General features: G+C 64.0%; 1 protein-coding gene across 1 annotated transcript; it reads right to left on the bottom strand.

The window, feature by feature from the left end:
* Positions 1-15,748: 15,748 nt before the first annotated feature.
* On the bottom strand, positions 15,749-55,083 carry KIF26A (kinesin family member 26A). Its single transcript, XM_024982195.2, has 16 exons — positions 54,883-55,083; positions 54,273-54,518; positions 42,422-42,856; positions 35,902-36,068; positions 29,424-29,613; positions 25,638-25,850; positions 24,272-24,365; positions 23,805-24,067; positions 23,355-23,514; positions 23,122-23,263; positions 22,632-22,794; positions 19,241-22,079; positions 17,791-17,996; positions 17,679-17,699; positions 17,172-17,322; positions 15,749-16,987 (listed from the first exon to the last, which is right to left on the bottom strand). The coding sequence occupies exons 1-16, from the start codon at positions 54,922-54,924 to the stop codon at positions 16,806-16,808; spliced, it is 5,514 nt and encodes a 1,837-aa protein (XP_024837963.1). The 5' UTR covers positions 54,925-55,083; the 3' UTR covers positions 15,749-16,805.
* Positions 55,084-69,419: the final 14,336 nt, after the last annotated feature.

Raw genomic sequence — 69,419 nt, 5'->3', positions numbered from 1 at the left:
GATGGATGATGGATGGATGGATGGATAATGGGTGGATGGATGGATGATGGATGGGTGGGTGGATGATGGATGGATGATGGATGGATGGATGGATGATGGATGGGTGGGTGGATTATGGATGGATGGTGGATGGATGGATGATGGATGGATGGATGGATAATGGGTGGATGGATGGATGATGGATGGGTGGGTAGATGATGGATGGATGGTGGATGGATGGATGGATGGATAATAGGTGGTGGATAAATGATGGATGGGTGGGTGGATGATGGATGGATGGATGGATGATGGATGGGTGGGTGGATGACAGATGGATGATGGATGGATGGATGGATAATAGGTGGATGGATAAATGATGGATGGGTGGGTGGATGATGGATGGATGGTTAGATGATGGATGGGTGGGTGGATGATGGATGGGTGGATGGATGATGGATGGATGGATGGATGATGGATGGATGTATGGATGATGGATGGGTGGGTGGATGACAGATTCATGATGGATGGATGGATGGATAATAGGTGGATGGATAAATGATGGATGGGTATGTGGATGATGGATGGATGGTTAGATGATGGATGGGTGGATGGATGATGGATGGATGATGTATGGATGGATGGATAATAGGTGGATGGATGAATGATGGATGGGTGGATGGATAAATGGGTATATGAATGACAGACGGATGAGTGGACTGTGGATGGATGGAAGGGTGAAGGGTAGATAAGTGGGTGGCTGAATAGATAGGTGAGGATATGGATAAGAGTGGGGAGCTGGACACACAGCTGCGTGCCAAGGAACTGAAGGACAAGGAACAGAGAGGTCAGAGTGTCTGTGAGTGCTGGACAGAACGAGAGGAAGAGCGGGTAGCTGGGTAGACGGGTAGGTGGGCGTACGGGGAGCGTGATCCGCGGAGTCCTGGTGCTCCGTAGATGTTTATCAAATGAGCGAATGAGCACCCAGGTGGAAGTGGGCCCCTGGAGCAGCAACTCCACCCCTCTCACCACATTGGAACGACAGAAGAGCCCATCGAAGGCTCTGACCCTTCAATTTCCCCGCAGTGGTGGAGGGCGAAGCTGGAGCAGACCTCAGGGCCAGCTCCCCAGGCCCCGCCACATCAGTGGCCGGCGTGGCCCCCGGCCCAGCCCGGCCTCTCGGTCTACTTGCCGCCCCTCCTGCGGCTCGGGTCTCAGCTGGTGCCATGAGCTCCTGGGGGCCGCTGGAGGCAGAGACCCCACACCCTCTGCTCACCCCCGGGAGGCCCCACTGCAGGCAAGAGGGCCAGGTAGACCCCTGGGGCCATCAGACAGCTGCCCCTTGGAGGGCACCGCCACACCCCCGACTGACAGGCACCCTGATGTCTCATCACAGCCGCGAGGCTCAGTCAGATGTCCCGCTCCTCACAGCAAGCTCAGCGGGGCACCTGTCAGCACGGGGGCAGGCCGAGGCGGCCGAGGGCGGGCAGGGCAGGCCGCCCGTCTGGGGGCTGGGCTGATGTCTGTCACCACAAAAGCTGGGAGATTGAGACAGCTGGAAATGGCCTGCAGGGAAACTGGATGGCGCTTTGGGCATGAGCCACCTCGGTTTCACAAGGGGAATGCAAGACAGTGAGTCTCTGGGGCCCCTGCCACCCACCCACCCCTCCCTACCTGACCCCACCAAAGTCAGCCCCCCACCGTGTCTGGGCCCCTCCCCTTAGCAAGTCCTGTCTCTGATTTATCCCTACCACCCTCCCCACGAGCAGCACTGGTGCCTCCAAAACCTTCCAGGTGGCTCGGTAAAGAACTCGCCTGTAGTGCAGGAGACCCGGGTTCCATCCCTGGCTCGGGAAGATCCCCTGGAGAAGGGAATGGCAACCCACTCCAGTATTCTTGCCTGGAGACTCCCATGGACAGAGGAGCCCGGCGGGCCCAGAGTGTAGCAAAGAGTTGGACACGACTGAGTGACAAGCACCCTGGGAAGCAGCTCCTTCCACCCGCCCCCACCTGTGCTAACAAATGGCCAACAATCGGCTCGCCAAGAAAACAGCTTGCCCAACACGGGCACACAGCTTATCACCGACCTTACCTCCGTAAAGGACGTGCATGTGCAGTTTAAAGACAACAGGAGAGGACACCCCACTCTGCCCTCTGATTCCCACCTGGCCTCTGGATGACTCCCCGCTCCTCGAGTTTCCAGGGCCAACCCTGTGGCTGCCACGGTTCCACCAACGAGGCCACGTCCCACACCAGACTCTCCAGACTCGGCTCGTGGTCGTTAGGTCTGCCGTGTGAGCCACGGTCCCACAGTCTCTTGCCCTCCTGCAAGGGGCAGCCACTCAGCCCAAGCCTCTTTCCCCACCAGCACTAAGGCCTGCAGTTATCAGCTTTCCACACCAAGGCAGGGATTGGGACGTGATTCCGTTCCACATTATTCAATGACAAATGTGCTTCACAGATGGCTCACAAAAGCCCTGAAAATGTCGCAGCTCTCACTGGCCGAGAGAACCCAGCCCTCAGCTCGGCCTCTACCTCCACACCTGCCTGGCGTGAGCAGTCAAATGAATGGATGAGAGTGAATGAATGAATGAATGAGTGAGTGAATGAGTGAGTGAGTGAATGAATGAGTGAGTGAATGAATGAATGAGTGAATGAGTGAATGAAACGACGAATTTTGGTCTCAGCCCAAAGCTTCCTTCTGAAGCCTCCTGTGGGTCCCCTGGAATGTCTAAAACATTCCAGACTAAGTGAGAGCCGCTCATTCATGTCCGACCCTTTGTGACCCCATGGACTGTAGTCCGCAGGCTCCTGTATCCATGGAATTCTCTCGGCAAGAATACTGGAGTGGGTAGCCGTTCCCTTCTCCAGGGGATCTTCCCGATCCAGGAATCAAACCCAGATCTCCTGCATCGCAGGCAAATTCTTTACCAGCTGAGCCACCAGGGAAGCCGTATTCAGACCAAACAGGTTCCCAAAACAGCACTGACAATCCCATACTCCAGGGCCGCCCACTTGGCCGGTCTCCTACCCCAGAATAGCTGAGGACAAGGCCATGCCCAGAGGCCCTGCATGCAGCACACCGGCTCCGTGCTGGGTCCCGTCCCTGTCCTCCCGAGGTGGAGTGTCTAGGAGAAAGCTGGAGCCATGGGCAGGGGTGCTGCGAAGGCTGAATGAGGTCTCAGGGGCTCAGCGGACTGCACGCTGCTGTCCTCCCAAGGCCCCTTCTCGGCCTGGCCACCCCCGATGGAGCCCCCTCCTCCTGCAACCAAGGTAGGGGTGGAACAGAGCTTCCCGCCTCACCAGGGACATCCCTGCTGTCAGGAGGACCCTCACCCCTGCCAGTCTATCCTCTGCCCCCCAGGATCCAACTACCTCTGCCTCAGGCGGAAGAACTCCCCTTCCCCTGAGTGCCCCACCTATGCTCTCTGCTTCTCTCCTAGCCTAGGTCACCTGCTGGACTGTACCTTCTGCTTCTGGACGCATGGGCGCTCAGCCTGGGCAGCGGTGAGACAGGCGATAGGCACCTCTCCCCGCAACACAGCCTCACCCCCACATTGATCAGGCGTGTGGGGCAGAGGTGGGGTCTCTGAATGGTTCTTCCCGACCTGCCCCAGCCTTAGCCGGACCTTGACCACTCCCTGCACAGGGCGTGGCATCCCCCTTGGCCAGAGGCCCCCCAGGGGGCTAAGCTGATAACCGAGCAAATGTCTGTTTCCTTGAAAGAGCAGGAGACCCTCAGGGGCGTCCCTGAGGAAGTTGTCAGACAGACCACGAAATCCACTCTAGGCCCACCCGGCCGGTCCACGATGAGCAGCCGATCAGCAATCGCAGCGACGACCGAAAGGAGGCCGACAAGAGCCGGTCGGACTTCACGGGAAATACGTGTTCTCTCTCTGTGAGATGCCACGTTGTGAGCCGAGACACCGGGGTCTCTCCCACCCCACCCGCCGCCATGTCTGGGGGCCAGGGGCAGGGCAGATGTGGCCGTGGGTGGGGGCAGGGGCCTTAGGGGCAGAGTGAGCCCAGGTCACCCCAGATTCTGGGGGGAGGATGGAGTTGACACAGTGCAGGGGGGGGCAGGGTAAGGGGCGAGGGCAGGCTGAGGGAAGAGGAAGCCCTGGGTTTGATCCTGCAGGTCTGGGGAGTCTGAGGGGGCACGGGGAGAGGGTGGAGGGTGTCAGAATCACAGATCGGGGGACGTGAAGTCACCAGGCGGGACAAGGTGGTCCAGGGGGAGGGGGAGAGGCAGGAGGGTCACTGCAAGACTGGGCAAGGACACCCACAGGGCCGGGAGTCGGGAGCGTCCAGGAGGAGAGGCCCAGACATCAGGGGCAGCGGCCCCGTGCGGTGCCTTCATCTGCAGCCTGTGACCTCGGCGAGGGGGCAGCCCTGAAAGAGGGCCCCCCACCGCAGTCTCACCACCCCACAGCCCCTCTCCCCTGAACACCCCGCCTGCCTGCCTTGCAATGGGGTGCCACCTCCACTAGGAGGACCAGTCTCACCCTGGGCCCCCGCTTCTGGGCTGTGGGTCCATTTGCAAGTCTAATTGCCTTGCTCCCTGTTCACACCCCATATATTGGCACCCACAGCAGAGAGGCCACCTGGGTGAGCCCACAAGTAAGGGGGCCCCTCCTCACCTGACTTACACGCCCCACCTACCAGGGGCAGGCAGGAAGGTGTGGGGAGAGGACCCAGGCCAGGCTGGGGTTGGGGGCTTCCTGGAGGAGAGGGCCTGGAAGAAGCCAGGGTAGGGCTCTCTCCCCACCCTGCTTCCCCACCTCCCACTGCTCACAGCGGGACCACCCCCTCCACCATCACAGCCCCCATCCCTGGCCTCCTGCAGTATCGGCTGGGGCTCAAGTCCCCCAGTGAGCTCAGCTCCGGAGGCCGAGCTGCCCCGGGGAATCATGGAACCGATGGGAACCCGGCCCCTGGGCCAGCCCCCCGGGACTGCCAGGTCTCGGGGGAGCAGGGGCAGAGCCCTGGCCAAGCAGAGGAGGCCCTCTGCTCCCCCACAGTGGCCTGCGGCTCTACCTGACACATTCCAGGGGCAGACACAGCCCGGCGTGTGGGCCCCAGTCCAGGGGCCTCCCCACCCCACTGTCTCAGGGTCCCCAGGGCCTTGATGGGAAAACCAAGGCCTCGAGGGCTGAGGTCACAGATCAGAGCCAGCGCTAAGACCGAAGGGTCAGTGTCCTCACTTCATCACAGAGGACGGTCAGAGAGGTCAGGGCGCTTTCCTAGGTCACACAGCTGTGTTTGATGACACGTCTGGGACTGGAGCCCACCCTCTAGACATCACAGCGTCTGCTGGGTCAGCTCTGGGCCTGGCTCAGGGGCAGGGGACAGGGCAGGAGAGGAGGGACCGGGGTTCAGGCAGGGAACAGGTGGGTCCTCCCTCCCCCAGGACCAGGAGTGGAGAATTCCAAGGTGGCCGCAGCTGAGCATTAGCACAGTGGCCGAGCTGCCCCAGTCCTGACCCTGCCCCTCCAGCCAGCTCCACCTGTTCCAGCCTAGAAGCTTCCCTGCCCCTCCCCTGAGCCCCATGCCTGCTGCCTTCATGCAGGCCCACTGGCACCGCCTTTCGGGGGCTTTGGGCCAGGCTGCCCAGGACTCTAGACTGCAAGGCCAGGGCCCCTGGAGGCCACCGCCCTTGCACGGCCAGCTGGGTGCCAGCCCACGGTCAGTGGTGGCCAATAGAAGCTTCTAAGAGAAAATCCTTGTACAAAACTCAAGGTACAAGGGAGACGAAAGAGCCCAAGGCCCTGAGCTACACCCTCGGACCCCAGACGCCCCTAAATCTGCCCCCTCAGTTCACAGACCCTGAGACACCTGGAACCTCATTGCCCCCCTATCCCAGACCCCTATAACCCCAGACCCCCCTTCACCCAGGCCCTCAGGCCCAAGACCCTGAGCCCCAGACCCCCAGACCATCACAGGCACAGGCTCCCACACCCAGAGGCAGAAGTTCTCATTCCTACAGGTCAGAGCTTGGGCCCCACTGGGGAGCAGCCGGGATAGAGTCAGCAGTTTGAGCAGAGCTCAGGGTGGAGGACTGAAGTAGATGAAAAGCTTCTAGAAGCTTCCATCACCCACCTAAAGGGATGACCCCCTCACCTACACCTCCCTCCCTGCGAGGCAGTCTGTCCTGACCCAGCACTGGGTTGGGGGACACAGGGGCCTGCCAGTCAGGGGTGCGAGACCCTCCCCTGCTCCCTGAGGCCCCGTTCCAGGAGGGGTTCTGCTGGGGGTTGAGAGGGAGGCAGGGAGGCCAGAGAGCAGGGCGAGAGGAGGCTGGCTCCGTGGGAGGCCGGGAGGGAAGCGGCCTGAGCCAGAGCCGTCCCCCATCCCCCTCCCACGCGCCCCTCCTCCCCGGCCCCATTCCCGGGGCCCAGGGACAGACGGGGGCCTCCCGGGGAGCAGCCACTCTGTGCTCTAAGTGCCAGGACCCGTCCTCACTCACAGCACCCGCAGAGGGCCGGCCAGGGGCTGGGCAGGTGGCCACCCCTTGGGAGGGTTCTAAACCAGCCGGCAACAAAGGACAGAGGGGGCGAGAGGCAGCGGGCAAGGGCTGGGGGCCAGGCAGGACGGATAAGAGAGGGGACAGAGACCCAGGGGCCTGGGAGCCAGTCCTGACCCCTCTAACTGCCTGGGCAACCCCGGCCCCCCGCACCCCCACCCCCTGGCCGCAGTTGCCCTCCCCTTGCTGAAGAAGGTGTCCAGACTCTGCCGTTCTGAGCTGACCCCCACGCCCCAGTCCCCACCAGACCCTGGGAAAGCAACAAGAACTTCAGAAGCTTGGGGAGGGTGGGCAGTGGGGAGTCCTCCCTGGAGCCCGGCCCCTCTCTGCCCATGGAGCCACCCGCGTTCCAGAGACAAACGCTTCTGGAGAAACAAGCCTGGATAGAGGATGGAGGAATACTCATGTTTTAAAAGGTGCATGCCTTCCAGACAGTACCGACTCAGCCAGCCAGACGGAGGCTGGAGCGCCGTCTTCTGCAGCCTCCCTGACCCCTGCTCCTCCCAGCCCCCGGGCCTCCAGAGAGGAAGGGTGCCAGGACTTGCCTGCCGATCCAGTGGCCCCCCGGGAGAGGCGGGGGCGGTGACTGGGGGGAAGGAAGGTTCCCCCGAAGAGCTTCCTCACCTCGGCTTTGGCTGCCAGGAGCCAGGACCCCTGCCCACCCCTCTGCAGCGTGGAACCCCACCTCGGCCCCCTTCCCCTCAGCAGCTCAGGGGCCCTCCTGCTACCTGCTTGCCCCAGACCCTGCATGGACCCTTCATCCCTACAGCCCCAGGCATCCAGCCATGCCAAGTTTGGGACCCTCAGCCCACCCACCCTCTGCCCCAGGGTTGCACGCTCACTGATCGGAGGTCACTGCAGAGCCCCTCAGCCGGCGGCCAGCTGTCCCACCAGGACCAGGGCAGGAGGGGAAAGAGGCCGGGCTCCTGGGGGGGATTCCAAGAGCCCTGAGCACAGAGCTCAGGGGCAGAAACTCCACACGTGCGTGCGTGCATGTGTGCCCGCATACCAAATAACACATCTGTCCTTCTGGGGGGGCGTGCTTCCCACCAGCTATTCCCTTTCCGGCTTATTAACAAATCGCATGGTCTGACACGCGTTTCCCCCGGGACTAAATCTCCCCATCAAATCAGCATAATGTGAACTAAGTAAACACTGGGATGCTCAGGCCACGCTCGGCCGGCGGCCACCTCCCCGCCCAGCCACCCCCCCACCCCGGGGCCCTGCCGCAGGACTGGCTGAGTCCGGGCCTTCCTCCCAGGGCTCACAACCTTCCTGATTCCCAGCCCACACTGCCTGTCGAGGCCCATGGGGGGAGCCTGGGACCCCTGGAACTGTCCCCCAGACACCCTAGTTCCCCTCACACATCCACCATCCCTGGGAACCTGCCCCCGCCCATGCCGCTGCATGAAGCTAACTGAGGTCTTCAGAGCAGGCCCTTGGAGTCACAGGGCATCTGCAAGGAGGCAGTAAAGCGTGTGTGGAAGGGCCCAGCCTCGGCTCTCACAGGGGTCCACAGGCTGGAGCGTGAGGCCGGCCTTGCCCTCCCAGGCCTGGCAGGGGCACCAGCCCACCCGCACCACGGCCACTGCCTCCCGGACCTCCAATTCCCTTCCAGATGGTGGAGGAGGAGGGGGTGGGAGGAGCCCCAAGCCAATGGGAACTTGCTGTGCTCCCTAGGACCTGGGACTCGGAGGAGGGGTACCTGCCAGGCAGGCAGGTCACAGCCGTCTGCTCTGCTGCTCCGAGGCCCTAGGATCTAGGGACTAGGAGGCACGATTTCAGGGTCTCCCTCAGGCTGGGGTCTCCAGGGCCAAAGGGCCTGAGGACAGTAGCCCCCAGCTGACGCTCAGGAGGCCCAGAGGGAACCTCAGCACCCCCCTGCCCAGCCCATGACACAGCCCAGAACAGTCCAGATCCCAGGCCTCCCACTGCCCGGTGCCCCCCTCCAAGGGGACCTGTTCAGGGTTCGGACGTTTGCAAGACACATGAACATCTAGGCATACGTTCCTGAAAGGAACAGTCCTGCCTGGCTTCCAGAAAGCCCAGAAACACCCAGAAGGCCCCAGAAACTCCAACCGAGAAGCAGGTGTCGGGGCGCCCATGGCTGCCTGAGCTTCGCCCCGAAGCCCTGGCAGGGCCCAGAGGTGTCGGCCGGGAAGGTCAGACCCTGGGGGGCTGAGTGCTCCCGGGTCCCTTGTTGCCGTCCTGAGGGCCAGGCTGCGTATCCTCTTTACTTCCCCAGAGAGCAGACTGAGGCTCAGAGAGGTGAAGTTGCCTCCCACACGGCAGGAAGGGCAGGAACCAGGCCAGCCTGGCTCTGTCCTGCTCCGGAGTCAGGGGCAGCACTGTGCTCCCTGGCGTGGGAGCGATGCCCGCCAGCGCACACACAGACCAGCCTTCTGTGACAGGCTCGGGGGGTGAGCGTGTTGGCTGAGCCTGTCTCCCTCCCAAGCAAAGTCTCAGGCTCAGCCAGAAAGAGACCCTGGCAGACCATCTCTCACAGAGGCAAGCGCAGGGTCCCCGCCCCCCCATCTGCAGGATCCCAGATATGGGCCACACTGCAGGCAGAGGGTGGTCTCGCAGTCAGGAGTGGCCAGCAGGCCTGGGGATAGAGTGGGTGCCGGGCAGGGACCTTCCCTGCAGCTGGTCCAGGCAGATGGCCGGCCAGGTCCCCCGCAGGGCTGAGGTTGTTGTACAGGGTGGATGCTAGGGGCTCCGTGGGAGCCCGGGGGGGGGGGGTGGGCAGGTGGTGTGGAGGCTCAGAGGATTCCAAACGTGTCCTGCTGGAATGTCACTGATGGGCGGTCACACAGGGACCAGTAGGTGGCGTCACAGTTGGGAACTAGGGTGTCCTGGGGACAGTCCCCCGAGCGGTTCCCCGTCCCAGGCCGGGCACTCCTCGTCCACTTGTCAGAGGCAGACACGCGGGACCCACCTCCCAGCCTTTAGCCCTTCCCACAGGCGCCAAGCCCCGCCTACATGCTCCAGGCCCCGCCCACATGCGCCAGGCCCCGCCTCTGCGCATCCACTTAGGACTGGCTCCCGCTCAGCGCTTCGTTAGAACTGTGTCCACTTCTGGGCAAATCAAATCACCCAAAGGTGAGCCTCCACAGACTGGAGCGGGCCCTTTGCTCTGGGAAGGAGGCAGAAGGTTCTCGGGGTCGGGGGGGCGGGGAGCGATACCCCAGCCCTACCCCTGGGGGTCTCGGGGAGTGCCCAGCTTTCCACGAGGCTGCACTCCTCAGGTGGCAGGGTTGGGGGCAGGACCGTGAGTCCAGGACCCTCTCGGGCGCTGGTGCTTGCTGACACACGTGAACAATTGTGCAGGTGGAGCCCCCATGATCCTCGCCTGGCCACATCTCCGTCTTGGAGATAGTGAGACGCCAGGTGCAGAGCTGGGGTTCACACCCAGGCGCAGTGTCAGAGCCCACCTGTGGCATCGGCGTCCCTGGGAAGCACTGCTCAGGACGCCCTCCTCAGGCCCCCAGGCTCCAGGCCAGACCCCCACAGACCTCTGCTGCCCCCGCGCCCAGGAAGCCCGGTCCCCTGCTGTTGGATCTGGGTCTTCAAAATCTGCTCCCCTGGGTTCAGCCCCGGACACACGGCTGGACACACGGAGCTGGACACACAGGGCTCGGAAAGTCCTCACCAAAGACTGTGTCCCGGGAGAATTCCTTCCTGAAGCCAAATTTCAAGGTCCCTGGAGCAAGCACCAGCCTCTTCTCACCCTCAGTCTGGGGCCCAGACGGCAGCTGATCCGGGCCCGGCTCAGAGGACACAGTGGGGACGGTGAGCGGATGGGCAGGGCCGGCTCGGGCTGTAGATAACCCCCGTCCTGTCCCAAGTTCTCAGCTGAGGCTCATCCCGCCTCGTAAAGATGCCAGCGAGCCCCGGGCCAGCACAGGCAGGCCCACAAATCAGCAGCAGGCGCTGGATTTAGAACATCACCCCTCTGCCAGGCGGATCAGCCTCGGCAGACGGCCACCGAGGCCGCAAGAAATACGGCTGCACGTCTCGGCTGCTGGAGAAACGGGAGAGATTTATTCCAAACCAAGGAGGCTGTGTGTACTGTCGGGGCGGCTCAGACACAGCCCGCAGTGGCTCCTCCTTCCACGGGAGGGGAAACCAAAGCAGAAGAGGGAGAGCCGGCGGTCCGGTCCCGGTGTTGCTTGGCTGACTGGCAGCCCCCACGTCGGTACTTTTCTCTCAGTGGAGCACCTGGGCTGTCTTCTGAGGACAGCTGAATGTTACTCACTTGGACCGCACTTTCCCAGATGGCTGAGAAAAGTGGGAGTCAGTACAGATGGGGGAGGCTGCCCTCCTCTGGGTTGGGGGTGGGGGCAAACAGCTGCCCCTGGAGGTGACTGGGCAGGAATGGGGTGGAGACGTGCAGACCAGGTGGCTGATGGCTGCCCAGGGGTGGGCGGCTGACCTCACATTCCCCAAGTGACGACAGCATGCAGGCAGGTATAGGGTGACCTCACCCCGGAGCCGCCCTGTGAGTTCTCAGGGACGTCACTGCACCTTCGCCAGCCCCAGGGCCGAGCCGGGCAGCCAGGTCACAGCAGCAATTAGACAGGCATCATCGCGGACGTTGATGCAGCCCCAAGCCCTCCAGCCGGCAGACAGGCTCCTGGGTGCCCCTCCCCGACGGACAGCCACTGAGTTCCCGGTGAGACCCAGAGCCTGGCAGGGGCTGCAGCCACGTGGGGGATGGACCCAGCCTCAGACAGGCCCCAGGGACCCCATCACCACTCCCAGGTCTCCGTGGCTGCCTCCCCGGCACAGCCCCTGAGCCTGGAAGCTCTCCCCAACTGGGGAGCCCCAGGAGAGGGCCAACGTCGACTGCTCCCCCGACCTGGACACTCAGAGATCACAGCCTCCCTTCCCCAGTGCCCCGGAGGTTCCTAGTGACCCGGACGGGGCCCGCAGATGGATTGTCAAGTGTGGCCACCAACAGAGTCAGCAGAAAGCCCAGGCTGGGTGGAGGGGGGCCCAGAGTTGCCCCTAGATGGCTGGTGGGCCCCCCGGTCCAGACCGGACCACGCGGGGAGGGTACAGGGGCCTCCAGGCAACCGTCGAGGACCTTAAACATGGCTCCGGCCAAACACAAGGGCTCCCAGGGGCCAAAGATGGAGGATTTTAGTCACAAAATTCAGTAGTATTGGGGTGCAGCCCAGCGTATAAAACAAATATCCTCAAGTCCACTCCTATAGACGGGAGTGATGGTGTAAACCAGCGGGGGAGAAGAGCCCGCCCCCTCGTGAAGGACAGTAATTTATGGAGGTGCTCTCGTCCTTCCACCCTGTATCCTGGGCGGGACCCTGGACCAGAAAAAGGACATGCGGGGAAATCTGAACCAAGTACGGACTCCAGTCACTAATGATTATGAGCCAGCACTCTGGCGTGAGGTGTCAGCGTGAGAGGAGTGTCGGGTGTATGGGAAGTCTCTGCTCTAGCTTTCAAATTTTGCTATAAACCGAAGATTAGGTTTATTTTCGAAGATGATTCTGAAACAAATACAGGACTGAGGGAGGCTAAGGTCGGGTGCAGCTGGGTGCTCGGCACATAGTAAAGCTCTGCGCTTGCGTCTGTGGGGCTGTTCCTGGTGGTACAGAGACAGGCGCAGGGAGGGGGTCCCGGCCGGATGCCAGGCCGCCTTCGTCTGGAAGGCTGAGCCGAGCACTGATGGTGCTCGATCCCTGAGTCAGGACGATCCCCTGGAGGAGGGCATGGCAGCCCACTCCAGGCCGCCTTTGTCTGGAAGGCTGAGCCGAGCACTGATGGTGCTCGATCCCTGAGTCAGGACGATCCCCTGGAGGAGGGCATGGCAGCCCACTCCAGCATTCTTGCCTAGACAATCCCATGGACAGAGGGGCCTGGCGGGCTACAGTCCATGGGGTCACAGAGTCGGACACAACTGAGTGGCTGAGCACACGTCTGACCGCCCCAGGAGGAGAGGAGTGCAGAGGGGGTGGCCCTCAGGCAGGGTGCTGGGCCTGGAGGGAAGCCCCCGCCGGGGCCCCACCTCATCTGGATGGCCCTCCCCTGAGACCTCCCGAAGTCCCCGCGAGCCCACCTGCCCCAGGCCAGGCCGTGCTGAACTCTGGGGATGGGGAGACGCAATGCCCCTGGGCCCCTTCCCCACCTGGTGGGGAAATAATAGTCCCTGGGCCTCAGCGTCCTGAAACACAAGGCCTCCCGGGCACCCCCACCCCCACCCCCCGCCCAGGGGCGGTGCGGAGGGCCCCTCTCAGCTCGTGGCTGACCCTCCCCCAGCCGGCACTCCACAGACCCACAGGAAGCCCAGCTTCTTGGCCAGCCCAGGGAATTCCTTCCCGGCCCCCTCCCAGCCTCCCAGGCTTCCTGTGTGGAAACGGGTCTGGATCCTGCCTTGGTAAACACAATGTCAGGACGGACAGATCACCCTTTGAGCTTCCTGTTTGCTGGGAGCAGACTCCAGCCCCTGGGGGCTTCCGGGCGCCCCCTTCCCAGCCGAGACAAACCCTCCCCCACCCAGGGCTGCAGGACCCCCTGGGACCACACGGCCAGGGACCCCACATGAGTGCCGTGCACCACTGGGTGGCCTGCACCCCTGGGTGGCCCTGCGCAGCAGGAGGCTGGGCAGGCGTTGGCGCTGGGGGGCACCAGGGGGAGCACTGACACCCAGACACAAACGCACCAACTGCACCAACAGAGGGCCCCGCCCTCCCGCCCTCCCGCCCCAGACCTCAGGAGAGCACGAGGTGGGGAGCAGGCCGGTGGGCACTGGGCGGAGACCTCCTGCTGCCTATCTAGGGCCCCAGGTCCCCCAGACCGCCGCCCTCAGGCCCAGTGGGAGCCGCACGGAGGCTGCTGCCGTGACTTCAGCCCCGTTTCCCGGGGGTCAGGGCCAGGAAGGGACAAGGCCTCACTGCTGGCCTCCCTGGGGCCGGAGCCCAGGAGACAGACGGCCCCACGGGCAGAGGAGGCCCCTGCGATCTGGGCTCCAGGAGGCCGTCTGCCCGTACCCCACCTCTGACCCTGCCCCACCACCATCCCCGCCACTGCCCCCTGCTCCAGGGCTGCTGTGGGTGAGCACCGGGCGGGGCTCAGAGGCTCACTCTCCAGACTCTTCTCCCAGCCTCTGACCCTGAGCGGGGTCGCCGGGCCCCCGGGTCCAGACACAGCCCAGGAAGGAGGCAGGATGCTCCTGGGGGCTCAGGCCCAGAGCTCAATTCCTGCCCCCACCCGTCCACCCTCCCTGGCTCCGGCCTGTTCCGAGCCAGGCACTGGGCCCACTGAGCCCCGTGACCCTGTCACCGGCCCGGCGCGACCCGCGCCCGGCTCCTCCTCCACTTGCGGGTAGGGCGTGTGGAGCACGCCTGGACTGGCGGGGTGAGTCGGGCAGGCGCCTCGCCCGGGGAGCCTGCTGGAGGTGCGCCAGGCCGGCCTCGGAGGCGGTGAGAGACGCCTCCCTGGGGGGCCTGGCTCCCAGGCCTGGCTGATCCCCGCCTCCAGTGGGAACGGCCCTCTTCCCAGCCCTGCCTCCTTTCCCAGGAGGGGACACCTGAGCAACCCCGCCCGCCCGGGGTCTCGGCTTCCCCGGGTGTTGAACGAGCCGGGTGCCCACAGCCTTCCGGGGGCGGCTGGGTCCAGGCGGCTCTGCCTTCCCATCCATAAAATGGGCGTCTCGTCCTCAGCTGCTCCCTGCCTGTAATGACAGGGCTTTGATGACCACATGAAAGGCTGCCCAGGCTCCTGGGCTGGCCCCAGGATGAGGGGCGCCCCTCTCCCGGGAAAGGCAGGCACCGCCTCCCGAGCCTCCCTCGGACTGTGGGAAGTGGGCTCCACTGGCCCTGAAGGTCACCTGCCCCAGCCCCAGCTGGCTCCACAGAGGACCCCGCCCAGGACGGGTGCTGGGGTAGAGGGTTGGGGCGGGGGGCGGTCTTGGTGTAAAGCAGGCTCTGGGCCCCTCAGTGACTGAGGGAGGGGGGTGGGGAGGAGGGACTTGTGCACAAGGAAGGGCTCTACCCAGCAAGGCCCCCACATCACCGTGAGTTCTCCCGCGACCCCCAAATTCAGTGATGGAGAAGCAGCTTGGGAGGTGCCTGCCTGGGTCCCTCTGGGAACCAGACCTGACCCCAGAATAGACACCTGCAGGGAGTGGAGGGGGTGGGTGTCCAGAGTCCCCCTACCTCCCGGCCAACATGTGACCCCCATCCCAGGGGTCCCAGTGCCATTGACTGCAGAGAGCGAGGAGGCAGCCTGGGGCAGGGGCTTGGTACGGGCGCCCCTGCGGTGGACCGGGGTCCACAGGAAGGACCAGGCCCGCTTAAGGATGGGGAGGGGCCTGCACTCTGGAGAGCTCAGGGCCGCTGGACCCTCCTCTGGGAGCGGCCGCGATCACGGGGCTCACGCGTCTGTTCGGCTTGTGCCCCGAGGCCCAGGGGGCCCAGCCCTGCGTCCGATGAGGGGAGCAACAGTGAGTCGCTCACCACACCCCCGGGGGCCCCCCGACGCGGGAGACAGGCGGAGAGCACACACAGGATTCCCCGGTCGGGGGCTGCACCCCGGGACAGCGAGGCCACCGAGCAGTGGGCCCCACACTGGCCGGCTGGAGTGGGGGTCCCAGGCATAGCATCCGCGAGAGGCCCAGCGGGCTGGGAGGGGCCTCCAGGTGCCCGCGTGGGTGCATGGGGTGGGGGCATCCAGAGGAGATGAGCGCGGCCGCCCGGGAGCACCCAGGGCCACGGGGCAGGAGGCCTGAGCACAGGAGAGGGGAGGGTGACGGTGCTGGGTGAGGGGCTCCTGCCGGCTCAGGCGGTCCTGGACCCTGACCCCGTGGAGTGTTCAGGGGTTTGTATTCTGGAAAAGCAGATGGGGTGCAGAGGTGGGGGGCAAAGGAAGGAGCTTGGGTGTCCCAGAGGGGCTCCTCCTCCCCACTGCCAGGGTTCCCAGCTAACACAGCCTCTGGGAAGAGGCCAGGGATCCCCAGAAAGCGCTGTTTCCTGTCGGCCAAGCCCCCCGGGAGCTGAGCTGGGCTGGGCGACTGCAGACAAAGGGGCTGGGAGCAGGGACAGAGCGCAGATAGGGGCTGGAGCCCCGGGCTTGCAGCAGGGCCTCCTCCCCATCCACACCCTCTTGCCGACGGCTGGCCCCCACTGTGGGGTTTGTGGATGGAAGGTGCCCCCCGCAGCCTCCTTGCCCCGCCTCGCCCCGGAACCCTCGGAGGACGGCCCGCCAGGTGGACTCAGGAGCCTCGTGAACAAGGGACGCATCTTTTATTCACAAATCAAAACCGCAGCAAGCTGTTATCTACATGTTTGTACAAAAGTTCGGACGACCCTAGAAAATCCACAACGGTCAGAAAAAAAGAACCCATCGTGACAGGAACGTCCCGCTCCTGTTAGCAGGCTCATCCCGGTCTGCATTTGGCCTCCCAAGGACCCTCGCCCTGCCCAGGGACCTCCCCACCCCGGCAAGAGCCCGGCCGCAGGAACACCTTCCATAGAAAATCATAAAAACATAGATCATTTATCTTCAAGTTCCCACTGCAAATACCGCGTTTGTAGGCAAAATGATACAAAAATACGAACCTGACAGCACCTTTACAAGACCCTCATCCCCCAATCTGTGTGTGTGGGTTGGTCTGTTTTGTTTTTTTGCTTGTGGTTTGGTAAGAATTCCTGCCGTGGAAGAAGGCGCCAGATGCCTTCAGTTCAGCCCTTGGGCGCTGCCCTCCTGGTGACGTCAGGACAGAGCAGGTCCAGGGGACAGAGAGTCAGCCACCCCACCCAGAAGACCCACCCGCTCCAGGCTCCATCCGAGATCAGCAGAGAGAACACACACGGAGTCTGCAGACCCCTAAGGCCGGCTCTGTTGAGAGGAAACGGCTGTGAAGGAAAAGTAACCCTGAACCTAAAGCAGAGAGCCTGGCGAGCCCAGGGCCGCTCTGCCGCACGGAAATCGCTTAGCTGTACACAAGGCGCGATCCGATCTGACAGCCAGTCCGGCGGCCCCTGGACAGCCACAGGCACTGCCCGGGGGCCGCTGTGTGCTGGTGGCCCGAGTTCTTAGCACCAAATGCAGAAAGGAGAGAAACCCAGTCCAAGTTTAAAGGCACTTGCGTCACAGTCCTCCCGAGTCCTGCATACTCGCTCCTCCGCCCGCGGGCACGCTCCCTCGCCTCCAAGACGCCCCCCCTCCTGCCCTGTCCCGCAAGGGACCCTACACATCCTCCTCCCTCCGACCCCCAGCACATCCTCGCTCCATCCCAGGTCCCATCCACGAGCCCCCGACGCCAGGGGCCCGTGGCCCAGCCTCAGACGTCCACCTCCTGGGGCCCCGGGGCGGTGGCGGGGGCGGCCGCGCTGATGTCGAAGCAGGTGACCATCATGACGTGGGCCTTGCACAGGTTCACGCACTGCTCCAGGGCGGCGGTGGCGCGCTCCAGGGCCACCAGGTACTCAGCCGACTCGGGCTCCAGCCCCGGGTCCACCTCGACTGCAGGGGTCGGGGGGAGCGGAGAGCTGGTCAGGCCCGGGTCCCCGCGGGGCCGAGGCGTCGCCCCTCCCCCTCCCAGCCTCCGGGTACCCCGCCGCCCCCTGGGCCTGGGGTGAAATGGTTGGACCGGGGTGCTGGGCAGGGCTGGCAGTCCGGGGTCCCTGGGCGGGGCTGGAAGACTCACACTGCTCCAGCCAGCGGCCGGGCTCCAGCATCAGCCGGCCCTGGGTCTCAGCCAGCTCCCCGCGCAACAGCTCCCGCTTCGCCTGCACCTCCTGCAGCCGCTGCAGCCTGCGCTCGGCCAGCCGCAGCCTGGCACTGACGCACACCGGGCCCTGAGCATGGGGGTGGGGCGTGGAGGGGCTCAGGCATGGACGACGGCCTGCTCCCTAGGGTTCCGGCACCCCAGCCTTGACCCGAGCCCGGTTCCACACCCCAGGCCTGGACAGGCGCACAGTGGGGCTGCCGAGGTGGGCAGTGGTTAGGCCCTGCCCCTCCCTTACCGCCCCACTCCCCACCCCCGTGGGGCTCAGACCATGGGCCCCCAAGGCCTCCTGGAACCCAGGCCCAGGATGAGCGCCGTAGCTGTGGGAAGGCCCCCCCCAACCAAGCGCAATTCCAGGGCACAAGGGAGGTGGCCACAGGACCCCCTCCACTGCCAGGGGCTCAGGACCAGCGGGGCTGTTCCTACCTTTTCCAAGCTCTGGGAGGGCTGCAGACAAGAGGGGAAGGTGAGGTTGGCGGGCTGCCAGCAGCACCGAGAAGCCCCCCTGCCCTCCCAGCCACACCCCCGCTGTCCCCACCTCTGCCGGGCCCTCCCTGGGGGGCACACGGCGCCGCTGCAGCCGCTCCACGTCGTCAATCTCGTACACCTTGATCTCGAAGGGCTCCTTCAGCGTGCCGGCCAGGGGCGGGGGCAGGTCCACCCACTGCCCCGGGAGGCTGGGCTTGCGGCCCAGGGCGGCGGTGTCGGGCATGGGGGCCTGGATCAGCCGTCGCCGCTGCAGACCTGAACAGACAGCCGGGCGCTGGGCGTGCAGAGGCCAGACCCCCCAGCCCCCAGCCTGGCCACGGCTCTGACGGGCAGAGCCCACAGGGGCCCAGTCCCAAAATGCTCAGCCTAGTGCTGGCCAGAAACCCTGACAGGTTTTGGAACAGATAGGACTCCAGCCGCCCCCCAGCACCTCCCTCCTGGACAGCCACACACCAGCCTCCTCGCACGGCACATCCTCAAGGCCACAACCCTTGACCTCTGGCGGTCACCCTTGAACACCCTAACAGGCTGCACAGCCTCCTAACTCACAGGCGTCTCTACTCCCACTGCCCCCGGACAAACCCCGAAGCCAGGCCCACACTGGCACCCCCACGCCCCCAGGACGCCCCTCTCTACCACCTCCGCCAGCCTCCGGCTTTCCCATGCACCTTCTTGGTTCAGAGCGCGCGTGCCTCACTCACAATGCCCTGGAAAGCGTCCACCAGTGCCCAAATCCCCCAGCCACACTCAGCCTGAGGAACAGCCCACCCTAGCTGGGTCCGCAGAGACGGGGGTCCAGGGGACGGACATGGGGCTTCCAGACAGCCAGCGGACTTGGTAGCCCCCCGTCCTCTCCCAGCCCCGCACGCCTCGGCAGGGTAACCTCGGGGGGCCCACCCTCGCCAGCCCACTCTGACAGGACGGGGACCAGCCTGGGGGCAGCACAGGGGGGCAGAGAAGGACACACACGGGGTGCGTTTACAAACCGCAGAGGGCAGGGCACGCCTATCCCTTCGGCCTGCGTCTGAACCCGTCAAGGGTGTGGTGACCCACAGACGGAAGGGCAGATGAAACCCAGGAGGGTCTGGGAACGCAGGAACCGAAATACCAGACCCTCATCGCCCTTCCGTCCCGGGCGGTGTCACTGTTAATGGAGCAGTACAGCCTGTCTCCCCTCCTGGCCCGTAGGGAGGTGTCTGCCCTACCCATGCCTCATCCAATCAGCAGACGACCCGCAGGACCCCTATCCCACTCCCTGTATCCTGGGTATAAAAGCGGAATAAGGACCCCTGCTCGTCGTCGGTTCTCCCTTGAGCTGGCCTGCTGTTCTAACAGCGTCTCCCGCTCTAATGAACTTTATTCTTCTTTCCTTCTGCCTCACATCTGGAAATTCATTCCCAACCCACGCCTGGACCACGACAAGGGGCTGCTTACACCTGGGATCCACCAAGGGGGCGCCCGGCGGTGCAGGGTGGCCCGTGGCCGAGACGGACACCCACCTGTGGCCCTCTTCTTGGGGGACTTGAGGCTGCGGGAGCGGGCGCCCGGGGAGGCGGCCCCGCTGTCGCTCATGGAGTCGGGGGCCGAGGAGGTGCTGCCCGTGGCCTCGCTGTCCCGCAGCACGCTCTCGTAGCCGCTGCTGCCGCCGCTGTGATAGAAGAGCGCCGTGCGGCCCATGGCGGGCGGCAGCTCCCCGCTCAGCACGCTGCTGTTGTCGCTGCCGTGGCCGCTGCTGTAGCGCTGAGGCCGCCGGGGCGCCGTCACCTTGCTGTACGGCGAGGGCAGCGCTGGGCTGGCGGGTGGCCGCTCCTCCGAAACGTTCACGCCGCTGTCGTTGCCGCTGTCCGAGTCGGCAGAACCCCAGGAGGGGCCGCCCCGGCCGCGGGTGCCCCCAGCCGCCAGCTCGTGCACGCGGCTGTGGGTGGCCCGGAGCGCCTGCTTGGTGCCCATGATGGTGCCCCGGCTGGCCTTGGCCCCGACACCCGGAGCCACCCGCGGGGCTGCCCTGGGGCCCGTCACGGGGCCGCAAGGGGCCTTCCCCACCGTGGGGGCCAGTGGCTTCGCCGAAGAGCCCAGGGCCCGGGGCCCGCCAGCCACTACACTGCGGCCCTTGGTCCCACTGCTGGGGGGCTTGGGGGCCCCCGCGCCCTTGGCGGGGCTGCTCCTACAGGCAGGCACGGGCCCAGGCGTGGGGCTGGTGGGTGGGACACCCAGCCGGGGCACAGCGCGGGCAGGCCGGCCGGGGGCTTCCCTGGCCTTGCTGCTGCCATGTGCCAGGCCCTCACAGCGCTCCAGAGATCCATGGGTGGCAGGTCGGCACGCTGTCTCTGCCTTGCCAGTCCGGGCCTTCAGGCTGGACGTGGCCCTGGGGATGGAGTGGTCAGCCCGGCCACCAGGCCTGGCCTCCCCGTCCCCTCGGAGGAAGGCAGCAGACCCGGGCCAAGCCGGGCTTCCGGCCTGCGGAGAGGACGGCCCGGGGCCGGTCTTGTGCTCCAGACTGGATTTGCGCACGGGGGGCGCTGGGGGGGCCACACCGCCAGGCCTCGCACAGAAGCCCCCCTTGGGAGCTGCGCTCTTCTTGCTGGCGGGGGTGGCCTTGGGGCTGCCCAGGCAAGCCGCTGCCTCCGCCGGTGCATCCCCAAAGGAGGCGGAGGGCGTGCTCACCCCCAGCGTGGTGGCCCCCCTCCGCAGGGGTGGGATCGGGGCCACGACTTCTGGCCTGTGGGCCACACGGCCCACCTCACAGCCATCCACCACCCTGCGGCCACAAGCCAGCGTCGGGGCTGGGCTGGGGGCCCTGCCGGCTGAAGCCAGGGGTGGCGGGCCACAGTCATCAGCCCGGAGCAGCCAAGGGTCCTCGAAGAGGCCTCCGGGGCCAGGTGGGCCCGCAGCCAGGCGGGGGCAGCCCACGCGACCGGCCGTGGAGGTAGTCCTCGGTGTGCGGGGCAGGCTGGAGTGGAGGGTCTGTGCGGAGGCCGGCCCCCGGGGCAACACAGCAGATGGCTCCTGGCCGGGTCGGCCGGGGGCTGCCACAGCCTCCTCCGCGGGACAAGGACCCCGGGCGGGCAAGGGACTGTCCAATCTGCCATGCTCTGAGCGCTGAAGGCCACTGTCCTCCGGAGACCCACCGTCCAGGATGGAGGAGCCCAGCAAGGGGGGCCCTGCCGGCACCTCAGAGCCGACGGGGTCCGGGGGGCTCGCTGGCGTGGGGCCAAGGCTGTCCGCCGTGCACATGCTGACCTCGCTGAGCCAGGAGCTGCCAGACGAGCTCTGGCTGCCGCCCGCCCAGGCCGCCCCGTCCAGGGCCCCGCCGGGGGGTGGTGAGGTGTATGCGTCGAACTCGTCATTGATGCTGCTGATGATGCTCACTGGCCTCGAGCCCGAGGCCAGGGCCTGCAGGGAGCAGTCACTGCCGAGGCTGGCCAGGCTGGAGGGGCGCCCGGGGCCGGCGAGGCCCCCCAGCGACAGCTCTTCCACCAGCGTGAACACCAGCTCGTCCTCCCCGTTCAGCTCCACGGGCTGCTGCAGAGTTACTGTGGTGGTCAGCAGGCCCCGCTCCAGCCGGTGGCCGCGTGCAGGCGGGCAGGGGCGCTCGGCCTGCCCGCTCCTGCCCACAGGGGGCGTCCGTATCGCACCCCCGTCACCCCCGCCAAGCTCCTCAGAGGCCCCGCCAGCTTCCGGCTGCCAAGGCGGGGGTGGGGCCGGGTTGGGCAGCGGCCTCCCGCCTCCACCCGACGTGGTCTTATCTGGCAGAGTGGGCAGCTCAGGCCTGGTGGTGCCCTCCTCTCTCTGGTCAGCGTTGGCCTTGGGGGGCTCCGGGGCACCCCGATGAGTGTCTGGGCTGGGGCTGCCGCGAGGCGTGCTGGCGGCCAGTGGAGCGCCCACGGGCGTCCTGGGGGCCGCGGCCTCAGGCGGCGAGGGCTTCCTGCCCGTGCGGGCTGGGCCGGCCTGGGCCCCAGGGTGGCCCTCGGTGCCGGGAATGCAGCCCAGCCGCTCCTGCAGCTCCGCGAAGGTGCTGCAGCGGAAGTGGTCGGCCTCCCGCGGGCCCGGGGTGGGGCGGGGGCGGCTCAGCGCGGGGATGATGGGCACGAAGTCAGGCGGGCCCTCGCTGTCCGTGAGCTCACGGTCCGACAGCGCCGTCCCGCCAGGCCCCACGTAGATGACCGTGTCACAGGACTGCTCACTGCTTGAGGAGTAGTCGGGGTCGCCGGGAGAGCTGGCGGCCAGGTGGTCGGGGTCCGGGGCCACGGCGCGTGGATGGAAGGGGCGCAGGTGCGGGGGGCGACGGGCACGGCCTTCCTCACATGAGCTGTCCCCACCGGAGGAGCTGGATGCGTACTGGGGACACAGCAGGGCCCCCCTGAGCGTCGTCCCGCCTGCCCCTCTCCCCCAGCACCCCCAGCCGCACGCGCCACACTCAAGGGACAGAAGTGATGGCGTGGCCACCAGACTTGTCCCTGCCCCCAGCAAGGTCTCAGGTCCCCAACACAACCGGACCTCCTCAGCAACATCCCAGAAAGTGGTAAGCTGAGTCGCAGGGAGGCGAGGATACGCCCTAGGCACACACAGCGTCAACTGTAAACCCAGGATTCAGACCCAGGGCCCGGGCCTCAGGGCACCCCAACTCCATCCTCCAGACCCAGTGAGGGCCCCAGGGCGTGCCCTGTAGGACCAGACCTGGGAGGGTACAGGCCACGGTGGTCCAGTAGGCTGCCCTGGCCACATGCCTCCCCGGGGCCAGGTAAACAGAGACCAGGCCACCACAGCCCCCAACATGAGCCGCTCCAGTTCTCCTGGGGGCGACCATGGGCACGGACCCGGCCTCCTCTTGGGCAGGAGGAGCGCCAGCATCACCGCCATGCAGGCAGGGGCCCAGGAGGCGAAACCAACCTTGACCTTCTTCCTGCGCAGGCGGTGGACACGGGCAGCCAGCTGCACGGTGCTGAGCGTCTCAGCGTGGCGGGCTGGAGCATCGGACACGTGGGCAATCATGGTGGTGCGGCAGTTGGCGGTGGCCAGGGTCTCCCGCAGCAGTGCAGTAAGCCTGTGCTCCCTGGGGGCCGGGGGGGCGAGGCTCAGAGGCAGAGGGCCTGGGAGGGGTGCCGGGGGACCACTGGGCTTGGGGGCTGCTACAGGGCTGGAGGGAGGGAGGAGGGCCTCTAGCTGGACATGGGCCGTGCCTGGGGCCCTGGGGTCGGGTCTGACACCCACCTCTGCCCCCCGGGCCCTGGGCAGCAGGACTCCCTGCCAGTCCTTGGGTAGCAAAGCCGGTCACACAATGAGGAAGAAAGGACAGAGGGATCAGGGACCATGGGCACAGAGGACACGCCTGACGTGGGCTGAGCCAGTTCCCCAGGCCCACCCAGGAGCCCGCACGTACCTGCAGGGCACGTGCTTGGCTCCGCTAACCAGCGCCAGGATGACGCTGCCCAAGGCCGACAACGACAGTGATGGGGGGCCCCCGGGGGCCTCTTCACAGCTGCCCAGGTCAATGAGGTGCAGGCGGCTGCGGCCTCCAGACACTGAAACCACAGGGTGGGAGGTGAAGGCTCAGCCCCAGGGCCCCCAGACCCAGGGCGCCCGACCCCACGACGCAGGCACGCGGCCACCTACTTCCGCCTCTGCCGCACTTCTCCACGCGGTACTGGTACACGTGCAGCGTGAAGAGCACGTGGGAGCCTCCCCGGGCGTCCTCGCGGGCGGCCAGTGCCGCGTCCAGGTAGAAGGCCGCCTTCTCAGCCGTGGGTGCCCGCAGCTCACTCTGGTTCTGGAGCTGAGGACGGACGGATGGACGGACAGTGGGGTAGGCACCAGAGTTACTTGGGGCCGAGCTGTCCCCACGGCGCCCCGCTAACCAGCCCGCGGCCCCGCCCCCCAGCCCGCGGCCCCGCCCCCCAGCCCGCGGCCCCGCCTCCGCCCCAGCCCGCGGCCCCGCCCCCCAGTCCACGGCCCCGCCCCCCAGCCTGCGGCCCCGCCTCCGCCCCAGCCCGCGGCCCCGCCCCCTAGCCTGCTGCCCCGCCTCCGCCCAGCCCGCAGCCCCGCCCCGCGGTGCGGTCAGGGTACCTGTGCCCCGCACGCCAGGTCCTCCCGCAGGTACACGCCCGGGGACTGGGTGTCCTGCAGGCTGCCGGAGGCCACCTCGGCCAGCAGGTCCCGCAGGCTCTGGCCCCGGCTGCACACCTCCACGGCCGAGACGCGGACGGAGAAGCGCGCGCCCGTCCTCTCCCTGCGCTCGTCCATGAGCCTGAAGAGCCAAGAGATGGCGCAGGGCACGACGCCCAGGCTCTGCGGCGAGCTGTCCCTCCCGATCATGGTGTAGGACTTGCCTGTGGGCCGGTGGATGGGTCCTCAGAGCTAGCCGGGCCGGCACCCTGGAGGCCCGCTCTCACCTGCTCCACTGGGCACCTGATGTCCAGGCCTGTAGTCTGGGTTTCCTCTCCCACTGCCCGCAGGGGACAGGCCCAGCCCCGCCCCCCCCACCCCCGAAATGGCCTTCAGAGATCGCAGAGCGGGTGGTCAGGGGCACTTACCGAGGCTTGCGTGGCCAAAGGAGAAAATGCAGCCATCAGCCCCACCCACCACCGACTGGAGCACGTCGGCCACGGTCCCCGAGCAGACCTCGGCCTGCGGGAGGGGCACAGAGTCAGGCTGCCACCCTGCCTCCTGCCTCTTCCATCGCATCACACATGGACAGTGAGTCCACGAGGTGGCCAGGAGGTCACCAGGACCAAGGACACAGAGATCTCCACGTGGACACACAACACACACGGACCGGACACAAACACACATACATTCGCAGCGTGAGCCGACAGACACAGCTGACAGGCACACAGTGTGCACACACAGAAGTCACACTGCCACTGTGGCCACACCGGGCACATGGCACACCACACGCGTGATCACAGTGAGCACACACACCACACACATGTTCACAGAGAGCACACACCACAGCACACGTGTGATCACGATGGGCACACACCACACCACACGTGTGATCACAGCGGGCACACACCACAGCACACGTGTGATCACACCGGGTACACACCACACCACATGTGTGATCACGATGGGCACATACCACAGCACGCACGTGATCACAGTGGGCACACACACCACACATGTTCACGGCAGGCACACACCACACTGCACACGTGACCACGGCAGGCACACACCACAGCACACATGTGATCACAGCGGGTACACATCACACCACATGCATGATCACAGTGAGCACACACTTCAAACCACACACATGTTCACAGCACACACCACACCGCATGTGTGATCACAATGGGCACATACCACAGCACACGCGTGATCACAGCGGGCACACACCACAGCACATGTGTTCACGACGGGCACACACCACAATGCACACGTGACCACAGCGGGCACATATCACAGCACATGTGTGATCATGGCGGGCACATACCACACCACAGACGTGTTCACAGAGAGTACACACCACACCGCACCACACCACACGTGTGATCACAGAGAGCACACACACACCGCACATGTGATCATGGCAGGCACACATCACAGCACACGTGTGATCACAGCGGACACACACCACACGACACACATGATCACGGCATGCACAGGACACACAGAGGAGCATCCCGGGGAAAACAGGCTCTGCACGGACAGCTTCGGAGGGCGGGCTCTGGAAACGGCCTGAGAAGCAGCCCAGGAGCTAGTGGGTACACATGAGAGTGGGGAGGCCAGCGGGGAAGGGGAAACACAGACGGTCTGCCAGCCGCACCCAAGCCCCTGCACCCGGGCCTCCTCTCATCATCTCCTGCCCACCCTGCACGAGAAGGGGTGCAGGTCTGACCATCTCCCATCGTCCTGCGCTGCCAACCCGCCCCACCCAAGGCCACCCCACCACCTCACCTGCTCCGAGTCCTGGGGGAAGACCGCGTCGAAGGCGAACATCTTGGGGACGGCAGCTGTAGGGGCACGTCGGGGGCCCGTGCTGCCCGGGGGCCTGGTGGCCGGGTCATAGAGGGTCACCTGCTTCTTGCGAGGGTCCACCTTGAGAAAGGACGTGGACTCGGCCGAGCGCTGGGCCCCCTGCTCAGGCCAGATCCGCAGCATGACCTTCACCTGGGGAGGCGGGCGGAGCGGGCCTCTGAGCAGCGCTAATTACAGGGCAGGGGCAGCCTCGCGCGAGTCGGGACAGTGGGCCTGGCCGGCACGGGGTCCCCACTGGAGGAATGCGGCATCCGCGCCCCAGCCCCAGGCGGGAGCACGTCCCACATGAGGTCAGCGAGGCAGGGAGGCAGTGAGGCCTGGTGGGAGGAGCACGCCAGCACAGATCAGGGAGCCCGTGAAGGGGGGCACAGGGCGGACAGAGGAAGCACACCCCAGCTGCTCCTGTGGGCAGAGAGAGAAGACGAGGAGGGGACCCAGAGGGCAACCCCGCGACTCGGGGGTCCTCACACCCTCTCGCTGGCCCCGATGCAGAGCCAGGACCAGGGGAGTAAGCCCCAAGACCCGGGCCTTCAAGAGCAGAGTCACCTGCATGGGCTCCCCGCCAGCTCTGCCAGCTCCCCGGTCTCACCAGCCATTACAGGGACTCCTCTCCCCCAGGCCTGCGCAGGCTTGAGAAGGGAGGAAACCCACTTAGAGAGGTCAACTGTCCCACCTGCATCACACAGCCTGCGAGCGGGTCCCCTGAAATCCCGATCCCCAAATCTGAGGGTGGAGCGAGAAGGGGAGAGGGGGCAGTGGAAGCAAGACCCGGGCTCTCCCACAGGGCCCCCATCAGAGCCTCGGGAGTGCTCCCACCCCCTGCTCCCACACCATGGGTGGACAGAGGCTGCCCCTGACCAAGGCCCTCCCCACACCCCCAACTCCCGACCTCGGGCAGGCTCTGCACACAGCAAGGTGCAGCCCCAAGGAGAGACGGCGGTGCACGGATGCAGGGCAGAGGGAGGGCGTGGGCCACGCCCCACCCCCAATCTCGGTCCAGCCTCACCTCCTCCAGGGAGCCCTTCCAGCCAGCTCCCAGCCCCAGGCCAGAGGCCTTCTGGGCCCTGAGCACATCCTCCCCGGCCCGCGGCCCAGGGTGGGCAGCGAGAGCGCGGGGAATGGAAGGACAGACCACGACGTGGGACAGGCCGAGGCCTGTGCCGCCCCCGGGAGAAACGGGCTCCGGTACTTCCGACCCCAGAGCCGCCGGAGGCCAGACTCACACCCAGGACCAGGCAGGACCCAGAGGCAAGCCGGTCAGCACAGGACCGGGAGGAAGAGGGCAGGCTGATCCAGGAGGAGATGGGGATTCTCAGGGGACTTGATGGGGAGACCGAGGCAGGGGTGACCGGGCGGGACAGGCTCGGCTGAGCTCAGGGCCCAGCAGGCCGCCCGGCAGCCTCTGCCTCTGTGTCCCCCAAACCCAAAACAAATGCAAAGCTCGCCCGTGCTGCCCATCTGCCTTTACGCCCAGCTTCCGGAGCTGGACCCCGAGCCCCAAGGCCCCCAGGCAAACAGAAGCCTGGGGGCGGGGGACCCAGAAACTTAAGATGCAAGAGCCCAGAGTAAGCTGCACTGCAGACACCCAAAAACCTGCAGGGAGAACACAGACCCCGGGCCGAAAGGGGCCCGGAGCTGCCGGGCGAGCCACCCCAGGTGAGCCCCCCACCCCCCAGGAGAAAGCATTAGACCCCGGCTTCTGCAGGAGGACACAGGCCTCCACTGAAACCTCCGATTTCTCCACCACAGTGTAAATCAAATTACCAGGCTCATCTCAGAGCCAGTATTTTTCATGGATTTAATTGTAAGTGACAGATACATAACGCCGGCAAAATTGGTTTACCGCGGGTAGTTCGTGCAAGGCGCCACCGATACCCCTTCGGCACGTGGCAAATTGACATGCAGAGCGCTCTGCTAAGGAGAGGCGGTCCTGGGGGAGACGCGGGGAGAGAACCCCTCTACTGAGCTCCTCCAACCCGGGCTCATTAGGCGAGAAGCGATTCTTTTATTCCCTGACGACACGAACAAAACTATTTCATTTCCAAACGCCGCTGCCAAGCAGACGAAAATGTGCACTTCCCAGTAATTTTTGGCAATTTTTTTTCAGCGTGAACTCCAGGCCACTTCAGGAGCCAAATGGGTTCTGCAGATTGGAGCGTGTTCCCGGCGGGGAAAAGCCTGACTGGGCTGCCCCGCTGGGGTCCCCACCCCCGGGCCAGCCCCATGGCTGGGTCCTGGTCTGTGAGGGCCTTTCGTTACCAGGGGAAATGACAGGGTCTCCTCGCCAGACAAGCACGTCTCCCCCTAAATGTTCAGCTATTGCAAAGCACCCGCTGAGTAGCTGCCAGGTAGGGAACAAATACATTTTGCATAAAAACGGGCTTCCACTCCTAAGAGGGGGCCCCGGGCGGGCGTGGGGGGAGGGACCGTCTTCTGTAATTCCGCACAATGATGAATTATCTTAAGTGGCACATTAATGTCAAGAATCGAGTGTAATCTAACTTCTTTTCTCTGACAATATTAAATGCCTTTCAGGAGGCATTTCTGACTATGTGATATTCCTGCAAATAACATCGTCCAGGGAGGCAGGGAGGGGGGCCTGGTGGGGGAGGGGAGTGGGGAGAGGGCTAGGGCAGTGGCCACAGGCTTCCTGCCTCCGGGGGTGGGGGTCTGCCAGAAAGCGGGGGCAGGGGCCTGCCCTGGAATACTTGGGGGGGCTGGTCCCCCGGGGGAGGGGGAGGCCTGTGCATCCCAAGTAACACAGGCCAGCAACGAGAAAGCCAGGTCTGTGCCTGAGGCTCCTCAACCCTCCAGCCACCCGGCCCCACCGGGATGGGCCCAGGGCCCAGGGTCCAGCAACAGGCCCAGGTCAGAGCCAGGCCCATAGTGTTTAAAGCCCCTTCCCCACGGCCAGTTCCCTCTCCGGACCCAGAGCAGAAGCCCCCTGGGGCGCGACCTAGGCAGCAGGATGGACTGAGCCCAGGGATGTGGGCCTCTAGGGGCTGCAGAGGCCGGGCCCAGGGCCTGGGTGGGAGGCTCAGAAGGGGCTGAAGGGGTCCATCCTCAGGGTCAGGGTCCCGCCCTCCCCCTGAGGCCCTCTGCGGCTCGGGCTCCCCGCCTGCAACGCCCAGAGCCCCCCGCACTAATGTGCTCACGCAGCCGGACCCGGGCCCGGGGGCAGTCACGAGCAGCCCAGGCGGGGCCCGGACAGAAACCGTCTTAGCAGAAGGGACAGGAGCTGAGAGCCGGCCGGCTGCGACGGGCAGGGCCCTTCACGCTGTGGGGTCCCCAGTTATCGTGTCAGGATGCGGCGGGGCTTTGCCCGGACTCTGGCAAGCCGAGGGGCCCCAGCCGTGCCCCCGCCCTGCCTGAGAGACAAGGCACGGGGGTTCCTGGAGTCAGACCCCAGCTCTGAGTCCCAGGAAGCCTTGGTCGCCCCACCCTACTCCAGGAGTGGCCAGTGCTCCTGGGACCCCCCCAACCAATTCCCGTATTGCCCCCCCCCCAGTCCCCCAGGCTCCCCGCCGCCGTCTGGAGTGTCCAGGCGGCCCGGCCTCAGTCAGCCCATCTGGACACGGACCCCCCTGGTCCAGCCCCGGAGAAGGCAGCAGGGTCTCTCACCGCCCACTCCCCCACCCCGCTCGTGCCCAGACAGCCCAGCCTCGTCCCACCCCAGGGTCACCGCTGACTCGGGGTGGGGCCTACCTTTCCAACACTGCTGGGGTTGTCCTTGGCCTTGGAGGTGGCCCTGAGCAGGCAAGGGGGTGCAGGGGGCGGCCACAGTTGCAGGACCCCGCTGAAGTCCGTGGGGTAGGTGGAGGCCCGGCGCGGGGCGGGGGGCGGCGGTGGCGGGGGTTTCTTGCGCTTGGAGGCCAGGCTGAGCTTCTGGGCGGCCCTGGGGGGAACAAGGGGGCAGGGCGTTCAGTGCTGCCCTGACGCCTGCCCCGCCCTGCAAGCAGCTGCTCGGCCCGCACTTCATTTCCCACCAGCCACGCAGAGGCCAGCTCACCAGCCACGTCCAGCCCCTGGCAGCTTGGCCCATTCAGGCCAGGCGACCGGGCCCAGGCAGACACGAGACCCGGCCCCTCCTGCACCCCGCACCAAGCACATCCTCTTTTTTCCACTGTCCTCCCCCAAGTCAGCCGCTGGGCTCTGTCACTCACAGGCCGTGTGACCGCACGTGGTGCCTCAGTCTCCCCACCTCTAACGTGGGAGGAAGTGACCCCCCACAGGGGCCCTTGTGAGCGGCCCTGATGATCTAATGCGTTCACGGTGACACCAGGCAACAGAGGAAGCACATATGCTGGGCCTGGGTCCAGACGTCCCCGGCCTCTGTCAGCCACCCCCACCCACCTCCCCAGCACCCCCCAACCTCCCCAGCACCCCCCGCCGCCTCCGTCAGCCACCCCCACCCACCTCCCCAGCACCCCCCAACCTCTCCAGCACCCCCCCACCTCCATCAGCCACCCCTACCCGCCTCCCCAGCACCTCCCCCGCCTCCATCAGCCACCCCCACCCACCTCCCCAGCACCCCCCAACCTCCCCAGCACCCCCCCACCTCCATCAGCCACCCCCACCCGCCTCCCCAGCACCCCCCAACCTCTCCAGCACCCCCCCACCTCCATCAGCCACCCCCACCCGCCTCCCCAGCACCCCCCAACCTCCCCAGCACCCCCCGCCGCCTCCGTCAGCCACCCCCACCCACCTCCCCAGAACCCCCCAACCTCTCCAGCACCCCCCCCACCTCCATCAGCCACCCCTACCCGCCTCCCCAGCACCTCCCCCGCCTCCATCAGTCACCCCCACCCGCCTCCCCAGCACCCCCCCACCTCCCCACCCTCACCTCCCAGCAAAAGGGACCAGAGACCAGGGCGCATCCAGGCTCAGGGCTGAAGAACCCGCCCAGCCCGGCTCCCCGGCCTGCTCCTGCCACACACACCCTCCTCGTCCCACAGCCCCGGCCCTAGTCCCCCCGTCAGCCTCCAAAGGTCCCGACAGGAGGCCCCACACTGCGGGCAGCGTGGCCCCTCAGTCAGCCTCCCACTCAGTGGAGCTACTGGCGTTTTGCTTAACTCCTCTCATCTTTAATAGGAGTTGTCTTTTAAGAGACCCCAGGGACAGCTTTCCTCCTAGCGCAGTGTCATCCAGGAAAATAAAAGTAATCTACGGTGCGTGGCGGCTCCTTAATAGCGTGGTGGGGCGGCCGGTGCGCACGGGGCGGGGAGGGCCCGGGGCGTGTGAGCGGGCCGGCACCCTCAGCCAGGGAGGGCCGCGGCTTCTCCGGCCACGAACAGACATAGCCCCGGTTTCCACCTGAGCCCGTGTGTCCTAAACCTGAAGCCTCCTGGACAGCGGAGTCCCGCGTCCCCCTCCCGCTGCCCCCTCCCCACACACGCATCACACCCGGGGCAGGATGGAGGCTGAGAGTGTCCGCAGGCACAGAGCGAGAAGCCAAAGGACTCAGAAGGCAGGACGGGGCCGCACGGAACCCCAGCACGACCGTCTGTGGAGGCAGCTGGACTGGGCCGGGTGGGTGCCAGGGCACCGGGCAGGGGGCCCGTCTAGCTCAGCTCTCGGGGCTCCTCCCGCCCTGCCCCCTCCCCAGCCCAGCCTGCTGCACTGGACCCCGGCCACCCTAAGTGAGGCCACAGCTCCCCACCCACCGCCCCGACGGCAAGACGCAACCGCCTGACCCAGAGGCTTGCAGTGCAGCGGGCAGCCCTGCCCCAGGCCCTGCCCGGGGACAACCAGGGCAGGTGGGCTGGCCCCCAGCCTGCCTGGACACGACAGGGGGCCACAGATGTGCACCAGTGGGGTCGGCTCGCCTCCACGTGGGCGCCAGGGCCCCGCGGCCTGGACGTCAGGGAAGGGCATCACGAGGACCGCCCAGAACCAGCCTGCCTGGGGGGCTCCGGCCGGGCCCTCAGGGTGACCAGATAGATTGGCAGACGCCCAAGGCTGAGACGAGTCCCCCGCCCCGCCACAGCCAGCTCCCTGCTCCTCCCAGAACCAGCCGGGCCCCCTCCTCCAAGGCTGGGGGCACATCCAGAACCCGCACCCCTGAGGCTTGAGGGCTTGTGGAGACCAGGAGGACGGGTGAGGCGCTGGGGGAGGCCGGACACCATCCGGCAGTGGAGCCCACAAGCAGCAGGCAGGGCTCGGCCTGCTGGGGCACCTGCCCCTCCGTGACCCTCTCGGGAGCCCAGGTTCCGGCGCGGGCCTCACTCAGCCCCACCCCAACACCGGCCTGCTGGGGCACCTGCCCCCTCCGTGACCCTCTCGGGAGCCCAGGTTCCAGCGCGGGCCTCACTCAGCCCCGCCCCCACACCTCCAGGACTCTGGCAGCACCCTGGGAGGTGTCCATCCCCACGGGACACGCCCAGGTCTCACCACTAGACAGACACTGGACCCTCAGCCATCTGCGGCCCCACAAGTCCCGGGAGGCTGGAATGTCCCTGGCCAGCGTCTCTGCCCCGTGGTCCGATGGAACTCTGGTGCCCCCTCCTCCCTGCCTGCTCTGGGTCAGCCCCCGCAGGGCAGGGAGCCAAGAGGCTGTGCCCCAGCCTGCCGGCCCTCCAGGTCTCCGCTCCTACAGGCTCAGCTCACCGGGGGTGACTCAGAGCGCCCCGGGACAGCACGCTCCCCTTTGATGAAATCCAGGGCCCTTCACACCCAGGACAAGCCCGTCAGCCACTGGGGACCGTGTCTCAGCTCACATGGCCTGGGGTGGGTGGGGGGCGTCTCTGCAGGAGCCGGCCCGCTAGGGGCACAGACCTGGTTTCTGGGCAGTGGGGATGGGGGAGGAGACCCCACACTCAGGACTACGAACACCCACTGCTCTGCTGCGGAGCAGTGGGCGGGGGGACTCAGGTGGGACCCACGGGGGCTGTGTGGGTGCCTCCGCATGGTCCGGTTGTGAAGGAAGACTTCCTGCACCCACAATTCTCATCCTCAGAGGATACCTCCCCCAGGAAGCCTGCCCTGATGCCCCCACACTTGGCTTCCCTGAACCCTGTGCCTCCTGCTACACGGGAGCCCCGCTCTGCCCTGAGCTTACACAGCTGTGCCCCACCCCGAGGGGGCTCTGCAGGGCAGGTGTTGGCCCAGGCCTAGGGCCCAGGGGAAGCTGAGGACGGGGCCATGAGGGCAGGCGTGAGAGAACGGGTGAGAGAAAGGGGGAGGGGGGAGGGGGGAGAAGGGGAGGGAGGCGGGGAGGGAGGCGGGGAGGGAGGGCCCCAGCCCTCCAAGCATCGCCCTGAGCCCCCAGCCCTCTCACCGAATCCCAGAGCCCTTTCCAAGGCTCGCAGGCCCTGCTCGCTGATTCACGTGAACAGAAAGGAAAATATTTGCCTTTTTACAAAGAAAAATTGCCTCTTCCAAACAAGAAGGTAATTTCACAGGCAGTTGGCCTTGACGGCGAGGCCTTTACTCACCCCGAGGAGACACAGGGCCCGTGTGGATGTGAGTGGGGCTCAGTTACCAGTCCGACCTGGGCCGCCAGGAGGCGGGAGGACCGGGCCACGCCCCGCATGCCTGGCCTGCCCCACCCCCGGAGGGGCCCTCAGGGTTCACCGGTGCAGGGCGGCTAAGGGGGCGCTGGAGCCCCCGAGGCTGAGGCCCACGGCCCCAGCGCCCTGACCCTTGCCGTGCCTGCCTGCATTCTCCTGTCACCTGGGGCTTTCACCCCGAGGCTCCCAGGCTCCTTGCCAGCCCTGCGGGTGAGGGACACCTCTCTGCGGAGCCCCACCGGCCGGGGGCCTCTGGGCAGCAGCCATCCCACCCCGGGCCCCTGCCGGGTACCAGCCTGACGTCGTGTGGCCTGACCATCCAGGCAGACGTGAGGGAGGGGCGCCCCTGAAGCTGTCGTGCAGCAGGTGGGGGTGCCTGGCAGCGCCGCCCAGAGGGAGCCCACCACTGCCCCGCCGAGGGGGCTCACAGCTGTCCTTCCCATGCCGTCGAGCTCCATGGGTCCAGGGGGTGACCCCACTGTATCCCACCTCTAGCCTCAGGGGTCTGGGAGGGGACCGCCCCGCCCCGGCATCCCACCCAAGAAAGGCCCAGAGGAGGGTGTGGGGGAGGGGAGACTGCAGAGACAGGAGGACGTTACACAGCGTTGGGGGGGGGACTTTAAAGGGGCGTCAAGGTCACCAGAGCCCCCAGAGAAACGTAATTGCAGAGGCGGCCTGTGCAGGGCCCTGGGGTGGGGCGGCTGGCATGCGGAGCCCTCGGTCGCCACTGCAGCTGCCGTGCCCAAGTCATGACCGAGCTGCCCACCCAGGCTCAGCGGGGCGTGCAGGGCGCCAGGCCTCATCCGTGCCCCGTGTCCCACAGGCCTGGTCCCCAAGCCGCCCCCCAGAATCACCCTCTGCCGTGGCTCACCCACAGCGGCTAAGGGGCTCTCAGGAAGACCCAGGAAAGCCCAAGGCTAGTGTGCCGGCCCCCAGGGGGTGCTCAGGGACCCCTGACCGCTGAGCCCACCCTATTCTGCCTCCACTGGGCAGACACCAGGCTCCTACTCAACCCTGAAAGCCCACCTCTGTGCCCTCAGAGCGCGGGTGATACTGCGTGGCCCCTTCAAAGACGGCATGCTGCCACCCTGCCCCCTACCAATCGGAAACTTCCAAGGGGCAGGATACAGGTTCGGGGTCAGCTTTGTCCCCCAGGGGCCCAGTGACGGGTCACAGAATGTACCCTCAGCTCATTCCTGAGGCCCCTCTGCCCGGGGGTCCAGGAGCTCCTCACCTCCGAGGGACTCCGGACAAGCGCCTCCCCGACACAGAACAAAGAGGGGCACGCAAAACTGAGAGCACCCCTCTCAGGCTGACGGTGAAGCATCCACACCCTCAACGCGCAGAGGGCCTCGGGACCAAACCAGGCGCAAGCCGGGGCGGTGCTCCCAGCTGCAACACCACCCCGGACTGGGCCCACGACCCTCAGGAAGCCGCTGCGAGCAGGGGTGTCCCACAGGCTGGCAGTAAGGACTGCCAGCAATGCCCCCCGCCCCAGCCCCCAGCCCCCACGCTTGTTTCTATGGTAACTTCCCAAGGTCAGCGGAGGCAGCCTCGCTCGCTGGAGACAAAAGAAGCGCCCCATCCCACAGGCCCTGGGTCGCTAAGGAGCCAGGGTGGCCCCAGATCCCCAGGACTGGCCTTCCTCCCCAGGGGCCCTCAGGCTGGCAATCCTCCAGCAAGCGCGGCCTGGCAGGGCGTGACCGCTGCCCCAAAGGCCGGGGCAGAGACCGCAGAGACCACCAGGGCCGGGACCCCCAGGCATCCAGATCGGCCCTCTGTCCCCTTCACGGGTCTCCTGGGCCCGCAAGGCAGGCCCTACCCACCCCACAGCAGAAGGCCCTGCCCGGCTCCTGGTACCCACCTGGGGCTGTGGGCCCGCACGTGTGCCCACTGGCCCAGCGCCCCCACCACGCCCCCCACTTCCCAGTCAGCCCCACAGCCCCAGGCCGCACTGATAAGACGCCGGCTCCTGCGATACAAGGACGAGCTTATCACACCCGCAGGGGCTGCTGATGGGACAGTGACGTGCGGGGCCAGCCATCGTGACTCATAGCCACCATCACACCCCGGGAGCCCCAACCGCAGGGGGCGCTTGGCACCCAAGGGCACCACCAGTGAGGTGATGTGCCGGGGGCCCCAGGGCAACAGGAGTCCCCCCAGGACACCCGCCCCAGCTCACGCCAACCTCCCCAGTGGCCCAGGGACGCTCCCTCGGGCCGCTGCCTCGAGGCCTGCCTGCCCCTGCCTCCCGTCCATGCCACCCACCCCCTGCCGCCGGCACTGGCCCAGGACCACCTGGGGATGTCCACCGGCCGCGGCTGAGGTCCTCCCGCCATCAGCTCACGACGCCCCCCGGGAAGCGCCACCTGATAAACGAGGAAACCGAGGCACAGAGCACCAGAGACCAGATGCAACCTGCCTGAGACCACCCAGCTGGGCGGGGTGGAGAGCGGGGAACCCTGCCCTCGGCCGCACCCCGTGCTGGGCAAGAGGCCTCCGGACATGCAGTTGACACAGTGCCCCAGGAGGCCCGGAGAACCCCCCTCCGCTCGGCTGGACGGCAGGCAGGCCACAGCCCTCCCCGGAGAGGCCCGTAGGCCGCCAGGCTCAGAGCCCGAGGGGCCTCCGACAGGCCACCCCCAGGCCAGGCACAAGCCCCCAGGAGTACGTACCTGAGGAAGAAGGAGGCTGCAGCTGACGGGCCCGTGGAGCCCCCCGGGGGAGTGCCCGGGGTGGGCGTGACCAGGCCCCACGTCTTCGACGCGCCATTGGAGCCCACGGGAGGGGACCCGTCCCGGACTGTGTCTGCCACTGCCACAGCGGCCACCGCTGCTTCAGCCTGGAGGGAAGGAGGAGCCGGCGTGAGGCTCGGGCGCCCTCCCCTCACCGGGGAGCCAGGGGGGCAGACCCCTGGTCCCTGGAGACCAGCATGCTCCCTGAACCCCACACACACAGGACCGCCAGCTTGGGGCCCTATGGAGAAGAGGTGGGCACAGGTGCCCCCCGCCCGGAGGCCTGACATCCCCCCTCCACTTCAAACTCCAGAATCGCAGGGACCACATGGTCAGGCAGATGGACAGGGACCCTACGCCACCCCTGGGTCGGCCGGCTTGGGGCACCCAGAGGCACGCTTAGAGAAAAAAACCACAATAAATATTTGTCAGGGGCACTAATTGCCCCGTGTATGATAATGTATGATCTTCCCATCATCTGAAATACTACTCTGGCATTTCCAACTAATTAGCTAAAATAAATTCCAGAAAGGGAGACAGCCTCGTAACACAGCACAAATGTAATTAACCGCTCCCCAGGACGGCGCTGGCCAACTGGAGACCTGGCCACCGTATATTACGTTTATGCACATGTGTCGGGCGCTGGACCCCCCAGCGGGACCTGGCCTCGGAGGGTGGGTGGACATGGCCCCCTGGCAGGGAAGGGAAGCGCCCTGCCTCAGCCCGGCCACTCCAGCCCCAGCCCCTCCCCAAGGGCCCCAGCCTCTAGGGCTCCCCAGGCACCAAGGCCTGGTCCGGGGGGCTCCTGGCTACACTTGGCCCTGAGTACAATCACAACCATCGTCCGAGGCGTCCTCTCTGCTCGGCCTGGCAGAGGACAGGGGTCTGTCTGGTGACCCTGCGGGTGAGGAGCCCAGGTAGCAGCCACACTCTAGAGGGCCCAGCGTCCTCGGGGTCTCCCAAGTGACACGGCCACAGGCCAAGGTGACGCTTCAGCAGAATAAGCCCCCACAGGCCTCAGGAGGAACGTCCCAGCAGGAAGTCCGGCCGCCTCCCCACAGGACACCCCTCACCAGGGTGGAGGGTCTCACCACCACCCCCAGCCCACGGTCAGCACCAGCTCCCAACACCTCCCCTGGGACACAGCAAAACCACGTCTGCAAAGGAAGTTCAAAGGGAGCCCCAGAGCTTGGGCTGGAAGGAAGCCCAGCACCCCACCCTCACCCCCACAGCACCAGCAGCTCCCCCAAGGCTGCGAGGACAGGTCCCAACCTGGAACGGCCCAGGCCCCCACCAGGCCCTGTGCTGGTGCACCACGCCCTGCCACCTGCCTACAGGGCAGGAACTCCTATGCATCCCTCAGAACCCAAAACAGCCAGCCCTCTCCTCTAGGCCACTCCCTGTGCCTGCCCTGGCCTCCCGCAGCCCTGAGACCTCCCCCTGCTTCTCCCGGTCTACCCAGGGCTGCCCGCTCACAGAGAAACCGGGCCGCGCTCAGCTACTCAGCACTGCATTCCCCTAGCACCCCCAGCTTGCACGAGCACCTAGCACATGCCAGGAATCCAGAGGCCCAGAGGAAGCCTCTGTGCCTGCCTGGTCGCCTCCACATCCCTGGTACCCTGCCCAGCACACAGCAGCTGTTCAATACACCTGCCCTCCAGGCATGCACAGCCTGGCACGAGACACGCAGGGCCCACAGCCAGGAGGTGAGCCCCATGGCCCAGGGGGAGGAGGCTGCAGGCACAGAGGGATACCCGCTCCTGGGGAACATTCCCGAGGAGGGGTCAGCCAGGCCCAGAGCTGGGCCACTGGGTACTGTTTCTCCTCCTCCAAGCGGTGCTGGGGCTCAAGGCAAATGAGTGACAGGGCAACCGAGGCACCAGCGGCCTGGGCACAGCCCGGCCCCCCTGCAGCCCCCCAGGGCTCCATGCAGCACGTCCTGGCCTCAAACGTCAGTCCCTTCTGTCACCTAACAGACGTGCTCCCCTTGACAGCTCTAAACGCCTCCGTCGAGCAGAGTGGTGGAGAACCAGACTAATGTTAAAAGCTGCGGCATCCCCAGGGCCTGGGCCGAGTCTGGTTGGGGGCTCCCGAGGCTCACCCCCCACAGCACCCTGCTACCCGCTGCTCCAAGCAGCCCGAGGTGTGCACTCCACCCAGCAGCCCAGGCCCGCCCCGCCACGCTGCCCCGCATGACCACCTGGACGGCGGCCACGGCCCCCGAGGGCCCCTCCACTCACCCCTGTGGGGCCCGAGCCAGCCCACCTCCCACGCCTGCATCTGTGCCTCCAGCCAGAACGTCCGGCCCCACGGGCAATGGTGCAAGCCACGTGGCATGCCTGCGGCCGGCTGGGCCCCACACTGACCTGTCAGGGGTCCCGCACGCGCCGCGGCTCCGCCGGCCGGTGAGCTGCCGACACCCGGCTCCGGCCACCGGGAGGCCGCTGCCAGTTCCTGCCGGAAGCAGAGCCCGGACGCGCCAAAAGAAGCCGGGGGGGTGGGGGGCAGGGGAGGGCAGCAGGTAGGGCGGAGGGGGAGACCACACACACATGGGGACAGGAGACAGGGGGCCGGGGCGGGCGGGTGGCCGAACAGAAAGCGTGATGGAGGCGCCAGGGCAGCAACGAAAGAAAAGTGTGAAGAGAGGAGAGCGTGAGGGGGGCCCGCCGTCTCTGCAGGGTGCCCGCCACCGGGCGCCGGGGTTCCACCAAGCACCGTTTGGGAAACACCAAGTTAACCCACTCCTCAGGAGCCCTCCGGGCCTGAACTCCACATCTGCAAGATCGGGGCCCAGGAAAGACAACGTTCCCCAGCTCCCTCAGGGGCTTTTTCAGGCCGAAAGGTGGGGAGGGCAGAGCAAGGGCCGGCCAAGGGGCACAGAGCTGCACCTGGCCCTGCAGGGGGCATGGGGCCTGCGCTGGGCACCGGGGCCCCCCTCAGAGCCCTGCCTGGTCACCCCGGGGCCCCAGGCTCAGACTGTCCCTCCCCCATGTCACAGAAGCAGCCTCACGTGGAAGTGCGGGGGCATCTAGTCCAAACTCTACTCCTCGGGTGGGTAAACTGAGGCTCAGAGGGGGCACCCGTGACGGTTGGCCAGGTCAGAGCTCCCCCTACCCCACACCGTCCCCACCACATCCCCACGGACAGGTGGGCACCCACCAGGGACCTGGCCAGGGTTCATGGGAAGTGGGGGCGGCAAGCCGGCTGGCACGGGGGCAGCAGGAGCAAGGTCCCCAAGCCAGTGCCAGCCCAGCCCGCCTCCACGGACAGAAGGGAGTCCTCGCTCCACCAGGAACGACCTCACCTCCCACTCAGAGCAGCACTTCCTCCAGGAAGCCCTCCTGTAGCGCCTGCACTGCTCCAGGCCCCGTGGCTGGCTGCGAACCCTCCGCTCCAAGTCCTCTTCCCCCGGACCCTGGGTGGGGCCTGGCCCATGTCTACAAGACTACAGAGGGTTTGCGGAAGACTCCCTGGCAGGGAACGGAGATGGCTGCACATTTCACCGTCTTACTCAGCCGCACCCTCAGTGGCCCCAGGCTATGCTACCTCATAGCCCCAGGCTATGCTGGCCGACTTGTGGGGTCAGGAGGCCAAAGCCACAATCTCCAGGCATCTGGCTGCAAAGGGACCGCAGGTGTCCTGTGAACGAACACCTGAAGGGACCCTGCGCTCCTCGGGGAGACCGCACGGTTCACAGCTGTGTCCCCGTGCGGCCGGCTGGGGCAGAGCATCTCGGGGTGGGGGCAGCCCACGGGCACCTCCAACCCCCAGAGCGGCAAAGCTCCTGGAAAGCAACTGCCCAACTGTCCCCATGGGCGGCCCCGCCACCAGGAATCATCACAGGACACTTTCCAGGAGTGGATGACCCGGACAGGGCAGAGTTCTGTGCTGCAGACGGGGGCGTGGGCTGCAGTCGCGATCACAGCGTGGCTGGCCGACATGGGGCCCTCTAGACGGCCATGTGCACAGAAGAACCCCCGGCAGTCCACGGGGCAGGCACCCAGAACACGCCAGACCCTCACTGCCCACCTGGCCGGCCCAGACCCACGTCCTCCTGGAGACAGTCACGCCGGGGTGGGGGGTGGGGGGTTGCGCCTGATGGGCTGTGGCCAGGATTCACAGCACGTCCCTCCAGAAGTATTTAATTCTACAGCCTAACACCCAGTGTTTTAACACTCCAGGGCCACCTCTAATGATCAATGCCCGGGTTCAGGGGAAATTACCTCATCTCAGTCCTAAAGTTCTATTTATGGTTCTAATAATCTCTCTATTGATCGCCAGGACTGTTGTCTAATTATAAATCCATTCCTACCCACCCTGAACGCAATCAATGCACACATAAAACCAAGAGCGAGCCTTAAACGCTCACATTTTATGATGTGCAGGCCACCAGGAGGGCTGCCCAGCAAGAGCTCAGTGACCACCCCCGCCCCCCCGGCACCAGGCACAGAGAGGCAAACAGACCACCAGCGGGCTGTGCCACCCGCCTTCTCCCTCTGCCAGCTCACACGCGCCAGCGGGGCTGTGCCACCCACCTTCTCCCTCTGCCAGCTCACACGCGCCTCTGCCTCCTGGGGTCTCTCTCTACCTGCGAGACCACGCTCAGCTCCCTCCCCAGATAAGGAGCCCCCTGGCTGTTCTCACACACCTCTGGCGGGCCCACCATCTCCGACACTTACCCCACACCCAGCTCAATACCACCTCCTCCAGGAAGCCGCCCAGCTCTCTGGAGCTCTCGCGGCACACTCCTCCCGGGCAGCCCCGCTCTCGGCCAGCAGACACCACGGGACAGCACAGAGAGGCTGCCTCCCTCTCCCTGGTCTGGGCCCAGGCCTCAGCAAATGGAGGAGTCAGGCACAGCGAGGCCACATCCAGGGTGCACCGTCACACCAGCCAAAGGCTAGCTCAGAACCAGAAGCTCTTCCTGGAAGCCCCCTGTGCCCCCAGCTACCAAGGGCCAGGCCCCAGGACAGGGCAGCCTCAGACAGACTGGCCCCAGCAGTGAGTGCCCAGGGGCCCGCTCCCAGCTCCGGCAGGATCTTGTCAAAGGCCACAGGGAAGGCGGCAATGTCTGGTCAGCACAGCTCAGCGCCTTCAGAGGGGCCAGCCAGCCCAGAGGTGGGGCCGGCCGGGGTCTGCCCTGCAGCGGGGGCTGTGTGGGATTTGGTCCCAAGAGTTGGGGGCCTTTCCAGGGCCTCCATCCTCCACAGCCCCTCGGGGGACATACGGACCCCAGGAGGTGTCTGCCTGATGCTATTTCAGAGACACCCACTGGCAAGATGGTGCAGCCCACTCGGGCAACTGGGAAGTTTCCCCGGCCACTTCGGATCTGACCTCCTGTCCCCAGGGCTCCACGGGGCGGGGCAGAGACACAGCCACAGACACCCGTGTGGGGCTGGCCAGACCACCCTCAGCGCTGTCTCCTGATGAGGCCTCCAGGCCCCCGCATGGACCCTGCCCTCCGCTGGGAGAGCTCGTCCTACTTTGTCCGTTTTACAAGGGTCTGTTGGGCCCTGGGTCTCAGCCCCCAGCTGAGTAGCCGTGCAGCTGAGGCACCCCCACCCCATTATGAAGCAAGGAGCCCTCTGGGGAAAGGCCCTCCCGGCCCTCAGCTGGCCCCGTGTACCACCAAACCCAAACCAACCCCCCAGCATCCCTGTCCTGCAACCCATCCTCTCCTGCCCGCCCCCCATCCTGGTACCCCCTCCTCCTAGATGGGAAACTGGGGTCCTGGAGACACTGGGGAGACACCCCCACCAGCAAAGCCCTGTGACCCACGGGGCTGAGGACCCAGCTCCACCCTCCAGAGCTGGGGTCTCCTCAGACCTTGGGGGCCCCCCCTGAGCACACGCAGTCCCCCTGGTGCCCAGAGCTGGTTCCACGAGGCCATTCCATGGCTGTGGGTGACAATTGGGCGGCCCTAGGTGGGGAGCCCTGGAGGGCGGGGGCAGGGGAGCATCCCAGGGTCAGAGGACACCGGGGAAAAAGAGGAGGCCAGGCCCCGGGTCAGCCCCCCTGACTCTCTCAGTTCTGGCGCCTGTCCACGAGGCAGGTGTGACCCCAGGGACGCCTGTGCTCCAAGCAGCAGAGGCCTGGACGGGGCGGGACCAGGGGAGATGCTAGATGGCGGCCTGACCTCCTCCCAGGAGCCTGCAGGCCCTTCCGCCAAGCCCCGGTGCCACAGGGGGTCTCAGGGTGACCGGACCACCTCGGAGGTGCGCTGCGCGGGGCAGGAGCGAGGCTCCAGGGGGTGGGAGCGGGCCCTGCCCACGTGACCTTGCCCGCACACCTGATGTGCGCCGTGGGACGGTCTGGGGCCTCCACCAACACGCACAGCCCCCCTGCCCTCACGGAAACCACACCGAGGGACCCCCATTCGCACCTGGGCACTCAGCCCGGCGGAGTCCAGCCCTGCCCGGTGTCCCGGGGGCCCCCAGCCCACCGGACGCAGGGCACTCACCAGGCACGTTGGCGGCAGGAAGCTGTTGACCCTGGAGACGCTCCACATGCCCTCCAGGCACTGCTGGGCCTGGATGGTGACCGTGCTCAGGGCCCCGCCCAGGCCGGCGGGTGCCACCGACACCTGGACGCTGGGCCCGGACGGCCAGGCCAGCCCCTTCCTCCTGTCGGGCCCCGCCCGGCCCGACGGCCTCCCCGCAGGGCCCGCCGGTGCCGGTCCATCCCTCGGGCTGGGGACGGTGCTGGGGCCGGGGGGCGCGAGGCTGGGGCCTCCGTGCGGGGCGTTGGGGTCCTCACGGCTGGCGGGCGCCTGAAGCAGCTGCAGGGCCTCCTGCGTGAGCTGGGTCAGGTGTGTGGCACAGACATCACAGCGGCGCTCAGCCTCCGGGCGACACGCGGGCAGCTTGTCCAGAAGCAGAGCCGAGAGGCAGGGGTCCTTGGGGGAACAAGAGACGGAGGCAGTCAGGGTCCGGCCGCCAGGACCCATCACCCAGTGCTCAGGTCCACAGCAGCCGCCGCAGCGTCCACAACTGGCTGATAAGCCTCAAGTAGCGCTGTCCTCCAAACCCACCAGAAAGCAATCATCGGGGCTCGAGACGCCCTCAGTGCCCGTGACAGCTGCCCACCTCCTCCCCGGTCATGACCGTCCCACTTTTGGCTAACGAGGCATCCAGAGGATCCCAGACGATCCACCTCCAACAGCCAAGGCCGCGTGCCTAAGCAGCAGCCAGAGGGCTGGCAGAAGCGGGGCAGCCACAGCAGGCTGGGGGCAGCCGGTGCCAGGGCCCCAGCTGGAAGCAAACCTATTCCGAAGGCCATGGACGTGGGACTGTGCGGTTGGACGCCTCTCCTGCCTCTGCGCCTTCTCTGGCCCTGGTCTACAGGACCGAGTGGGCAATTCCAGGCCCACAGGAGGACCGAGGCTGGGCGTGGCTGGCAGGAGGCCGACGAGACGGCCGCCACGCTTCACCACAGGTGTGGACGTGGCCCCTGCAGCCCGCCCGCCCCCTGCCCTGCACCGAAGGGGACACCTGGGTCTCCCCGTAACTGCAAGCCTAGTATCAGGAGCCCAAGAACAGGAGCTGGGGAGCCCAGCGGAGGCCCTCACCTAGCCTGGAGGGTCAGGGAGGGATTCCTGCAGGAGGTGACATCTCTGGAAGAAAAAATAGGAGGAGGAGGGAGCCAGTTCTCAGAAGGAGCCTCACTGGAGGGAAGCTAGTAAGAGTCCCACTCCCGGGGCCCAGGCTCAGCGCCTCAAGAGCCCACCGGGCTCTGCCTCAGCCCCTTCCCGGGGGCAGTCCCACAGGGCTCAGCGTCTGCACCGGGGCCAGCCCCTCAGCATTTGTGTCCTTCCCCAGGGACGAGCCCCAACCACGTGCAGGGTCGGGACACTCCCTCCGTGACCACCCAGGACGTTCCCACCACCAGCTGACATTGCAAACCCACACGCGGGCCAGGGTCTCCACTCCAGCAGCTCCTCCCTGTCACCTGACAGCCCTCCCTGTCACCCCCAGTCTGCAGAACGGGGGCCTCCCCGTCCCTGATCATACAGGCTCTGGCTGCAGTCCGGCTGCCCGGTTGGCCACAAAAGGGACTATGACCTCCTCAAACCCTCGGATGCAAAGGCCGATGGCACCGTGCAAACGGGGGTGCCTCAGTCACCCCAGCTGGGACCCCCCGAGCCTGACCTGCGACCGGCCAGACCAGTGTCCACAGACCCCTGGGAGGGCTTCACGGGGGTGACAGCTGAGGTCGGGTGGCCTCGCCACGAGGGGACAGTCTCTGGTCCAGCATTAGCTGGCGATCGCCCTCCTCTGTGTCCCCAGAACAGGTAGACTCAGAAATAGTTCCGGTTCTGTCCACATCACTGTGATAGAGTGAGGACTGAAAAAAATTGAATCAGGTGACTTTTTTAGTTTCCCAATTTCACAAGCTTTATGTTCACACTCTACCGCAGGTTCTTCGGTGTGCAACAGCATCGAGTCTAAAAAAACAATCCAAGACTGAAAACCAACGTGAATTAGAAAACAAAGTCGTCAGGAAAGCTGCGCAGATAGACTTCCTCAACGCAGGGTGGCCACAGGTTTGTGCAAAAACGCTGTATCCAAAAAGCTCGACGAAACGAGCTGAGCCTGTGCCGCCCACACTCCCTGCAGGCTGGGCCGCAGAGCTGTCCCCTTAGAACGCTCCCCCCCGCCCTGCCGGGACCAGGTCGCAGGAGGGCTGACCTGGCCAGGCCGGCCTCGCCAGCTGCCTGATCCACGGGCCGTTCCGGAAGGCCTGGCTTTGCTCTGGCTGGGGCTGGCGGGCCCCAGAGCCTCTGAAGTGCCTGACGGGCCTGGTCCCAATTAACAGACACCCCCGCCCCCCAGCTCCCCCGTGGGGCCCCGGAAACGCTTCGGGGACTTCACTCAGGTTGTCCATGGGCCACAGATGGAAGCCAGACGCCCCATCCCCAAGCCACACGGGGCTCAGACAGGCCGCGGCCGTCACTGTCCCCCCACCACCCCCCTGCCCGTTTTTTCCAGACCTGACTCTGATGACTCTGGTTTTTCCACTCTGCGGGAGGCGGCTAATGGTGGGCTGGCGAGGGGAAGGGAGGGCCGCCTGCTACAGCCATTAACCCGACTTGAAAGGCGGCCCCGCCCCGCCTGCCCCAGGCCCAGCCGCCCATTGTTCTAGGGCCTCTGCCTGCCTTGGGGAGCCCGGCCCCCAGGGAGCACACCCTGGTGCCCCCTCCACGTTAGGCTGGCTTGGCAAGCCAACTGCAGGGGCTCCTGCGCTTGTGGAAACCCCCCAGACCACAGATGGTCTCCCAGGAATTCCCAGGAGGGCCGGCCGCACCTTACTCAGGCCCCATCCCGTGGCCAAAGCCCCCGTGAGGGGCCAAGCCCCTCTTCCAGTACCAGCAGCCAAGCCCACTCCCCTAGGAGACCCTCACCACCATCACTGCATAGGGCCCACTGAGCCCCCCAGTCCTCAGGGGGCTCCCAGTGTGGGGCAGGCCCACCGCTCCAAGCCCTGTGACACACGCGACACCAGCAAGGAGGAGAGGCCCATCTGGGATGACCACACAGAGAGCAGGGGGCCCTGAGCCCTTCACCGAGGCCAGGCAGCGTGGGCTGGGCCGCCATGGGTGCCGAGGGCGGCTCGGGCGGAAGCTGGGCTGCTGAGCATCCCGGGACAGTCACTGCCTTCCGCTCACTCGGACCCACAGCCCACCCCTGGAGACCACCCCTTCGGACCAGCGAGCCTCGGGCGGGACCGACCTAGAGCAGACCCCCTGCCCCCAGAACCCTGGCCTGGGGCTTGGGGACTCCAAGAGGGGGCTTCTCCTGGGGGCTGGCACTGGCCACTCCCAAGATGGGCCTCCGGGACACAGGAAGGCGAGGTGCTGACCCTGGGCAGCCCCCAGAGAGACAAAAGCCCTCCCTCGTCCTCAGCCACACCCCTGTCCCAGCAGAGCCCAGCAAAGCGGGAGCTGGGGGCGGGCGGGAGGGGCGGCCCACCCTCCTGGGCCTGGTCTCCTCCCCTAGCCCTGGGGCAGCTCAGGGCAGCAGCCTGCGCCCAGGCCCTCGAGGGGTCACAGCCTCAAGTTGCACAATTTTAACACCCCCCACCCTGAAAGGCCCAGCCAAGGCACCCACCCCTCCCCTCAGGAGCCCCGCACCTTCAGAAAGACAGTAATTACCCCACCACAAAATATTACTGTTAATTTCCTCCTTATGGTCTAATTAAACAGATACTTTACTTGCATGTGGAAAATGTTTTTCTTCATTTGATTCAATTTAGCATAGTATAACCCACCCTTGCACGCTGCCTGGCTTTCGGGGAGTTCCCCCCACTTAAAAATGATGCCTCTCCATCCTTCATCTTGTTTCCAGGGTCTCCAAGCTGCTTTAAGTAATCCTTCCATTCTCTCCTGTGAGGGAGCCTCAGGGGGTGCTCACGCTGCCCCACCACCACTGCCAGGACGGGCTGCCCCTGCCCAGGCCGGCCAGGCCCACCCAGAAGGTGGATGGGAGTGACCAGCAACTGCCCCCCCGCCCCCATGAGCGCCCCATGGGAAGGGGTGGGGGATCAGGTCAGAAAAGCCCCAGGACTCAGGGCTGTGAGACCACCCTGTTGAGCCCCCATCACGCTGGGTTTTAAAAGGGGGCCCAGCCCCCACTGGCGGGGCAACCAGAAGGCCCAGGGCCCAGAGGCCGGGTCTGGATGAGCGCCTGAGGCCGCCGCTTGGTCAGGCTCCGCGAGCGGGCACCGGGCACAGCCCGTCGGCCACAGGCCCCTCCTGCCCACCCCCCTTCCCTCCGCAAACAAAGCAGCTGGGCCGTGACCCCGTGTGGCCCCCGTTTCCCGAGTTGACAACAGGTCCAGGAAGGGATCCCAGGCCCCGGTGCTGCTGTCGAGGGCGCGCCCAGGTCCCGGGATCCCAGGCCCCGGTGCTGCTGTCGAGGACGTGCCCAGGTCCCGGGATCCCAGGCCCCCGGTGCTGCTGTCGAGGGCGTGCCCAGGTCCCGAGCAGCCGGGCGGGCTGGGCTGGGGTCGGGGGCTCAGCTTTCCAGCCACCTGCCTCAGCCATCCCGGGTCCTCCCACCGCGGGGTGCCTCACCAGGGGCCCACCCCCAGCCCAGGGCCCTGCCACCCGCTGAGGCCCAGGGGAGACCTGAGCCTCCCTTTGCCACCCCGACCTGCAAGCCTGCAGTTCTGAGGCCCTGAGTTGGCGCTGGAGGGGAGCCAGGGCGGGCACAGCCTGGCCCACCCAGCACTGCCCGGCACCCATCCCCAAGGCCCTGTGCCAGGCGCCGGTCAGCTGGGCAGCTCGGGGTACACACTAGCTCATTGAGACCTCCTCCCCTCAATGGCCTCCCTGTCCTCCACCCGGCGGGTGCCCCGGGGGCAAGAGGCCAGACGGGCAGGAGGGTCCAGATGGGCAAGGGTGACGGAGAAGCAGCTCCGTCAGGACCCCGGCTGTTGGGGGCGGGGGCACAGTGGGCAGGGTGCCTGGAGCACAGCTGGACACGGCCTTCAGTCCAACCATCCACCCTGGGCTCCGGCACTGCGATGGACGTCAGTCTCCTCATCTGGACCACCAGGCAATAGAGCACCTCCACGGGCTGCCCAGACCCACCCAGGATGGGGTGTGCCGCCCCCCCACAAGCCCAGCCACGGCCCGGGCCCCACAACACCACTTGGGGGGTCTGAGAGCCATGGCTGGGCACCCGACCCTTCCCACCAGCCACCTAGCAGGGAGGACAGGTGCCCGGCAGGACGACTGGCATCACATTGACACCCAGCAGCCCGGGCCTCCCATGGGCCACCTGCCCTGGCTGGAGAGTGCCCTCGGGGCTCCAGGATGACTAGCCTCCCAGGCACCACCACCTGGGAACCACCCTACCCGTGGCTGCTTTACAGACGGAGGCTCAGAGACACTGAGACCCTGAGGCCAGGCCACACAGCTTGGGAAGCAGACCTGAGACCTAGAGGGTGGGCCACACGAGAAGGGACGGGGCCAAGGACAGGGGCCCCAGGGAGGAGACCGGGGGGTCTGTGTCTGGGTCAAGGGCAGCCACCGAGCGGGTCAAGCTGAGAGGGCTTCCGGACAGTCCCTTGGCTTGGTTTCGAAAAGGCCAGGCATGTGGGGCTGGCGGGAGGGTTCCAGGAGGCAAAGTTGGGGGCGGCCTTGCACTGAGGCCGTGGGGGGCAAACAGGGCCAGGGCGCCTAGGACGGGACCGTTAGGAAGGAGCAGGCCTGGGGCAGGCCCCCGGCCTGGCAGGCTCCACCCAGAAACAGCGCAGGCCCGCACCCATCACGTGGGGTCAGAGGGGAGTGGGCATGGCAGGGCCGGGACAGCCCCCTCCCGAGGCGGGCGCGGCAGGTGCTGGGCAGCGGGCACTGTGCCGTGGAGGACTCTAAGTCCACCATCCCTGGGCCAGTCCAGCCCCCACGGCTGAAGCCAGGGAAGCTACCCGGGGCAGGGACCAGACCAGATGAGGCCAGGGAGCCCCCAAAGGGCCAGGAACCCCCCAGTCCACACGATCCCTCGGGCACAAGACCAGAAGCAAAATCGCCCCCTCACCCGGAGGGGCCAGAGGGCTACTCGGCCAAGGACGCTGTCCCCAGACGGGGAGGGCCTGCCCGGGAGCAGCCACACCACAGACCAGGAAAGTGTCTCGTCAGCCCCGCGTCCACCCAGCAGGAAGGGGAACCACGGAGGTCAGGGCTCTGGGGTGGACGCCGGGGGCAGCTCCCGGAGGCCAGGCCTCCCAGCCTGGCTGCTTCCAGAAGCTTGACAGGAGCCCACCTGGCCCTGACCACCACCGCCCAAGGTCCCCGGCCCCAGGGAACAGATGAGTGGACACCGGGTGGGCATCTGCCAGGCCTGCTCCTACCTGAGGGACGCCGGGCCTGCTCCTACCTGAGGGACACTGGGCCGGCACCCCCTGAGGGACGCCGGGCCCCCCGCTCCTATCCTGTTTATTTACTCACACCCTGCTTCTCCTTCCACACAAACTGCAGTGGCTTCCAGGAACTACTCGGCATGAATTGGAAGCAAAACCACGTGGCTAATGACCATTCATGTTAGAACAAGCAGGAGCGACCGGTTCTGACAGACAAGTAAGAAAGGGCCCACGTGACGGGCAGAAGCTGAAGAGGACATTGCTGTGAGCTTCCTGGCAGGCAAAGGAAAAAGAAAACCAGATTTCGCTCACCATTTAAGACAAGAACCAGCTCTTCTGACTTCCAGATTCAAGATTCCTTCAGGACATCTGATGGGGCCTTGAAGAGGCCCCAGTGACAGTGTCAGCCCCCAAGCTGTGCCCCACTCTTTGTGACCCTGTGGACTGTAGCCTGCCTGGCCCCTCTGTCCATGAAATTCTGTGGGCAAGAATACACTCACCCCGATCCCCATCTCAGACCAACACAAGCCCCCAGCGAGGCTCTGAGCAGCTGAGAGGCCGGGCTGACCCCTGGCTCCCCGGCTCAGCAGAGGGGCAGTGAGTCACCACCACACACTCCCCTGCTGCCCCACTACTGACCGCAGCTGGACTCTCCTCAGGAAGCTCCCTCCTGCAAGACGCAAAGCCACCTCACCAGACCCCAGCCCCGAAGCCCCATCCCTGCTTCAGAGGGCAGGTGCTCATGACCCAAAGCTCAGTCCCTCCCCCCACAGCCTGGCCTCACGCCCTAACCCCAGACCAGCAAGGACACAGGACGGACACACGGAGCCCGTCATTCCATCATGGGGCCCAAGGAAGCCCCCAGAGACAGCAGGAGACACCAGCCAGACTGCCATTCATCCAGGGAGCAGGGGCGGCCCAGGCTCGGGCCCCGGAGTGGCCAGGAGCCTCCAGGTCCCACGGCCTGCGCCCTCCCCAGCTGAATCACCAGGCCCTTGCCAGCTGGGAGGATGCCTGGCCGCCACCCCCAGGGAGCACCGCCCCGCTGCTCTGGGGCCTGCCAACACCCGGTTCAGCTGCTGACAGCAGGCGCCCCGCCCCGGGGAGCCCCTGGAAGCTGGTGGGGCTCCGCAGGCTTCAGACAGCACGGGGGGCCGGATCCAGGGATCTGACCACAGACACTCAGCATCAGCTCGGCCTAGCCCCGGCCCGCTCCGGAGCCCACCACCAGACGTCAGCGTGGTCACAGCTGGGGCCATGGGGACAGGGCACACAGAGGCCCGCCACCCCCAAGCCAGCATGGAACGCTGTCCAGGGTGGATGGGTCTTCCCGGACAGAGGTGGAAGGGTCTCCCGGCCACCAATCTTAGAAACCTGGCCACGTCACCCCGGGCCGTGCACGGGATGAGCCCACAGCCTCTTTGGCAGCCTTCAGACTCGACGTCCAGCTCGGGGAAAACATGAAGCACTGCTGGGCCCGCAGGGCTGGGCGGTGGTTCTGGAATTCACAGGGCCGGGGAGGACAAGAACCCCCCTGCCCGGGTGAGTGAGAGAGTCACGAGCATGAAAGGAGGGTTGATCCCTTTCCCCCATCGGGGCGATAATCCATTCAGCGCCGATACTGACACATGGAAGTCATGGTTCCCGAGTCGTCCCCTCGGCATGGCGCATCTGGGTGGCAGCAGGAGCCCTGCCCCCCCAGCAGCCGGGGCCTGCTGTCCTCCCTGGGGCGCTCATCGGGGCGGGGCCGGGCCCAGAGTCCAGCTCAGCAGCCCTCCAGGCGAACCGAGCTGGCGTGGGAGGGACAGTCGGGGCCCTCCGTCATTCAGCAAACTTCTCTGGGGGACCCGGCCCCGTGCCTGCTCTGACACAGCGCCCGGCCTGGGAAAGCGACACTGGCCGCAGAGACCACACAGCGGCCACGCGAAGGAAAGGGGGGTGGTGGGAAGCAGGGATGATGAAAGTGGTCTGCGGGAACCCAGGGACCAATTTGCCAGGGAGGACGGGGCCTCGGTTCTGACCCGGACACAGAGCGGCCAGTGCTAAGCTGGAGGGCACGAGGCTGCGGCTGAGGAGGAAGGCCCAGCTTCGGGCCCTGGTTGCAGGGCGGGGGGCGCTGGGAGCCCCCAGCAGAGGCCACTCAGAGGCAGGGGCAGGGAGAACAGAGCAGTGCCCAGGGAGGTGGGGGCACTGGGGAGGAGCAGCCCAGGGAGACCACGGGACAGTCCAATCCAAACCACAGGCTCCGGGCCCTGCAGGGCCCCAGGGGTCACTCAGAAACGAGGCCTGGGACCTGTGAGAGGAGAGGCGCCTCCGTAGAGGCCCAGGGGCCCCAGCCTGGCCCCTTCCCGCCAGGCCCGCCTCCCGTCTGGGTTCAGGCGGGACAGCCTCTGGGTGGGCTCCAACCTGGGCAGGCAGAGAGTGTTCCCTCCCCTGTGTCCTCAGGGGCACTGAGGCTCAGAGGGGACAGGAGACACGTCCTATCCACCCTGGGGAGGAGGTCCCTGGACGGGAACCTCAGTTACCGTCACTGCCCAGATGGAGAAACTGAGGCACGCAGAGGAGAAGGGGGCACAGGCAGCCAGGGAGACGCGAGCTCTCCACCCAGGGCACCCAACAGCTGGGCAGGCCTCAACCGCCACCCACCTCCAGTGGGCACCAAAGACCCGGACACAGAATGACCCTGAGCCCACATCCCAGGAAGAGCAGCCAGGGCCAAGGCATGCGGGCACACGTATGCCAGATATGGCCCCTCACACCTGGGGAAGGGGTGTAAAGGTGGTCCTGGGCACTGTTCTTCAGTCGCTCAGTCGTGTCCGACTCTTTGCAACCCCATGGACTGCAGCATGCCAGCCCTCCCTGTCCCTCACCATCTCCCGGAGCTTGCTCAAACTCATGTCCATTGAGTCGGTGATGTCATCCAACCATCTCATCTTCTGCCTCCGCCTTCTCCTCCCTCCTTCTATCTTTCCCAGCATCAGGGTCTTTCCCAATGAGTCAGGTCTTTGCATCAGGTGGCCAAAGTATCGGTCCCGGTACAGAGAGGGAAATTGAGGCCATGAGCTCTCAGGGAACCTGCCCGAAGTCCCACAGCAGGGAGCGGTCCGTCTACTGGCAGGAGGGTGTATGAGAAGCCAGCGAGGGGTCAAGCCCTGGCTGGGATTCCGAGGGCAGAGGATGGGGTGGCTGCGGGCTGGCGGAAAGATCAGCCTCTGTCCACACCTGAGACCCAGCAGGGACCCCTGAGGCGAGGGCCTCTGGGCCAGGTGGGGGTCCCAGCTGCACCCTCACTGACCCCCTGCCCCGGCAGCCCAGCAAGCCACCTCCTGCCCTGGGCATCCCCAGATGCCCCGAGCGTGAGACTGGGTGAGATGACAGCCAACAAAGCTCTCTGTGAACTGCTGAGCGCTGTCCCCATAAAGCTCAACTCCTCACGACCAGAAGCAAGAAAGGGCCCCCCAGGAGAATTCTAGGAACCACCTCTGCATTCCAGCGCCTCAGCTTCTGAGCAGAGCTCAGTGCCCCTGGACCCTGGGGCCAGACTCCTGGGAGGACCCACAGGTGCTCAGCCAGAGCCGGTCACCCAGCCCTCCAGCCGCCCAGCCATCACCCAGGGATGCCCGCCATCCCTCCCACGCTGAAAGCGGATGCAGCCATCCAGGCACCACCTGCCCCGCTGCCCCAAGGGAAGCTCTGGGCAGGCCAGGAGAGGCCTGTTCACCCAGGACAAGGACACCCGCCGAGACCCAACCGCCCGTCGCTGGGCCCGGGAGGCTCCGCTGGAGAGCCTGCAGCCCCCTTGGGCCCACCTGCAAACCCTCCAGAGAAACAGAGAACAACAGGGCCTTCCCTCCCCCGGGCACAGCACCCCCAGATTGAACAGCACCCCAAGAAAGGCCGCTGGAGGCTACCCCCATCTGACAAAGGAGGAAATGGGGGGGAGGGGGCCATAGAGAGGAACCGAGCTTAGGACCTCGGTCTGCTGGCTGCCAGGGACAGCTGGGGAAGTGGGTGAGCCCTCAGCTGGCACTGAGGGGTACCTGTCGCCAAACTCAAACTTAGAGAGGCCACGGGAGGTGGAAGTGAGCACTCCGGGTGATTGGGGCCTTTCCTGATGAGCTCGTCTGCAGGAAGAGACCGCTGAGGCTCCCAGGTGAGGGACCCTGAGTCCACCAGCGACTGGTGTGACCTGGAGCTCTCGCCACCAGGATCAGCTGCCCACCTGCAACCTGCCAGCCGCACGTCCAGCACCACCAGGCAAAGCCCGGCTCCGTCAATAAAACCCCTCCTCTCTATGGCCTCGTCTGCCTCTAATGGGGGAGCAAGATGGCCCTGTGGCTCTGACAGGCCCCCAGCGTATATCCGCAAACATGCTCTCCTGGGGCCTGAAGGTGGTGTGTTCTTAAGCAAACTCAGGCCATCCGGGGCACAGAACTTGGCTAGACTGTACCCCCAGCTCAGAGCAGCAGACGTGGGAGGTTCCAGCCCCAACCCAGGCCAGGCCACAGGCCCCTCCCTCCCCTGACCACCGAGAAAGGGTGCCCCGGACACACATCAGACTCACGTTCCCCTCCTGCCCCCTGCCCACGCCCACACTACAGGGAACACAGTTGGACTCCAGGAGGCCAGGGTCTCGCCCAAGACCGAAGGGCCTCCTTGGAGAACTATATTTAGATTCAATGGGGATTATTCGGCCTTACTTCCCAGGACAGCTTTCAGAAAGGCTGCAGGTCAGGCGGGAAGGGCTTCCTCTGGAGACCCCCACCCCCCCACCTTCCCAGGCTGTGGAAACTTCCAGGGCGCATTGTTCCTGGAACAATGGTCCCCGTTCCTTCCAAGACCAGGGCGAGCCCATTGGCTGCAGATCTCAGCAGGGCCCAGGCCCCTGGCAAACACCTTGGCAGCTGGACCGGAGACTGGGGGAGCACTCGGTTGACCATGGCCTCCAGTGGCAGCGGCCCAGAGTGTGTCCCTCATACGGCTCTCACCCACGAAGCAGGAAGGGAGCAGCGTCGGCCCCCCTCACAGCGGGGGGCCCACCCCCGGCCTTCCAAGCCCTCCTGCCCCAGGTGTGCAGTTTCCAGACACTTGGCTGGGGGCCCAGGTGCCCCAAGGGCAACAACGCACGGGGTGACCTCTTCTGCAGGCAGGGCAGGAGCTGTCCCGCCCAGGGTGGAGGCCTCGCCACCTCCCTCTCTCCCCTCCCCCTCCCACACACAGACGGTTCCAGCTGCCTCTCTGCAGCGGGAACCCGGCCCAAGCCCCCTCCAATCAGACCGTAGGACCCTCTGAGGATGAAGCCCCCCAGGGGTGTTACAGACGGAAACCGAGGAGGCAGGAGATTGGCCAAAAATCCACGGTGAAGCTTTGCGCCTGCCTCCAGCACGCTAGTCTCCCAAGTTCCAGCATGGGCCCTGCCCTGGGGACCGGCCCGAGGAAGAGTCACTTACCCGGAGGGGTGTCCCAGGCCCGCTGACCAGCTTCCAGGCCTGTCGCTTGAGCTCGGCGAGCTTCGTGTGGCAGTGACGGCACCATCCGCCTCCACCGGCCGAGTGGCCTTGCTCTGCGCCCGGCCCGGCGCCCTCGGGCGCAGGGCGGCTGCCGCATGGGTCCTGCTCCGGCCCGGCGGTCAGCCTCTTGCGGGGGGACACTTCCAGCAGCTGCAGAGGCTCGCGGGCCGGGCCGCCCTCGGCCACCTGCGGGGGGGAAAGGGGACAGTGAGCTGAGCCGCTGGGCGGGGCCACCCCAAGGACCCAGGCCCGGTAACTCCAGACCTCAGAGCGCCCCAGCCCGAGAGCGACGCGCTCGACAAAAGTTAGGAGCGCTGGGCGCCGACCTGCAGCCCACCGCGTTCTTCCATCCCAGGAAGTCCTGATGGGGCTGCCCCCAAGCCAGCAGGAGGCCCGGCGCCACCCGCGCCGTGCTCCAGGCCCCGCCCCCAGGGGACGCCGCGCGCCCCCCGCCCGCCCGCCCGCCAGCATCCTCGGGGTCCCGAGATCGGTCCCGCACCGCCCGGAGGCCCGCAGTCGCCCGCCTTCCTCTCGGGCCCTCAGCGCGTACCGCGGGTTGCGCAGCGCACAGGGGGCCGCCGCGGCTGCCCATGGCCCGGACGCAGGAAGGGCTGGGCGGGCGTTTCGGGGCCACCCCGGCTCTCCAGGGGCGCCGCGGCTACGTGATCCGGCCCAGAGATGCCCCCATGGCCCGTCCGGTGGCTCCGAAGTTCGCGGCGCGGGCGAGTGGAGAACAGAGCTCCGCAGATGCGGCGGCGGCGGGCGCGCACGGAGGCGAGGGCGGGGCCGGGGCGGGGCCGGGGACTCCGGGGCGGGGAGGGGCGGGGCTCCGGGAGCGCGACCCCCCCCCCGCCTCCGCCCCCGCCGCTCAGGCTTTCGCTCCGCAGCGCGTGGGGGAAGGGGTCCCGCATCACGGCGCGGCCCCACCCGCTCCGAGGCCCCTCAACCTGTTAGGCGAGTCTCAGTCCCAGGGAGGGGCGCTGGGGGCCCGCGGTGAGATACCCGGTATACGCGCGCGCGCGCGCCTGGCCGTTCGGCTCCCAGGACACTGGGGTCTCCTTGGGAGACACCAACCCACTCATCACTTTACAAGCGGGGAAACTGAGACCGCCGTGGGGAAAATCTTGCCCAAGGTCACACATCGAAGTGGAAGGGGACAAGCCCCGGCTCCCGGACTCCCGATCGCTTTCCCCCGAAAATCCAGGGCACTCTGCGTCTGGGTCTGTCGCGCGTGGGTGAGGGTCGCCGCGGTCTGCGCCCCGGAACATGCGCCGCTCACGCCGGTGCATCTGCTGTGTCTAGGCGTGTCGGCAGAGAGCACGCGGGGCTTCGCAGCCGCGCGCGTGCAAGAAGGCTAGTGTGCGCGCCGTGCGCCCGGGAAGCGGGAGGAGGTGGCCCCGGGGGTGAGCGCGGGACCTGTTGTCAGCCGGCCTGGCAGATGGGAACTTAGCTGCGGAATTAATTGCCTGTTTGTCTCCGGCTGGGAGGTCGCCCCCCACCCCCCGCCCTGCTCCGGCGACCAGTTGCTCCCGCTCTGGCTCGGGCCTCGGGGTCGCCGCTCTCCGAGACGGCGGGCTGCGCGGCGTCCGGGGTCTGGATCCGCCCGAAGCCCGGGGTCCGGGTCGGCGGGCGTCGCCGCCCGGCTGCTCGTGACGCGGGCGCCCCCTGCTGGTCGCCGCGCCACCTCCGCCGCCAGGCTCCGGGGAGACCGACCGCGCGCCACGCGTCCCGCGTCCCGGGCGGAGAGGCGCCCCTAGGAAAACCGTGGTCCTGGTGGAGACCCCAGCCGCTGCGCGCTGACGGGCACGCAGGGAGACTATCACACAGATTCCACCCGCTCCCCGCCTCTCCTGAGCCTCTCAAAGCGACTCCTCCTTTATGTTTTGCCCCCACCCTCCCTGTCGCTTGAACGGGCCTCACTCCCCCAAAATAGAGGAGCGCGGTGATCATGCCCCTCCCGCGTCTCCGAGTCTTTAATGGCCTGCAACGCGGTGGGGGGCGCACAAAGTGGACAGAGGCTCCCCACTCTCACTCCACGGTCCCACGCCGTCCAGCCCGTTTCCACCCTGCCTGGCGGCGGAAGATCCCCTTTCCCAGATCCTCTAAGCCTCGTAAAGGACAAGGGGCGTCAGCACCCCGTCCGCATCCCCCGCCCCGCAACTGCTCCGGGACACGGACACACACACACGCAGGCCCGGGAAGCGCGGCTGTCCGTAGCACACCTACGGGGACACTCCCCACCTGCTCCTCCAGAAACACGTCGGCGCAGGAGCCCCGGTCCTGTGTCCGGGACCGGCCACGCCCGCAACTTTGTCCGCACGGTTGCGACGCTTCCAGAAGCACACGCTCGCACCCTGCACGCGGGTTCTCAGGAGTGATCAGACTCAGCCCCGAGGAATCTGGACCACCTCGGGACTCAGGATCAGCCACGAGACTCCCGGCCCTCTGCCTCGCCCTCCCCAGCAAGGCGCGCGGTGGGACGCCGACGGTCCCGCTGAGCGGAGACAGATCAGCCCTGACGCGGGAAAGTGCAGCCCGGCCTGCTGGACGGTGCTCAGAACCTGCCACCTCTTTCCAGCACCGCGAGCCGCGGGAGCCGGGCCGCGAAGTCGCGGGACGGCGCCGCTGCCGCTAGCGGGGGTCCGCCGCCTGGCCCTCACCTTGGTTCGGCGCCGCAGGAGGTGGCTGGTGAACCCCAGGATGATCTCCGAGTCCAGGCAGAGCGCCCCCATCTCCAGCAGGCTGGGCACCTTGCGGGGCGCGCCGCGGGGCGGCTCGGGCGGCCCCGGCAGCGCCATGGAGGAGCCGAGCGCGGGGAGCGCAGCGCGGGGAGCTGGCCCGAGCTCCTCCCGCGGCTGCAGCCGCCGCCTCCTCCCCGCCCGCGCGCTCACTAGCCGCGCTCCCGCCGCCGCCGCGCTCCGCACGGGACCGCCCGCCGTGTCCCCAGTCCTCGGCGGCCCGCGCCCGCCGCCCCTGCGCTCGCTCCGTGCCGCGCGCCCCCGCGCTCCGGCCCCTCCCGCCCGCACCGACAGCGCCCCCTTCGCCCGCGCGGCGAGCTAGACTCCCGGACACGCAGACTCGAGGAGCCGGGCGGGGGGCGAAAACCCTGCAGGCCATGGGGCGGAGGATGGGGGCCAGGACCTGGCCTGGGTCTGCACCCCTCTGCTTCACGCGCCTCCTACCCGCTGCTCTGACTGCGAAGCACAGCGACCGCGAGGCCGCGCCAAGCGGGATTCCGCCAAACCGACCTCCAATCCGCCCAGGGGACCCCGCATCTTGGGTCCCCAGTCCTTGGCCACGTGTAGGGAGCCCAGTGACCTTGCGACCCCTCCTCTGCCCACAGCTACCCTGTCCGGGGTCCCTCCTTGGAAGCCCTCCATCCCACACCCCAGCCTGAGCCTACGGACTCCTAAAGCCCGCCCCGCCAGGACCCCAGAGTGCCTCCACTCCAGGGATCCTGATTCCGCACCCATCTGCAGCCTTCTCTGCCCTTGACCTGGGCCCCTCCGGCCGATCCTGAGACTCACCACTGGCTGGAGGATCCCTGCTCTTCGCCGGGCGCGACCAAGGGTCGGAGTCAGTAGCAGGACCCTCTGGGAGCAGGGGGTGGATTCTACCGGGATACAACTCGGGCCGAATCCCGCGCTCCTACTATGCGCAGCCCCCAGCCTCGCAAGCTGGCGGGGCAGCCCCTAGGGGTGCAGGCCGGGCTGCGGGACACCTGCCTGGGGAGGATGGCGTCCCAGGGACAGGGTAGACTAAATAAGTTAGGCCCACGGGGAGGTCTTTGGGAGTTAAGGCAGGGGAGGGGGGTATTAGGGACCCCGCCAGGGGGAGATGAACCTGAACAGGACCTGGAAGATAAGCAGGCGCAGAGAGAGGAACGAAGCGCCGAGGGCCTGGAGGTCTCAGCGCCGGGACCTTCCAGAGGCGCAGACGTGCTGTGGGCCTCACGTGTCGCCCGGCCAGCCTCGCAGCCCCCTCTGTGCCCTGGGAAGGACCATGAATCTCTCACCCCCCACTCTTCCTCTGCCAGGAGACCCTCCTGCTTCCCGGAGTTCCACCGCTGACATTCCTAGTGGCAGACGGAAGACTTTATCTCCACCTGACTACACCGATGGGCTTGCCATAAACGCCTTATCTGCCGGACACAGGACTGCATGACCACTGCTCTGCCCCACTGGGGCCTCGGGTCAGGCGAGACCCCCAGGGGGAGCTGCCCGCCTCCCTGTCCTTGAGGCCAACCCTGGCCTGGGGCAGAGATCGGGACAAGCTGGAAAGGGGGCCACTATCCCCCCTCTCCCCCTACTCTCCCCCCTCAGCCCCCTCAGTCCCCTCCTCTCTGCTCCAGAAGGCCACCCCAGGGACCTCCCAGCCTCCTCCCTCCCACTTGGACAGGCTCTGCAGAGGACTGTCCGGCCTCCCCTGTCCTCCAGCACCCTGAGCCTGAGGGGGCTTCCTCCAGTGAGCCCTGCTCTTCTGGGAGGCGGCCACCACCACCTCGGCGGATTGATTAAAGCCATCTTGGGGATTTTTTTAACATTTAATTTACCAAGCACGCCGCGGCCAGTCAGAGCTGTCCCCAGGGAAATCTAGGCCAAGGGAGCAAAAGAGAAAAACCCCTGCAATTGAGCAGAGCTCTGACAGGATTAATTGCGGGACTCAGCTTCCAATCAGACCCCACGTGGCAATATTTCAGGAAGGCGGGAGGACACGAGGCTGCAGTGGTCAGATTCCTGAACTGGATATGGGGAACCCAAGCTCACCATACCACTGCCACCATGAGCTGCTGGGGACATTGGAACCCCCCCATACACACACACAGCGCACATGCCACCCAAGCTCCTGCCAGGGGTTTCCAGTCCACCCCCAGCCAGCCTTTCAAAGAGGGGCCAAGCCCTTCCAGCCAGCAATCTGAGAGCTGGGCAGGCACCCTGCCCAGCATCCACATTGCACTTCAGAAGATGAACACCTGCAGCCGCTTCTCTGTGATGGTGGGAAACTGGACCAGTGGGGCAGTGGGCAACAAACCCTAACAGCTGATCCCTGGTGAAAGTGGACACAGGTCAGAGACCGGGGCTCCTGGAAAGATGCCCCGTGTGCCAGCACCCATAAAAGCCCGGGCCTTTCCTGGGGGAGATGCTGCACACAGGTGGGAGTTGCTGCTTCAGTGCGGAGGAGAGGGTGGGCCAGGGAGAGGTCATGTGGCCTTAACTCTCATCCAGTTTTTAGCCATGAGTTTGGGTATTTAATCAAGAGGTCAGGAGGGGCTGGAGTGCCTACGCTGCCAGACATAAAATGCTCTGAGGTCTGAGACCTAGAACCACACTCAGCACGGAGCAGCCCCTCCTCCCCCTTCCACGGGCAAGGTGGGGGAGGAAAAGGGGGCTTGCAACCCTCCTAGCCTCCCCACGTCTGGTCAGCTCCCCAGGCTCCCCGTCAGCGCCCCTCCAGAAGGCTGGGCTCATGTCTGGAGCGGGAACTTTGCCTCCAGGGGACAGCTCATGATGACAGCCCCATTGTGTCCGTGAGAGAAGCCCACCTCAGCTCAGGACAGGGGCCCCTGGCCAGGCTTTGCCCCTCCTCCTCCTCCTCAGCTCCCGGGGTTGGGTGGGGTAGGCTTCGGGTTGGGAGCAAGTCAGCCTTTTTGCCAGTTCTCCTGGGGTGGCTGAGTGTGTGACAGGGTTCGGGGTGAGGGGGGAGGCACTCATCTTATTCTCACAACAACTCTAGAAGCGGGCGTTGTTTCAACCCCTACCACGCAGGAGAGGAAACAGGCAGAGCGTGAAGTTGCCAGAATGCATCCCAGGTAGTCTGGATTGAGATTGTGTTCAGGGAACCCCTTCCCTTGGGGCCTGGCCTCAGGTAGTCTGGATTGAGAATGTGTTCAGGGAACCTCTTCCCCCTGGGGCCCGGCCTCAGTAGTGCTGCTGTGTGGGGCAGGACAGGACCTTGGCCTGGGGGCTCCCCTCCTGCGGTCAGAAGAGGAGGTGAAGGTGGTCACCTCTCCCACCCCACCCGCACCCCGCCAGAGTGGACGGCAGGATAAGGCAGTCAAGCAGTAGGAGAGCGAGAACAGCAGGGTGAGGCTGGCTCCCTGAAGAACAAGGACCCTCACAGGGGCCAGCCCCTGCCCCCTGCCCACCCTCCGCCCTGCACCCCTGCCCAGCACCCCAGGCCAGGAGGAGCCTCAGGCCCAGAGCAAAGGGACCCCCTCCGGCACGGTGGGTTCAGCACCTCGGCCAGCACCAGCAGAGAGGCTCCAGCTGACCCAGAACCGCCCCTCCACTCTCTCTACAAGTCAGGTGGGGTGGGCTCAGGGAAGGGCAGCAGACAAGGCGGGGGGGTGGGGGTGGGGTCCTGGGTGTTGGTTTCCATCCCCACCTGCTCATTCATTCACTCGGTTCAATCACCCTGGAGCTGTCCTTGACTCTTGCTGGCTCTCACCACCCTTGGGTCCTATCCATCAGCATTTCCTCTTCCTGCCCCCTTGACAGAATGTCCAGAGTCGGACTGCTTTTCCCAGCCTGCGCTGCCCAGGCCCCCTCTCAGCCACGCTCACGTTTATTGCAGAGGCCTCTCTCTGGAGGCTCTGTGACCACTGCCATCCCCTTGGATCTGGTCTCAACTCAGCAGCCAGGAGGGGCTTTTAGCAGGTGAGTGAGCTCACACTGCCTCTGCTCACAACCTTTGCTTCCTTCCCATGCTCCGGGAGCCCCCGCATCCCACAGACTCCTGGCTGTCACTGGGCACACCCCTTCTGGGGCTCACTCTGCTGTTCCTGCCACAGGGGACACTGGTCCCCAGACATCCACTCTGCTCTCTCTCTTTTCTGGAAGGTCATCTTCACAGCAAAACCCTCCTTACCCACCCTACCTAAATCCCCAACCCCTCCCAGCTTTCCCCAGCACTCCAGTGCTCTAATTTTCCTCCTCAGCACCTACCGTGCTTACTGTGAATGTTTCTTGTTTATTTTGTTTATGGCCTATAATCCCCATTAGATTCATTGGAAGGACTCACACTGAAGCTCCAACACTTGGGCCACCTGATGCGAAGAGCCGACTCATCGGAAAAGACCCTGATGCTGGGAAAGAGGAGGACAGGAGGAGAAGAGGACGACAGAGGATGAAATGGTTGGATGGCATCACCGACTCAGTGGACATGAGTTTGAGCAAGCTCCAGGAGACAGTGAAGGATGGGGAAGCCTGGCGTGCTGCAGTCCATGGGGTCACAAGGAGTCAGACATGACTGAGCAACTGAACAACAATCCACCCCCACCTAGCTGCAGCCCCTGCCAGCCCCCTGCCTGCATGCCTGCTCTGGCCTCCTCACTGGCCCCTCACTGGCTCCTCCCTCCCTCCCACCCCATCCAGAACAAGGCCACAGGGCCAGACACTGACCCTGGGATGATTTGACCAGACCCACCCAGCCCAGCCCTGAGTTGACCAGCCTGAGGACACATCCTGGCCCAGATGGAAGCCTTTCTGATCTGTCTGCACCTCTCCAGCTCCTGAGAGGGGGTGTGCGTGACACTGAGTGGTCCCTAAAACCTGTAACCAGTGGCCTCACTGTGACAGGTGCACTCTGGCCCACCATCCCAGCCAGCCAGGGCTCCCAGCCCTGCTAGAAATCCTGAGCCCTTCCACGGTGCCCCCCTTAAAGTGGCAGCCCCTCAGCCAGTGAGCCCACAGGCACCCAACCAGGACCTCCTCCTCCTCTTCGGGGCTCAGCTCCTTTGCTTCTTTTGTCCTCTTTGCCTAGATTTCCCCTTCACAGCTGGCCAACTCCAGCTTTGGGTCACAAGCAGATGCCACCTCTTCCAGGAAGGCTTCCAGCCTAGGCAGGCCCAGTCCTGGCATTCCTGCCACCCGCGGCACAAGTGTCACCGACTCCCGGGTGTCAGTGAATGTGTAAGGGAGACGGGAAATCAGCCCGAAAGGTCACCAGGTAGCAGGAGCAGAGCCCCGCTTCCCGGGCTCCCTGGGTTGGTGGGGTCAGACAGGAGAAAGCAGAACTCTGGGAAACCAAGGGACTCTGGGAATCCCCTGCGAAGGCACAGCCACGGATGCAACAGGGACACTGCCACTTATGGCCAGCAGATGGCGCCCCTTGGCCACAGTCTCTGATGAAAAAGACTTGCATTTAAGAAACTGGTTTCCCTCTTACGCAGACGGGATAACTGAGGCCCCAAGAGGAGCCGCAGCATCCCAGAGAGTGAGAGATGCCAGTCCCGAGCCCTCCCCTCCGTGTGCCTTCTGGTGTCCCCTGCCCACCTGCTGCTCACTAAGGCCTGCCCACTAAGACCTGCCAACCCCCCAGGCCTCCTCCAACCCCCAACTCTCTCTTCCCCCTCCCCCAGTTCTTGCTCCCTCTCCCCCCAACCCGCAGAGACCCGGGCTCAGCCTCTAGCTCGAGGGCAGGCAATGACCGAGGCAGAGGGACCCGGGGGTCAGGGTGAAAGCCGCAAAGCTCTGGGAACCCCCTAGTGCAGGCGAATCCCCGCTGTGCCGACGTGCCAGAAAAGGGCTTGCTGCTTCCTGAGGAACCCGTCTGGGTGACTGTCCCACACAAAGAGCCCTGGGACATCACCTGGGCAGAGTCCAGCTCAGCACTGGATCTGTAGAAACCAGGATTGGACACAAAGGTGGTGGCCTTGTGAGTACAGGCTGTGTGTGTGTGTGTGTGTGTGTACAGTGGGATGTATCACATATACTGGGAATGAAAACATCACAAGCTGGTGTGCTGAATGAATAAAGACAGGGACACTGAAGGAGCGTACCCCCAGACCCTGGGGTCCAGGCAGCACCACGGACCACGTCAAGTGCATGCCTCTGGACAAGTGCACGGCCCACCTGGGTGTGGCATGGGGGTTCCTCACAGAAAGCAGAAAAGATGCCAAGTTCCATGAGCTAAAGTACAGATGAAATTCAGATAACAGAAAATGAAGCACTTGGAAAATAAGAATATGAGACAAAATTCAAAAGAAAGACTGAAAGATAAAGTCAAGGAAACAGCCCAGAAAGTAGAGGGAAAAGAAATAGAAAAATCAGAGTGGGGAAAAGAAAAAATTCAGGGTTGAGGTGAGAAGTTCAATGTCTGAATAATAGTAATTGCAGGGGGAAAAGAACAGAAAAAGTATGCGTAAGGAAATAATGAAAAACGAAAAACAGAACTAAAGACTGAGGATTTGATGGCTTCCAAGATAGAAAGAAAGAAAGATCAACATCTTTGTGAAATTTCAAAACAACACCAGGAACAACCACAAGATACTAAAAGCTTGTGGGAGGGACCCACACGGCAAACAAGGTGCAGATTGGCCTCCAACTTCTCAGCAGCAGCAGTGGAAAGCGAGAGAGAATGGAGCAAAGTTTCCAAAACTCTGAGGAAAGATAATTCCCTATATAGATTTCTATACCCAGCTAAACTATCAACTGAGCGGAAAAGTAGAATAAAGACCCCAGAAAAAGTAGAATAAAAACAAAAAAATACTTGGTTTTCCCCTTTCTCAAGTTCCCGGCAGATGGACTCCCCCACAAATAAGGAGCTAAACTAAGGATAAAGGGAACATAGGATCAGGGAAGTGGGACCCCAACCCAGGAAAGAGATAAAAGGCATTTCCAGGATGGTGAACAGAGGTTTACAGGTGTCAGTTGAGTCGTGAGGATCCAGATTGGAGCAGGCATTCACAGCATCTACAAGAAGGCCTTAAAGAAAATGGAGGGAGGGAGGGAAATAAATTATGTAATGTATTTGGACACATTTAGGAAAGATTTAAACTTTCATCATAGAGGATGGAGTTATTCACTATTGCATAGAAAACTATGCAAATTTTAAAAATGAGGAAATAATAATAATAAAAGAGGCAATTATTTTTAATTAGAAAGCTGTAGCAGAAAGGAATGGTGACATAGCATGCTAACTTGGGACCTCCAAGGTGGTTCAGTGGTAAAGAACCCACCTGCCAAGTAGAAGACAGCGGTTTGATCCCTGGCTTGGGACGAACCCCTGGAGAAGGAAATGGTAACCCACCCCGTTTTCTTGCTGGGAAATCCCACAGACAGAGGAGCCTGGCACGGTGCATACCATGGGGTCACAAGGAGTCAGACATGAATGAGTGACTGGGCAACAGCATGTTAACATGGGGAAAGAATATGTAGGTTAGGAGGCTCCTGTTTTTTCCTAACAAGCTTTACATTGATAATTACTATTTGACTTTTTAAATTATATAAATGCTTGAGGTTCATTTTTAATTTAGAAATGTAAATGGAAGTGAAAACACACTTCTGAACAACTCTAGAGGAAAACCCCAAAGGAAACTACACCTAAAGCAGTGGAGGGCTTTCTGTCACCACCCGTGGGCTGAGGCCAAAGGGACGTCAAAGAAGCTTAAGTCCTTATCTGAATGTGTCCAAAACGAGGAAGGTGCTTGCCTGGTGGTCCCGCGGTTAAGGCTCCGTGTTCTCAATGCAGGTGGCATGGGTTTGGTCCCTGGTCAGGTAACTTAGGTTCTGCATGCTGCACTGCGTGGCCGAATAAACAAATAAAAGCTTTTGCAAAATGGCCAAGTGTCACCTTGCCCATGGCATGTCACTTGGGCCTGTATGCTGGGGTGTCCTCCCAAGGCACTCTTCAGACATGGTGGAGATTTAGCCCAGAGCTAAAGAAAGGCTGAATCTTGGAGGAAGGAAGACCAAGTACCTGGAGAGTCCCCTCTCCCAGGACTGAGCTGGCTCTGCCACTTAGACAGCCTCACCCCCAAGGAGCTACTCCTGGGGGTGGCCATCTCACATGCTTCTGCTGAGGTCAGGCCCTCAGAGAACTTGTGTGTATGTGTGATGACCTACATGTGGATTTAGGTTATCTGTGATGGAGTCCTCCAGTCTCCAGCCTGAGCCGGCAGAATCCAGCATTAGGGGTGGTCAGCAGGAGGAGCCCAGAAGAGATGGAGCTCCAGGTGAGGGCAGGTTGGAGACCGCTGGGGTGTGTCTGAAATAACCTGTCATCCCTCAGGGACAGCCAGAAGCATTTCTGGGAAAGGACCGTGGCAGAGTGTCAGCAGTTGCAGGGGGAGATTTGAGCTGGTGTTCTTGGGGAAACCAGAGGAGGGGGTGATTTTGAGCCAAGATAAAGCATCAGGGACCAGATTCACACCTCCACAAGAAACGTCCTTAAAGGGAGAACATAGATGAAACAACAGTTCACGGGACATGTGGTCTCAGGCTCGCCAGGACAGGGATCCCTGGACCTGCCCCGGCCCCGCCCACTGCCCAGCAACGGCTGACTGGCATCCGCACAGGAAGAAGGCCCAGGAGGAGCTCCCGGGCATCGCTGCAAAGAGGGGTCCTGTCGGAAGCCTGGGGAAGTCAAGGCTACAGGGCAGAGTCTCGGAGAGGAGAGCTGCCAGAACCTCCATGGCCCTGGTGGGCAACGGAGACCCCTGAGCCTCTAGCCAAGAGCCCCTCATTGCGTGCAAGAAAGGACGGCCTAAAGCTGAAACAGACACATGCGAATCGCGTCCACAGCAGCGTCGCTCACAGTGGCGGGGAGGAACGGATCAGCAGGCTGTGGTCCAGTCACACAGTGGAACCTCGTGTGTGTGTGTGTGTGTGTGTGTGTGTGTGCACGCGCACACACGCGCATGCATGTGTGCCCAGTCTCTTAGTCATGTTGGACTCTTTGCAACCCACGGACTGTCGCCCGCCAGTCCATGGGATTTTCCAGGCAAGAATATTGGAGTGGGTTGCTGTGTCCTCCTCCAGGAGATCTTCCAGACCCAGGGATCGAGCCCACTGGCAGGTGGACTCTTCACCATTTCGCCACATGGGAAGCCCCAGAGGAGCATTGTTCAGCCTTAAATAAATGAAGGACATTCTGGCACCTGCTGCAATACGGATGAACCTTGAGGACTTTTGTTCAGTGAAATAAGCCAGTCACAGAAGAGAGAAATACTGTACAGTTCTGCTCATTTGGGGTAACTGTCATAGTTCTTACAGACAGAAAGAAGAAGGGTGGTGCTGAGTGCTGGGAGGAGGGGAGACAGGACACTGTTGTTTGACAGAGACAGAGTCTCAGCTTTACAAGATGAAAAGGTTCTGGAGATGGAGGACAGTGATGTTTCCACAGTCACGTGAGTGTACTTAATGCCACAGAACTATATGTTTAAAAAATGGTTAAAGGAATAAACTTTACTTATTGTATATTTTTCCATAATTTAAAAAAAAAAAAGTCTTTTAAATATGCTGGAAATGGTGTGTGTTCCCACCAAGCAGAATGAACAGCCTCAGTCATTTGCAAGACGTGCAGTAGAGGACTCACAAGGGGGCTCCTTCACTGCTGGGGAGACAGAATAAACGTTTAACGGATCCTACCTACAAAACTGAAAGCCACACTCGGAAGAATCAGAGCTCTCTGCTAGTAGCTCAACCGCATCCCCAAACAAGGCTCACAACTTCTGTAAGTTACAAACCCATCCAGCACCCAACCGTGAAAGCCACGATGTTTGGCAGCCAATCAAAAATGACCAGGCTTGAAAAGAAATAGAAAACTGTAAAATGAGGAGAAAAATCAGTCAGTAGAAACAGGCCCAGAGAACCCTCCTACACCGTCTATGGAATGTAAACCGATGCAGCCGCTATGGAGTTCCTTTAAAAAACTAAAACTAAAGCTATTGGGTTGGCCAAAAAGTTCATTTGGGTTTTTCTGTAACATCTTACAAACGAACTTTTGGCCAACCCAACATCATATGATCCCGCAATCACGCTCCTGGGCATATATCCGGAAAAGGTGAAAACTCTAATTTGAAAAGATACACGCACCCAAATGTTCACAGAAGCCTATTCACAGTAGCCAAGACATGGAGGCAATGTACCTATCGACAAATGGCTGGATTAAGATGTGTGTGTGTGTTATACATAATATATATAAAGGGATACTACTCAGCCATAAAGAAGAATAAAAGAGTAGCATCTGCAGCAACATAGATGGGCCTTGACATTGTCATACTAAGTGAAGTATGTCAGACAAAGATAGATATTATACAATATCACGTAAGTGTGGTATCCAAAATCTTAAATCTGAAAAAAAGAGTACAAGTTAACTTATTTAGAAAGCAGACACAGACTCACAGACATAGAAAACAAACTCATGGTTACAAAGGAGAAAGTGGGGATAAACGAGAAGTTTAGGATTAACAGATACATTCTGTATGGAATAGATAAACAACAAGGATTTATTGTATGATACGGGGAACTATATTTAATATCTCTTGTAATAACCTATATATAATCCAAAAGAATCTGGAAAAGAATATATATATATATATATATATATATATATAAACTGAATCACTTTACTGTACACCTGAAACTAACACAATACTGCAAATCAACTCTACTTCAATAAATAAATCTCCAGTATTGCAGGCAGATTCTTTACCATCTGAGCCACCAGGGAAGCCCAATAAATACCAAACACAAAAAGAAACAGACTCAGCAATGATGCAGATGATAAAATCCGTTGACAAGAACTTTAAAACTATTTTTGTAACTTTATTTCAATATGTTCAAGAAGATCTAGGAATGCTTGAATGCATTAAGCAGCAATATGGACACTATTAAACAGACTCCATCAAACTCCACAGATGGAGAATCTAACGTCCAGGATGACAAACATTAAAAAGCAGAGACATCACTTTGCCAACAAAGGTCTGTCTTATCAAGGCTATGGTTTTTCCAGTGGTCGTGTATGGATGTGAGGTTGGACTATAAAGAAAGATGAGCGCCGAAGAACTGATGCTTTTGAACTGTGGTGTTGGAGAAGACTCTTGAGAGTCCCTTGGACTGCAAGGAGATCCAACCAGTCCATCCTAGAGATCAGTCCTGGGTGTTCATTGGAAGGACTGATGCTGAAGCTCAAACTCCAATACTTTGGCCACCTGATGCCAAGAACTGGCTCATTGGAAAAGACCCAGATGTTGGGAAACATTGAGGGCAGGAGGAGAAGGGGATGACAGAGGATGAGCTGGTTGGATGGCATCACTGACTCAATGGACATGAGTCTGAGCAAGCTCCAGGAGACGGTGATGGACAGGGAGGCCTGTGTGCTGCAGTTGATGGGGTCACAGAGTTGGACACGACTGAGCGACTGAACTGACTAACTAGGATGACAATTACACTGACAGAATTAACAGCCAATTGGACGGTTCAGAAGAAACAATATTTAGCTAGAAATAGAAACTACCCAAAATGAAACCAAGAAAATAAGACTGAACGGTGAGCGGAGTCTCAGGCAACTTTGGATCATCCTAAGAGTGGCCTATAGACACCACCTTAAGAAGCGAGAAAAGCAGAACAAACGAAACCTACAGCAAATAGAAGCGGGGACAAATGGCTTCTTCGAGACGATCAATATAACAACAAAGCTCTAGCAGACCGAGAGAACACAAATCATCAATATTAGGAGGTGAGGGGCTGCTTCCCTGGTGGTCCTGTGGTTAGGACTCTGAAGCGCCACTGCAGAGGGCTTGGGTTCCATCCCCGGTCAGAGAACTGAGATCTCACATGCCACAAGGCATGGCCAAAAAATAAATTTAAAAAAATTTTTTTGAAAAGAAGGGAAGATGGAACTTTGCTACAGATTCTACAGATGCCGAAAGAATAATAATGGAGTGTCACACTTAACTTTACACCAAAAAATCTGACAACTTAGATTAAATAAGCAGATTTCTTGAAAGATACAAACTGATAAAACTCACTCCAGAAGAAACAGATAACCTGAATAGTCTTATGTCCATTAAAGATACTGCATTTGCATTTGAAAACCTTCCAAGAAAGAAAACGTCAGAGCGGGCTGGGGTGAGAGAGGGGGCTTAGGGATGCTGGGGAAGGGAGGAAGGAATTGCTAAGGGCCAGGCAAAACCCGTTGGGTGGTGGGTCTGCTCCTTATCTTGTTCAGGGTGAGGGTTTCACGGATGTAGGCATATGGCAGAAGTCATCAGATTGTGCACTTTAAACACCTGTTGCACTTTTTACTATACCTTAAGTATACCTCTAAAAACTGGAGAAGTGAAAGAGAGGGTGATCCCCAACT

The sequence above is a fragment of the Bos taurus genome, chromosome 21 (genome assembly GCF_002263795.3).
Source record: "Bos taurus isolate L1 Dominette 01449 registration number 42190680 breed Hereford chromosome 21, ARS-UCD2.0, whole genome shotgun sequence".
Classification (NCBI taxonomy): domain Eukaryota; kingdom Metazoa; phylum Chordata; class Mammalia; order Artiodactyla; family Bovidae; genus Bos; species Bos taurus.
Note: the sequence above shows the minus strand (reverse complement) of the source record. Positions and strands in the feature narration are given on the sequence as shown.

Bases quoted from the DNA above. Each gene is read 5' to 3' on its own strand.
- KIF26A (XM_024982195.2), bottom strand. From the start codon at position 54,924: ATGGGCAGCCGCGGCGGCCCCCTGTGCGCTGCGCAACCCGCG. The intron at 24,068-24,271 runs GTAAGTGCCCCT...ACCGGCCCACAG, and splicing joins CTTTGGCCACGCAAGCCTCG to GCAAGTCCTACACCATGATC. The intron at 17,323-17,678 runs GTAGGAACAGCC...CCCCATGCTCAG, and splicing joins CCTCCCAGAGCTTGGAAAAG to GGCCCGGTGTGCGTCAGTGC.